Source organism: Medicago truncatula, chromosome 3, assembly GCF_003473485.1.
Source record: "Medicago truncatula cultivar Jemalong A17 chromosome 3, MtrunA17r5.0-ANR, whole genome shotgun sequence".
NCBI lineage: Eukaryota > Viridiplantae > Streptophyta > Magnoliopsida > Fabales > Fabaceae > Medicago > Medicago truncatula.
The window spans coordinates 12,117,546-12,189,634 of NC_053044.1; the positions used below are offsets into that span (position 1 = coordinate 12,117,546).

The window sequence follows — 72,089 nt, forward strand, 5'->3', positions numbered from 1 at the left end:
TTAAATACGTGGGTTGCCTCCCACGAAGCGCTTCTTTATAGTCATTAGCTTGACGTTATAAGAAAGTATCCTTAGAAAGGATCAAAGAGGTCATATTGTGTAGATGGTGCTAATAAGCGTTCTTTCACATTATGACCTTTAATCATATTACAAGAATAGAGGGCGGGACCTTTCATATAATTCTTCAACTCAAATCCTATCAACTCATCACTCACTTGAAAAACAATCCTACCGTTTTGAATATCTACTATAGCACCCGCAGTGGCGAGAAAGGGTCGTCCTAAGATTATAGGGCACGCATTGTCCTCATCTATGTCAAGCACCATGAAATCAGTTGGGATGTCTATCCCTTCTATTTTAACGGGGATGTCCTCGACATATCCGACAGGTTGGATATCAGAACAATCGGCTAATTTCAATGTTGTTTCGGTAGGCTTTAGCTTGCCCAACCCCAGCCTTGTAAAGAGGGGTAAGGGCAACAGACTAACACTAGCTCCTAAGTCACACCAGGCTCTGTTTAAGGTTTCATTCCCTATCATACAAGGGATGGCAAAACTTCCTGGATCTCTAAGCTTTGTAGGTGGCTTCTTGACGATTGCACTATTGTCCCTTGTCAAAGCTATTGTTTCATTATGATCGATAGCCTTTTTCTTTGAAAAAATTTCTTTTAAAAACTTGGCGTATAGAGGCATACGAGACAAAGCTTCAGCATAGGGGATTTTAATGCAAATCTTTCGAATTATGTTAAAGAATTTAGTGAATTGAGCCTCCAAGTTGAGCTTAGTAAGCCTTAATGGTGTAAGGGCTTTGTTCTTATCAAGCGGTTTCTCACTTTTTATCACACCATTCTTACCTAAACACCTAACACTCTCCCTCTTGACACTTTTGGCTTTAGTAATAGTCTCTTCTAGCTTACTACCTCCTAGAAAAATAGCGTTGACATGGGCTTTGGGGTTAGTTTCAGGTTGACCAGGAAAGACTCCTGGTGTTTGAGAAGAGGCGGCCACTTGTTGGGCCACTTGGGAGATTTAGGTCTCAAGCATTTTGGTGTGTGTGGCGATAGAATCAACCTTGGTATTGAGTTTGGAGAGAGAGTCGTTCAGAAATCCTGTTTGGTTTTTCAATTCTTGAAGATTTTTATTTTGGTTCATCATGCAGTTTTTTAACAGAATTTCCAGACTAGATTTCTGAGCCACTCTCTGGTTGTTTGTGTAGCCAGGTGGTGCTGCTTGTCCATAGGAACCTTGAGGATTTTTGTAAAAATTTTGATTTGGCCTCGTTCCTTGGTTATATTGAGCGTAATTCAGTTGCTCAATATTGGCAGCACTACCTAACTGACAATCAACACCTATATGACTGGATATACCACAGATTTCACAAGGAGGGGATGCAGAGGAAGGTGTAACATCATTAACATTAAGTTTTTCAATCTTTTGGGTTAATGCCTCAACCTTAGCAGCAAGGTGGTTATATTCAGAGACTTCATATATACCTGCCTCTTTCTTAGAGGGAGTAGGAGTGGTGACGGTTCTCTCGTTGGTCCATTAGTAGTGATTCTGAGCCATGTCTTCAATCAAAGCATAAGCCTCCGTGTAGTTTTTGTTCATTAGAGCTCCACCTGCAGCTGCATCAACAGACATCTTAGTGGTATAAGACAAGCCATTATAAAACGTGTGGACTATAAGCCACTTCTCTAGGCCATGGTGGGGACAAAGTCTAAGCATTTCCTTGAAACGCTCCCACGCCTCATAGAGAGATTCCCCATCTTTTTGATTGAAACGTGTGATTTGGTCTCTGAGCTTAGCAGTTTTAGATGGGGGGAAAAATCAGGCGAGGAATGCTCGCCTCATATCGTCCCATGAAGTAATGGAACTGACTTCTAGGGAATGGAACCAAGCGCTAGCTCTATCCCTTAAGGAAAAGGGAAAGAGATGAAGTCTTACGGCTTCTTGGTTCTCTTTTATGGTGCCACTAAGTCTAAGGAAGGAAGAAATATGGAGATTTGGATCCTCAGTGGGTGATCCAGAAAACTGATTCTGTTGCACTAAATTGAGTAGTGCAGGCTTGATTTCGAAGTTATTACCCGCAACCGTTGGGTACACGATAATAGCTTGTGGCTCCTCCGTTGAAGGAGTAGCATACTCTTTGAGAGTGCGTTCAGCCATAGCAGTATTATTTTGTGCCTCTCTCTTTTTCTTATGCAAAAACCTTTCGATCTCAGGAATAAATTATCCGAGACCTTTACTTCTTCGCATAAGAAACCTAGAACCCAAGAAGTTAGTGGTAATACAAAAGAAAGAAGTAGAAGAAAAGAAGAAGAGAAGAGAGTTCTAATCACAAAGAAAGAGTTAATCAAATTAGTTTACTCCCCGGTAGCGGCGCCAAAAACTTGATGGGATAAAACCGCAAGTGCACGGTCTTACCGAAGTAGTATAAAAGAGTATCGTTCCGACAGGGAGTAGTTTAATTCAATTAACCTTTAGAGATGATTAGAAGAGAAGAGAATTGTAAGTTGGGGGTTTTCAAGCGTTTGAAAGATAATAATAATAATAAAAAGAGCCTTGGGATCGTTGGTTTCCTCTAAATGACAAATCCTTCTCAAACTAAAACTATAAGCTTATAATGTTATGTTAGACCTAATTTCTCAAGACAGTTTCTCTTATGTTCCTCTAGCAACCAAGCCTATTTCGCTGACTTGATTACTATTAGATTTTGGTTCCTCTAACAACCAAGCCTATTTCGCTGACTTGATTGTTATTAGTTCCCTTGAAGATCGAAACTATATGTCTCAAAGATTGCAAAGCCTATTTCGCTGACTTTGCAATCCTTGTCTGAATTCACTTGTTCGAATATCAAAGCTCCACTTTCGTTTTATGAATTGATATTTGGAATAATGGATAAACAATTATCAAACCCTCCACTTTCGTTTCCACAGTTTGATAATGGTTGATCCATGTTAAGACGGTGAATTCAGATAAGAAATTAGGGTTACATAAGATTAAGGCTTAGAGTTTGGTTTGATTAGGATTATGTCATTTAGACTTATCCAACAATCCCAAGACAAGGAGAAGTCTACTCACTCATGTTCATCGTAGACATGGGGGAGAAGAGAGAAAGCATAAAAGTAATGACAAGAAAATAAAGGAAAAGAAAAGAACTTTAATTAGAAAAGCAATTGTCACTTATTGAATTCCAAGTAAAGATGAATATTTGTGATGGATGGCTACTCTATTTATAGCATTTGATCGACTTAAAATCTAAGCTATTACATTTGGGCTAAAAATAGAGTAGCTTAAAATCTAAGCAAAAGCAGCAAAAGACACTCTGGAGGGTGGCACGGCCGTGCCAAGGCTAGCACGGGCCGTGCCAAGCTTCTGACTTGTGGGAGACATATTTTGTCTCTCAATCTTCATATTTTTGTGTCCAATCGGCTCCAAGTCCCTTTCTTTTGCTCCAAGACTCAATCCATCCAATATTCTTTCCTGAAATATAATAAAATGCAATTTAAAGTAAACTATCCTAAAAAGGAAATAATACTAATATAAAATTATATAAAATCTAAATAAAACTAAACTAAAAAGCATATTAAAATAGTCAATAAATGACTCATCAACAGGACTCCATTAATCTTGTTCTCCCACTGGCTTTTAATGGCATCCACCTGAAACAAGTCAGTATTTGAGCATCTGCAAGCTTTAGCAATTGTTTCTACTGTGATGATAATCTCCATACCCATCACAACAGACCTGATTTCTGTTCCTTTGCACGGTTTTAGACCCATTTCCGTTCTTGATTTCCCTTTGAGTCTAGGATTTTCCTTTATTAACCTAGCTTCTTCCTCTTCAGCGTCTTTCCTGTCGAACACTTCTGCCCTAACCCAGAAATCCTTGACTAGATTCTCATACGAAGGTCTATTCAACATTCCGAAGTAATCCATCATGTGTTGAGCAGCAAAGTAACCCTTGATGTCCATTCCATTCCTTTTCAAGGAACCAAAGTCTACTGCAGCTTCTACTTGAACATCCAGTCTGTTCAGTGGAATGGTCACCGTTCTTTCTTTGAGAACGTATGATTTGTTGGTGTTGATCTTGATGGATGAAACAGAACTTGAAGAAGCCATTTGATTTGAAGAAATATTGGGATTCTAGGTTTTGATAAACTAAGTTTTTCAGCGAAGGGTCTTAAAAAACTTGAAAGTGTAGGAAAAGTGAGTGAGTAGTGTGTGTTTGGTTTATATAGTGTTTTAAAAAAAAACGATTGCAATTCAGAGGAGACAAACAAACACTGCATTAATGACAAATTAGGGGCGTGTGAAAATACATTTAAAAGCTTATAAAGTCATCATTGCCCTTTTAAGTTATACACCAATACAAATAGAGCACGTCAGAGGTTTTTCAGACACAATGCTTTGGTTAGTGGGACAGGTGTTACTAAAAAGTAACTACCAACGCCTCCACTAACCCTGCCGTTCAGAAGCAAAGAATACAGCTTCTGAAGTTTTAGTGCTGATGTCATCTTTAGAAGTGCATTTTCCTCAGAACCTCCGTTAAGAGCTTCTGATGGACCAAGGCTTCTGAACAGACTTCAGAACCAAACTTCTTATTCAGAGACAAGCAAGTTTTAATCAGACACAAAGAGCATGTTCAAATTTTTCTTAATAAAATCAAATCTTTCAACAGTTAAAGGCTTTGTAAATATATCAGCCCGTTGATTCTCTGTATCAATGAATTGTATATCTAAAACTCCTTTTTGAACATAATCTCTGATAAAATGATGTTTGATTTCAATATGCTTGGCTCTTGAATGTAAAATTGGATTCTTTTATAAACAAATGGCAGTAGTATTATCACAATAAATGGGAATACTGTTAGTATTTATCTGATAGTCCTCCAACTGATGTTTCATCCAAAGTACTTGTGTAGAACAACTTACAACTGAAATGTATTCTGCTTCTGCTGTAGACATAACAATTGTTGCTTGTCTTTTGCTTGCCCAGGATATCAGATTCTCTCCCAGGAACTGACAGTTTCCACTAGTTGATTTTCTTTCAATCTTGTCACCAGCGTAATCAGCATCACAGAATCCAACCAACTGATAATCTAAGGATTTCCTATAAAGGAGTCCAAGATTAGTTGTTCCCTTCAGATACCTGAAGATTCTCTTAACAGTAGTTAAATGAGATTCTTTAGGATCTGACTGAAATCATGCACACAAGCATACACTGAATAAAATATCTGGTCTAGATGCAGTGAGGTATAACAGAGAACAAATCATAGCTCTGTACAGCTTCTGGTCTACTTTTGTTCCAGTATCTTTTTTGCTTAAGGTGCAGGTTGGATGCATTGGAGTGTTCATCACTTTACAATCTTCTAGCTTGAACTTCTTCAGAAGCTCTTTTGTATATTTTGTTTGATGAACATATACTCCTTCTTTGCTTTGATTAATTTGAATTCCAAGAAAGAACTTTAATTCTCCCATCATGCTCATTTCAAATTCATCCTGCATTAACTTAGAGAATTCCTTGCAAAGAGATGCATTAGTAGAACCAAATATTATATCATCAACATATATCTACACAATCAGTATGTCTTTCTTAAGAGTCCTTCTGAAGAGTGTTGTGTCATCTTGGCCTCTCTTAAAATCATTTTTGATTAAGAAATTACTTAGTCTATCATACCAAGCTCTAGGAGCTTGTTTCAAGCCATATAGTGATTTCTTAAGTTTGTAAACATGGTCAGGATGCTTGAGATCCTCAAAACCAGGAGGTTGCTTGACATACACTTCTTCTTCAATGACACCATTAAGAAATGCACTCTTGACATCCATTTGATATAATATTATGCCATGATTAACTGCATAGGATAGAAGTAACCTAATTGCTTCCAAACTTGCAACTGGAGCAAATGTTTCAGTGTAATCAATGCCTTCTTGTTGACTGTAACCTTGTGCAACAAGTCTGGCTTTGTTTCTAGTTACTTCACCTTGTTCATTCAGCTTGTTTCTGAATACCCATTTTGTTCCAATAATGTTCTTCTAATTAGGTTTGGGTATCAGATCCCACACATCATTTCTTTGAAACTGATTTAGCTCTTCTTGCATAGCTAGTATCCATCCATCATCTGAGAGAGCTTCATCAACTGTCTTAGGTTCAATTGTTGACAGCAATCCTATCATAGATTCTTCTTGTCTGAAATGGGATCTTGTTCTTCTAGGACTGTCTTTGTTTCCAATGATTAGCTCCTCAAGATGTGAAGATTTGTGCTTGAATTTTGACTGAACTACATGCTGAGTGTTATCTTGAATATCTTCAGAAGCATTTTCATCCTGTGCTTTTGGGTTTTGTTCAGCTTCTGAACTTGACTCAGCTTCTGGATTTGATTCAGCTTCTGCACTTGACTCAGCTTTTGGATTCTTTTCAATATCAGAAGGTTGATCAGATTCTGATGCATCTTCAGAATCATGTGTACCTGCAGTACTTTCATCTTGCTCTGGAGTTTTACTTCCAGGCTCCCTATCATCAAATTTTACGTGCATAGATTCTTCAACACAATGTGTATCTGAATTATACACTCTGTATGCCTTTGACCTTTCAGAGTAACCTAAAAAGATTCCTCTTTGAGCCTTGACATCAAATTTCTTCAGATAGTCTTTGGTATTTAGAATGTAACATGTACATCCAAATTGATGAAAGTAAGAGATATTGGGTCTTCTTCCTTTGAAGAGTTCATATGCAGTTTTCTCCAACATAGGTCTGATGTAGATCCGATTTTGGACATAACATGAAGTATTAACTGCTTCTGCCCAGAAATGTTTAGCTAAGTTATTTTCATGAATCATGGTTCTGGCCATTTCTTGTAGAGTTATGTTCTTTCTCTCTACAACCTCATTTTGCTGTGGAGTTCTAGAAGAAGAGAATTCATGGACAATTCCATGTTTTTCACAAAAAGATTCAAATGGCTCGTTTTTAAATTCTCCACCATGATCAGTTCTGACTTTCAAAATTTTCAGTTCTTTTTCAGACTGTATTTGAGTGCAGAAGCTGCTAAACACTTCACATGCATAATCTTTACTTCTTAGGAATTTTACCCAAGTCCATCTACTGTAATCATCGACAATGACTAATCCATATTTACTTCCATATAAGGATGCAGTGTTAACTGGTCCAAACAAATCAATATGAAGTAATTCTAAGGGTCTGGAGGTTAATACAATGTCTTTGGATTTGAAAGAAGTTTTAACAATTTTTCCTTTCTGGCATGCACCACAAAGTGCATCTGAATGATAATCAATGTTAGGCAAGCCTTTGACAAGTTGTAACTTGCTAAGTTTAGAGATTAATCTCCAGTTAGCATGTCCCAACCTTCTATGCCATACCCATTGACAGAAGGCAAACTACCTTCTGATCAGCCATATCAGAGAAGTTTATCTTATAGACATTCTCAACTCTCTTTCCCTTAAAGGTAATGGATTTGTCATCCTTGTTGACTAATGTGCAGTTGGTCTTACTGAACATTACATCATACCCATTGTCACAAAATTGACTGATGCTCAATAGGTTATGCTTCAGACTATCTACAAGCCAAACATTATTTATTGAAATGGAGGAATTACCAATAGTACCTGTACCAATTATCTTTCCAGTTTGGTTGCCACCAAACTTCACTTCTCCTCCTTCTTTCATGGTGATGGTGAGGAACAAAGCTTTCTCTCCTGTCATGTGCCTTGAACATCCGTTGTCCAGATACTAGGACCTTTGTTTCTCTTTTGCCCTTAGGCACACCTGCAGTATTGATTAATTCAGACTTAGGTACCCATATCTTCATGGGTCCTTTGGGGTTAGTTCTGGAGGTTTTACTTTTCCTCCCTTGTACCTTGGGCTGAATGCTGAGTAGCTTCTTCTAAGTAGGAGTGTGTATCTTTCTGTCAATAGCAGCTCCTTCCTCTTCCAAGTCCAAATCATCAACTCCATCTTCAAGAATATCCCACAGCTCCTCATCTAGTCCCCATGATGTAGCTGTACATGTTGGTTTTTCACCAAGAAAACTCTTCTGGATCTCCATTGAACTTTGGAGCTTTTCCAGAATCTGATTTCTTATTAGCTGTACCATAATCATATGCAGAAGCAGTGTATCTTGTAGATGTACTGGATTCACGTTCAGCAGATATGTTTTTCTCAGATCTTGATCTGTTACACGGTTAAGTGTTTTCATAACGGAGCAAGCTCTGATACCAATTGAAGGTGAGAAAAACACAAGAAGGGGGGGAGGGGTTGAATTGTGTTTTCTTTTTCTCAAAAAAAATCTTCTTCTGAGATCACTTCAAAAGCTGTTTAAGAATGCTTCTGATGTGATAACACTTCATATGCAATTGACTTGCTTCTGATGTGCAATTCATAATTGGATACGCAGCGGAGTAAAAACAGAGTAAGAGAGAAGAAAGAAAGACACATGCAATTATACTGGTTCCTTCCACAAACCGGAAGTAGTCCAGTCCCCCTTGCACTTCCAAGGAGAGTTTCACTAAGTTTAATCACAACTGATTACAACTTGCTCAATACTACACCTAGTATGAGACTTCAAAATTGCTCAAGCACGCAGGCAAGAGACTTACTTTGATCAAGCACTAAAGCAAGAGACTTCTATTCAAACAGAATTACACAGAAAATTGTTTGAGTTTGAACACTTGATATACAATCAGTGGTGTTCACAATACAATGCAATTGAAAGACTCTCTAGACTTAAGAATTTCTAAGATATATCAAATGAACACAGAAAATTCAAAGTGCTTTTGTGTGAAACAAATTTGGCAGAGTTTGGGCGCTTTTAACTTGTTGTCTTGTCACTCTGATCTTCAAGTCTTCACTCCTTTATATAGAGGTGTGAGAGAGTCGTTGAGATCTTTAAGCACGTCAATAGAGTCGTTGTGAAACCTTGATCAATCACCAATGATCTTTTGCCTGATTTGGATGTTGTCCTATGAAGGATCACGTTCAAATCCATTCCTATCTTGAAGGAACAATTCTGCAGGTAGAGCTGTTTTTCTTGTCTTGTATCGTAGACGCACGCATAGTCGTGGAGGTAGTGGTTGTACACTTTGTACTTTGTCAACTCTCATTGAAGGACAAGCACCCAAAGCTATTCAAATGAATCGTTGCCACCTTTCCTTTAGTCTTTCGCTTTCTTAGACGAGGTTGAATCCAATAGACAGCTATTTGAAACTTCAGGTTGCATCTTCTGATCAACTTCAGTTTCTGGCGATATACAGCTTCTGATCAAATTGGCTTCTGAAGGACTTGCTTCTGATAAACTCACTTTTGATGACGTCATCAGATGCATTTTGGCTTCAGAAGCACTTTCAACTTCAGAGGCAGATTTCTTCAGATGCTTTAGGTTTCTCTTCTTGTTGATTCCTTTGCTCTCTTTTGTTCTTCCAAGACCTATTAAATTTGATCAACTTGTCTTTGGTCCTGTACACTTGAACAAATATTAGCAATATCCAATTGACAATTTTTAATACCTTGTTATCATCAAAACTTATTAAGGTTTATTGTAAAACATATTTTGTTCCAACAACACACTATCATGAACTACAAAAGATAGGTCAAGAAATTGTTGCTGGAGGTATGTAATTATCTGAACAATTTCAAAATGTTGTTATTATTGATAAATTGGCATCTGTTTCAAAGGACTTAAAAAATCTTCTGAGGCAAAAGACTAAGGAGTTCTCTCTTGAAAGTCTCGTTACCCGTCTTCGTATTGAAGAAGAAGCTAGGAAACAAGATATAAATGAAGACGTGTTTGCTGCCTCGAACAACAACACTGAAAAAAAATTTGTAGATATTGTTCTAAAGCATAAGCGATAAAACAATGGTAAAAGACGATAATTAAGGTACAAACACATGACAATTAGAGAATCTAGCTACTCTTTAAAGAAACGGTTAAAGTAAATCAACTATGTACACATTGATGAAGAAAACATAGCAATTCCTTTGATGAAAGGATTAGTTAGAAAGAAAATTTGAAACACATCCAATAGGATGGACTAATGCATAAAGATCACGAGTGACGACCTGAATGATTGGAGATATCAAGAAATAGGTTTAGTGGGTAATAACAAGTCATTGAGTAGTGATAGAACATGTTGTAATAAAACTAAGAAACCATGATTTTTAAAGCAACATGAGGTTGAGATGACAAAATCTCTTAATGAAAATCCATGCTCTATATGGATTGGAGCTCAAAGCTACATGATACTCTTGATAGATTCACCTACAAGAATGTGGAACCGAGGTCGTTCCTATGGGATTTTAACGATTACACCTCGAAAAGGTTGTGTGTGGGTTCAATGTCTGAGTTTGAGTTCAATGCCATGAGAAACTCTTGTTAATTGGATTTTTGAAACTATTTTTGAAATTCATTGGGGGGATTGTTGGAACATTGGTATGAAGTTGAAACAAAATTAAGGTTGAAAGATTAAAAACCAAGTAAATAGACATCGAACTAGTGTTGTGTGAATTGAAAATAAAATAGAGTGTGAGGATCCCATATAAAATAGAATATATACATAAGTAGTGTTTAAATTATGGTATTCAATTTTTAAATACCTGATAATTATAGTAATTATTATTTTTACAAGCGAAAAGATGGGCACTCACGTGCTTGTCTTTCCGCTCTTATTATTACACCAACGTTTGAAAATTGTGAACCGTATATGATTATCTATTTCGATGACATTAACAATGGAACATCCCAGACTGCTTTCAGCATTGTCGACTGACCCCACAAACCAACACGAGTCTTTTCAGCGTGTTTTGTCCTCACTTGCACACTTACCGAGAAACTTCCCGGTAGGTCACCCATTCCAAAATTGCTCCAAGTCAAGCACGCTTAACTGTGGAGTTCTTATGGAATGAGCTACTGAAAAGAAGATGCATCTTGTTGATACAGGTAGTACCCAACAATTCTTATAAGCCTTCCTTCAACCATGTAGTCCCATACCTACAAGGCCTCAGGAGCCCTCTCATTCCGGCGTGATTCGGTTCCTCTAGAAGCTGTCGAGAGCCGCTCATTGTCGTGCCTTGTGCACCGGCGACACTCCCCGCCCTCATCAGCCTTGGGTGTTACATGCCCACCAGCTTCCGCTTGGTTCGTCCCCGAACGACACCGTACTGGGAGAGGTCTGCTCTGATACCATTTGTAACATCCCAGACTGCTTTCAGCATTGTCGACTGACCCCACAAATCAACACGAGTCTTTTCAGCGTGTTTTGTCCTCACTCGCACACTTACCGGGAAACTTCCCGGTAGGTCACCCATCCCAAAATTGCTCCAAGTCAAGCACGCTTAACTGTGGAGTTCTTATGGAATGAGCTACCGAAAAGAAGATGCATCTTGTTGATATAGGTAGTACCCAACAATTCTTATAAGCCTTCCTTCAACCATGTAGTCTGTAACGCCCTCTTTGAATTATTAGATTTATTTCATTATTTAATTGAGTCTAAAATTTATTAAGAAGAGTTTAAAATATATTTATTTGATTATGTGATTTATTAAGTGGCTTATGTTGTTATTTAATAGATTAAGATTTGAAAATAGAAATAAGATTGAGTTGAGAGTTTGTTATGAGATTTTAGAGAGTTTTGGGGGAGAAAGAGAAATAAGATAAAATAGAAAAAGGGTTATAAATAGGAGAAACCTAATTTAGAAAAAACATAACGTACGATCAATTTTGGAGAAAAGGGAGAAAAAGCCGAGAGGAGGGGGAAGACCTAGGAGTGCTGCGATTTTCATCTATAAGGTAAGGGTGGGACTAACATTCAATAATCTTAAGTCATCGATTCTGAAAATTGGATTTAACATGTTGTAGGTTTTAGTTTTTGAGAATTTGGGAATTAAGGTTAAAAGTGGTTAATTGATGATTTTCTAAAATAATGTTTTTGGTCAAGTTTTATATGGTTTTGAGTCTCTTTTGATGTATATAAATGTTTAGACAAACTTTGGGATCAAATTTGGGCAAAGGGAAGTTAAAATTGGGATTTTGGGGTGAAAAGTGTGTTTTTCCCGAGTTGCTCTCTGACAGCATGTCCTGTTTCATGTTCTTGCATCTTTTTCACACGTTTCTGTTTTGAATTAGCCTTTGGTGTAAACATGAAAGTTGTAGATAATTGTGTTAGCTTTCCAGTGGCGTCGGTTTGACTTAAAAATGAATTTTGGTTTATGAGTTAAGGTCAAATTACTGCACATAGGTCACAGTGAATTTTTATGAATTTCAGCACAACTTTGTCCGAATTTGAAATGAAAACTGGTATTGATTGGTACAGAATTGGTCATAGGTGTAAACACGAAAGTTTTAGGTATGAATGTTAGCTTTCTAATGCCGTTAGTTTGACTTCAAAAGGATTTATAGAACTTGAGTTATAGTCAAATTACTGCACGTAGGTAACAGTGAATAATTGTATATGATTGATGAATTAGTATATGAATGTATATGTTGTGAATACGATATTGTCCATGATTGATGAAGTGTTATATGTATATATGATGTTTTAAGATGTTGATTATTATTTGATGTTGTTATACTGTGATATAATTGTATATGCATTACTTGAATTATATGTGAATAATTGAGACGTTGTTGACTTGCATTTGATATTATTATGTCATGCTGTTTTTGTATACTGTTGTGTTGCTGTTGTTATTTAACTAAAGCTGCATGAGTCGGTCTAAGTTGATTAAGATGATGAAGTTCCAAATTATTGGATTATATAAGAGGTTGTCGATTTAAGATGTTAAGAGGTCGAGTCCATGCATTAGCATTTCATTGTTGGGGGCTTGATGCCCTGGAGCCTTTGCTCAATTAAGTTGAGGGCTTGATGCCCTGGGAGCCTTTTTACGCTCAAATAAAGTTGAGGGCTTGATGCCCTGGGAGCCTATTTACGCTCAAAGATTGGTACCACATGCATGATTAGAAGATTAAGTTGCATAGTCAAGAGGTTAAGTTGTCAAGTTGTCGAGTTGTTAAGTTGTTAAATCATGAAATTGTTTAAAGCTGTGATACTTTATATGAACTATTAAAGAAGTGAATTATGATATATTATTATCTATGATGAATATTATGATGATTACATGATGTTGTCTATGAGTTGTTAAATATGATTGATGATGCTTATGTTGTTAAATGTAATTGATGAATTATATGCTTAATATTATTGTTTGTGAAATCTCACCCCTTCTGTTTGCCCACCATGGGTAACTAACAGGTAACCAAGAATAGTTGATGTCGTGTGAACTTTCCTTCTCGTGTGTCTTAGGTGCTCTGATACGTAACGGGATGGGAACTTTGTTATTGCTTTTCTATTCCTTACGTATTGTTTTTGAAGATTTATGACTATGTTTTTAGATTGGATTTTTATGAGACATTTATGAAGAGGCCTTCGTGCCAAAGACTGTTTTAGTTATTAAAATAAATTCCGCTGCGAAGTATTAAAGATCTTGTATTTGAATTTTAAAGGATAAATAGTTATTTATTCAGTTTATGATTTTAAGAAAAGAATGTGACATTCCGTTTATGTTGAAAAACTCTGATTATTTATGCGAAATTTTTATGTTGGGAAAACGGGGTGTTACAATTGGTATCAGAGCATGTCGGTCCGTCCGGCCAAGTAGTTGAGTCGTGTCAAGTCGTGTGACAGTTGAAATACTGTCTTATGTTGTCTTGATTGTTGTTGTGTTTTCTGACTAATGGTTATGTTTATTATGTGATCATGTTTGATTGACTAACTTTGATGTGGCTTACATGTTTTGTTTGAAGTTTCTATTTGGCTATGTTTGGTTTAAGATGTTTAGGCAATAATTGAATTCCTTTCTTGTGTGCTTTGAATTTCGAGGACGAAATTCTTTTAAGGGGGGTGGAGTTGTAACGCCCTCTTTGAATTATTAGATTTATTTCATTATTTAATTGAGTCTAAAATTTATTAAGAAGAGTTTAAAATATATTTATTTGATTATGTGATTTATTAAGTGGCTTATGTTGTTATTTAATAGATTAAGATTTGAAAATAGAAATAAGATTGAGTTGAGAGTTTGTTATGAGATTTTAGAGAGTTTTGGGGGAGAAAGAGAAATAAGATAAAATAGAAAAAGGGTTATAAATAGGAGAAACCTAATTTAGAAAAAACATAACGTACGATCAATTTTGGAGAAAAGGGAGAAAAAGCCGAGAGGAGGGGGAAGACCTAGGAGTGCTGCGATTTTCATCTATAAGGTAAGGGTGGGACTAACATTCAATAATCTTAAGTCATCGATTCTGAAAATTGGATTTAACATGTTGTAGGTTTTAGTTTTTGAGAATTTGGGAATTAAGGTTAAAAGTGGTTAATTGATGATTTTCTAAAATAATGTTTTTGGTCAAGTTTTATATGGTTTTGAGTCTCTTTTGATGTATATAAATGTTTAGACAAACTTTGGGATCAAATTTGGGCAAAGGGAAGTTAAAATTGGGATTTTGGGGTGAAAAGTGTGTTTTTCCCGAGTTGCTCTCTGACAGCATGTCCTGTTTCATGTTCTTGCATCTTTTTCACACGTTTCTGTTTTGAATTAGCCTTTGGTGTAAACATGAAAGTTGTAGATAATTGTGTTAGCTTTCCAGTGGCGTCGGTTTGACTTAAAAATGAATTTTGGTTTATGAGTTAAGGTCAAATTACTGCACATAGGTCACAGTGAATTTTTATGAATTTCAGCACAACTTTGTCCGAATTTGAAATGAAAACTGGTATTGATTGGTACAGAATTGGTCATAGGTGTAAACACGAAAGTTTTAGGTATGAATGTTAGCTTTCTAATGCCGTTAGTTTGACTTCAAAAGGATTTATAGAACTTGAGTTATAGTCAAATTACTGCACGTAGGTAACAGTGAATAATTGTATATGATTGATGAATTAGTATATGAATGTATATGTTGTGAATACGATATTGTCCATGATTGATGAAGTGTTATATGTATATATGATGTTTTAAGATGTTGATTATTATTTGATGTTGTTATACTGTGATATAATTGTATATGCATTACTTGAATTATATGTGAATAATTGAGACGTTGTTGACTTGCATTTGATATTATTATGTCATGCTGTTTTTGTATACTGTTGTGTTGCTGTTGTTATTTAACTAAAGCTGCATGAGTCGGTCTAAGTTGATTAAGATGATGAAGTTCCAAATTATTGGATTATATAAGAGGTTGTCGATTTAAGATGTTAAGAGGTCGAGTCCATGCATTAGCATTTCATTGTTGGGGCTTGATGCCCTGGAGCCTTTGCTCAATTAAGTTGAGGGCTTGATGCCCTGGGAGCCTTTTTACGCTCAAATAAAGTTGAGGGCTTGATGCCCTGGGAGCCTATTTACGCTCAAAGATTGGTACCACATGCATGATTAGAAGATTAAGTTGCATAGTCAAGAGGTTAAGTTGTCAAGTTGTCGAGTTGTTAAGTTGTTAAATCATGAAATTGTTTAAAGCTGTGATACTTTATATGAACTATTAAAGAAGTGAATTATGATATATTATTATCTATGATGAATATTATGATGATTACATGATGTTGTCTATGAGTTGTTAAATATGATTGATGATGCTTATGTTGTTAAATGTAATTGATGAATTATATGCTTAATATTATTGTTTGTGAAATCTCACCCCTTCTGTTTGCCCACCATGGGTAACTAACAGGTAACCAAGAATAGTTGATGTCGTGTGAACTTTCCTTCTCGTGTGTCTTAGGTGCTCTGATACGTAACGGGATGGGAACTTTGTTATTGCTTTTCTATTCCTTACGTATTGTTTTTGAAGATTTATGACTATGTTTTTAGATTGGATTTTTATGAGACATTTATGAAGAGGCCTTCGTGCCAAAGACTGTTTTAGTTATTAAAATAAATTCCGCTGCGAAGTATTAAAGATCTTGTATTTGAATTTTAAAGGATAAATAGTTATTTATTCAGTTTATGATTTTAAGAAAAGAATGTGACATTCCGTTTATGTTGAAAAACTCTGATTATTTATGCGAAATTTTTATGTTGGGAAAACGGGGTGTTACATAGTCCCATACCTACAAGGCCTCAGGATCCTCTCATTTCGGCGTGATTCGGTTCCTCTAGAAGCTGTCGAGACCGCTCATTGTCGTGCCTTGTGCACCGGCGACACTCCCCGCCCTCGTCAGCATTGGGTGTTACAAACAATATAACAAAAAAATATAATCTAATTTTTTTTAATGACACCAACAATCTTTATTATAGAAAAAGTTGTTTAAAGGTATAATTGGGATTATGAAAAGGTAAGTATAAATATAGACATCTAATTGTTACACTTTTTTAATGAAAAAGGGAAAAACGAAACATATATATATATATATATTCATAGCGTGTTTGTTACATTTTTTTAATATTTCAAATTATTCTTATCTATTTGTTATATGTGTTAATTGTATTGAAAATTGAGAGTATATTTGGAAAGAGAAAAAAGTCAGAAGCTGGGTTATTTTCTTTATATATAGTATAGATATAGTATAGATTCATAGATATCAATTTCTACAGTTTTAGCCTATGTAGATTGTGATAAGATTTCGAATCCAATTAAGTTTCGTATGTTTCCTTCATTCATATCCAATAGTTTGTTTCACTTTTTTTTTGTTTCATTTTGAACTTATCTGATTCGTTTGGTACTTGCGCTGATCTCTGAGTTGTTTAATTTTTAAGTTTACTTAACTCTTAAGTTTCTCCAGATTAATCATGAACTCTCCCTATAAAAGGAGAGCTCACCTAGTTCATTCGATGCACCGAGAAGTATTCTGAAACTTCAAATACTTTTCTTCTCTCTCCCCCAATATCATAGACTTTTTTTCGATATAATGTCCTTTTGAAAATAAGAATGGTCTAGCATAGTCCCTTTGATATTTTATGTCCATTTGGAATAAACAATATTTTCAGATCGTAGTGTCATATTGACATTTGAAGATGTTAAAAGTTAGAATGGTGGTAACACCATATTTGAGTGGTCACATTACCATAGTAGAGTAGTCATAGTACCAATATCATTGATTGATTTCAGTGTTATATATATGAGTGGTCTTTGTAGTTAATCGAGGGGTTTTCTATAGAGCAGTAGTTAATTGCACAATTGTAGTTGAGCTTAATATATCATGGAGGTAACGTGGTTAATAATCTATCTTTCATAATTTTAGACAGTATCCCGAAACATTTTAAAGAGAGCATCTGATAGTGACTTAACCTAATAATAATTTCGATAGATTGAAAATTTTATTTTCGAAACGAATTTAAAAATCCATATACCCGTTTGAATATCCAAAATCCAACTATTTAAGACAAACTAAATGCCAATGTATTTGCCTGAGGATAGATGTTTCCTACTGTTTGCCATTGACTGTTCTGACACAGTGACACCACTACCCCAAATTCCACGAAGGACACGTGCATATTTTAACCCCCTTAGAATTCTTCATTAACAACAATATTTTGTTGGAATTTCATCTTCTCACTAACACTCGTAGCAGTTAACCACCATTACTAGCTATTTATATAATTTAACATCTAAAATCTTTTTTCACAAAAAGATATTAATAAATAATAATTGCTATTTATATAATTGAAATTCCATAAAATTTCCTTCAACAGCCACACGTTCAACCTTTTTTCCCCCTTCTATGCTCATTCTTAATTGTTTTCTACCCTAACATGCCTCCCAAGTTCGACACAATTTCAGCCATTCTAACCACAAACCATTGTAAAATATGGTCATCGACAGTGAAGATAATAAAATTAGGGTAAATTACACTCACCTTCCCTAAATTTTTTTTAAATAACACACAAACCTCCTCTAGTTTAGAACTGAACATTCACCTCCCTTATTGACTACTGTGGAAATTTCTAGAATACAAATTGAGGAAGGGACAACTTCTAATCAATTTTCTCCCACGCCCATTTTTTATAGTGAGAACAAATATTACACTACTCTTGTTAGCGAGGGTTCTCAGTTCCTAACACTTTAACATCTAATCTAATCTAGTGTCATCCAAAATATTCTTTTTCTTTTTTATTAGATTTTTAATCATTTAACATCCTAGCTTAGATATTTGTTAGGGATTAGAGAATCAATACTGCTGTGTGATTTTGATAGCTAGAGTAATAAATGTTGAAAAAGAGAAGATAATCATCTTCTAGCAGTCGAAGTAGATAAATTTAGACAAAGATTATAAGTTAATTGCAATTTCCCATTCGTCTTCATCAATGTGGAATAGGAATGAATCGTAGATCTTGGGACAAGGTTGAAAAAGATTATAAAGATCAAATGAGTTGTGTTGCAGTGGAATAAGAATAAACCCGAAAGAGAAGAAGCTGGAACGTTTTAGGCTAACAGTGTTATTTTATAAGGGTGGTGCCTGTTTTTTAGTAACTAGATGGGGTTTATGTATTGTTTAAAGAAATTTTATAGGAGGTGAGTGTAATTTTCTCATAAGATTATGGAGACTTCCAAATTTTAAATATCCAAATAAATATTAGTTTATTCAGATGATTTTACTATATGAAAAGGTATCTTTTATATAGAATAGATTTTCATTGTCATGCCTAATCACAAGAGCAATCTTCCTTTGCTCATATTAAAAAAAAAAGTACATCAATGATATTTTCATGCTATTTTTTTTTATTTCAAGAAATATATTATTATATTATTATCAATTATATTAATATTCATTAATCGGATAAGTATGAAATTTGTCATGTTTCTTTTTGTGGTATTTATAATATTTTTTGTTGTCGATCGAATTTGTCAAGTCAAATAAAGATAAATGCAATCAAATCGAAATTTTATTTTCTTACATTTTTCAATTTAGTTTATTTATAATTTTTGAATTCATCTACCTATAAAAAATAAACATTGTTCAAGTTGCATAACACATGTCACTATACTAGTATACTAAAAATAAGAGATTAATTTGTATACATTGCCAATCTTTTTAAATGACAAATGCCACCTAAAAGTCACACACAAGTGCAAGGTTCTAGATTTGAATTCAAGCAAGATGTCCATCCTAAGAATATCGGCATTATCAATTGAACCTAAACTATATTTACAATGTAAAACTTTTTTACAAATGTATCCAATCAAATTACACCTTAGTGTCACTTTTATAAATAGTTTTTAATTATTACTACCTCCGTTCCTTTTTAATTGTTATATTTTGACATTTTACATAAACCAAGACAATAAAAAATTGATACTACTTTTGATATAATAAGTTATACTTTTACTATAATGACCTTATTCATTTAATATATCATTTCTTATATTTCTCTCTCCGCAATAAATAACTAAGGATTATATTGGTAAAACAACATTTAATGTTGCATTGAACTTTGAAAAATGACAGTTAAATAGAAACAATTTTTTTTCTTCAAAAGTGACACTTAAAAAGGAACGGATGAAATAGATGATTTGTTGGATGCATGTGTACAAATTAAATTCTTAAAGAAATAGAATTAATACTACAAAATAAATAAATAATTGAATCACATGTTATGCAATTATTTAATCACTTTTCAACATCAATGATTTCAATTAGAGGTGTCAAATGGGCCGGCCCAGCCCGGCCCAAGCCCGAGAGGCCCGACTATAGAAATGGGCCAGCCTGGCCCGGCCCGGGTGGGCCATGGGCCAGCCCGGCCTGGCCCGTTTGTGTTTTATTTTTAAATTTTATTCACTTTTTTTATATATTTTCTTATGTATTAGTTACTCACCATTATTTTTTTGCTAAAATATGATTGGATGGACATAAAAATATAAATAATTTTTACATTAACATTGAATAATAATTAAACTCAAGATTATTCTTTCAATTAAATCAAATTAATAATTTATAAACTTTAAAATTTTAAAACCGTAAGCTAAATTCATCCATATTTATTAAGTTTATTTATTTAAATATTTTTTTGTTAATAAATTTTAAATTAGTTGATAATTTTTTAAAAAATATGTTGTTTTTTAACAAAAATAAAATGAAATATGGGCCAATGGGCCGGCCCAAATCCCGGTGGGCCAGCCCGGCCCGGCCCAACTTTTGTCTGGCCCAAATGGGCTTGGGCCAAAAAAGCCCGAGCGCATTTTTTGGTTAGTTTTTTAGGCCCGGCCCGGGCCAATGGGCCGGCCCATGAGCCCGGCCCATTTTTGACAGCTCTAATTTCAATAGAGGTCACTTTTCCAACATCAATAATTGAATCACATGTTATCACAATGGGGACTCACTTCACACAGGCTGTAATATTTTCTCTTTTGAAAGACACAACCTGCAAAACCACACATAGACTCCAAAACCACTACTCTCTATTGAAAACTGTTGGCTTTCTCTCTCTCTCTCTCTCAGTTGTATTGCATTTATTTTTATGAGAAATGATATCTGTACAATTAATTTGTGACAACTTTTGTACAACTTTCTCTCTCATACTCATATGATGGTCTTATCGTCTCTCTTCCTTTTTCTCTCTCCATTGTTTTTGACCAATAAGAAGAGAGAAAAACAAGGTTGTCACTAAAGTTGTCATGGAATGGATGTACAAATATCATTGCTCTATTTTTATTATTTACAATTAATTGTTTTGAAACAGTTTAGCATTATAATAAGGGAAATGCTAACCGGTGCTCCTGGGGTTCTAGTTAAGGATATGAAAAAGGAAATTATATAGTAGTTAATACATTGAAATTGTGTAATTAATTGATAATAAAGTCAAAAACAGTTTTCTATTACGGTAATAATTTCTTTTTATGGTATGCTTAATCAGTATCCACGAGCACCGGTTAGCAGAACCCTTATAATAATAACATTTTTTTGACTAATGTACTACCTTATATCATATTTATTTATATTTACCACTAGTATTTACTAGTAGTATTTATTTTCCTTTAATTTTCCTTCAAAGCTACCTGCAAACCTGAATCTCTTTACTACACACAGTACCAACTATTTGCTTTTTATCAATGCTTTTCTCAATACTTCAATTATTCATTCACAACATAACCGTGTAGTTTTCTTCAGCCTTATCTCTTTACCATTTACAAGATAGTTCTAAATAGAAGATGGCTGCAACTTTGGTGGGAGGGGCTTTTCTCTCTGCTACTGTTCAGACTTTAGTTGCGAAACTTGCTTCACAAGAGTTTTGTGATTACATCAGAAACACCAAGCTGAATTCCTCACTGTTGGCAGAGTTGGAAACAACACTGCTCGCTCTTCAGGTGGTGCTGGATGATGCAGAACTGAAGCAAATCACCAACACTGCTGTCAAACAATGGATGGATCAACTGAAAGATGCAATCTATGATGCTGAGGATTTGCTTAACCAAATCAATTACGACTCCCTGCGATGTACGGTGGAGAAGAAACAAGCTGAAAACATGACTAATCAGGTTTGGAACCTCTTTTCATCTCCTTTTAAAAATCTCTATGGAGAGATCAATTCACAAATGAAGATTATGTGTCAAAGGCTGCAACTTTTTGCACAACAAAGAGATATCCTTGGCTTGCAAACTGTGAGCGCGAGAGTTTCTCTAAGAACGCCTTCAAGTTCAATGGTAAATGAATCTGTTATGGTTGGTAGGAAGGATGATAAGGAGAGACTCGTTAGTATGTTGATATCTGACAGTGGCACTACCAATAGTAGTATTGGTGTGGTTGCAATTTTGGGTATGGGCGGTGTTGGCAAAACCACTCTTGCCCAACTTCTTTATAATGATAAAGAAGTTCAAGACCATTTTGATCTGAAAGTCTGGGTTTGTGTATCGGAGGATTTCGATATTCTGAGAGTAACTAAAACCATTCATGAATCTGTCACCTCAAGAGCTGGCGAAAGCAATAATCTTGATTCTCTTCGAGTTGAGTTGAATAAAAACTTGAGGGATAAAAGATTTTTGTTAGTGCTGGACGATCTGTGGAATGATAGTTATAATGATTGGGATGAGTTAGTAACTCCATTGATTAACGGCAAAACAGGAAGTAGGGTGATCATCACAACACGCCAACAAAAAGTTGCGGAGGTTGCACACACGTTTCCTATTCACAAAGTAGATCCTCTATCAGATGATGACTGTTGGTCGTTACTTTCAAAGCATGCATTTGGAAGTGAAGTCCGTGGTGGTAGTAAATGCCCAAATCTGGAAGAAATTGGTAGAAAGATCGCCAAAAAATGTGGTGGGTTGCCCATAGCTGCTAAAACGCTCGGTGGAATTTTGCGTTCAAAGGTAGATGCTAAAGAGTGGAGTACAATTCTAAATAGTGACATATGGAACTTACCAAATGATCATATTTTACCTGCTTTGCGTCTAAGTTATCAATATCTTCCCTCACATTTGAAAAGATGTTTTGCCTATTGCTCAATTTTTCCGAAGGATTTTCCACTTGACAAGAAGGAATTGATTTTGTTATGGATGGCAGAAGGCTTCCTAGAGCGTTCTCAACGTAATAAAACAGCTGAGGAAGTAGGCCATGACTACTTTATTGAATTGTTATCCAGGTCCTTAATTCAACAATCAAATGATGATGGAAAAGAAAAATTTGTTATGCACGACCTTGTCAATGATTTAGCCTTAGTGGTGTCAGGAACAAGTTGCTTCAGGCTTGAATTTGGTGGTAACATGTCTAAAAATGTTCGTCATTTTTCATATAATCAAGGAGATTACGACTTTTTCAAGAAGTTTGAGGTTCTCTACGATTTCAAGTGCTTGCGAAGCTTTCTACCCATTAACCTACGCAACTGGGTAGGAGGATATTACTTATCTAGTAAGGTTGTTGAAGATTTAATACCCAAACTCAAACGGTTACGCGTGCTATCCTTAAAATATTATCGAAACATCAACATACTGCCAGAATCAGTTGGTAGTTTGGTGGAGTTGAGGTATTTAGATCTCTCATTCACTGGAATTAAAAGCTTACCTAATGCAACATGCAATCTTTACAATCTGCAAACCTTGAATTTAACACAATGTGAAAACCTCACTGAGTTGCCACTACATTTTGGAAAGTTAATTAACTTACGGCACCTTGATATTAGTAAGACAAATATAAAGGAGATGCCAATGCAAATTGTTGGACTCAATAACCTGCAAACATTAACTGATTTTTCAGTCGGCAAGCAAGACACCGGGTTAAGTGTCAAAGAGGTTGGTAAGTTTCCTAACCTGCGGGGAAAACTTTGTATCAAGAACCTGCAGAATGTCAGCGATGCCATTGAGGCGTATGATGTCAACATGAGAAAAAAAGAACATATTGAGGAGTTAGAGTTACAATGGAGCAAACAAACGGAAGATTCGCGAACAGAGAAGGATGTGCTTGATATTTTACAACCTTCATTTAACCTTAGGAAGCTGATTATTAGGTTGTATGGTGGAACAAGCTTCCCGAGTTGGTTGGGTGATCCTTTGTTTTCTAACATGGTGTCCTTGTGTATCTCGAATTGTGAATATTGTGTAACACTTCCACCACTAGGCCAACTACCTTCTCTCAAGGACTTGACTATTGAGGGTATGACAATGGAAACAATTGGGCTAGAGTTCTATGGGATGACAGTAGAACCTTCCATTTCATTATTCCGACCATTTCAATCTCTCGAGTCTTTACAAATCTCAAGTATGCCGAATTGGAAAGAATGGATACACTATGAAAATGATGAGTTTAATTTTCCTCGCCTTAGAACTTTGTGCTTAAGCCAATGTCCTAAACTAAAGGGACATTTGCCTAGCAGTCTTCCTTCAATAGATGAAATCAATATAACTGGTTGTGACCGTCTCTTGACAACACCACCAACTACTTTGCATTGGCTCTCCTCATTAAACAAAATAGGTATAAATTGGTCTACAGGAAGTTCCCAATGGTTGTTACTTGAGATTGATTCTCCTTGTGTGCTTCAAGGTGCAACAATCTATTATTGTGATACCCTGTTTTCTTTACCCAAAATTATTAGGAGCAGCATTTGTCTTCGATTCTTGATACTTTATGATGTTCCATCTCTCGCTGCTTTTCCAACAGATGGTCTACCCACTTCATTGCAGTCACTTAGAATTGATGATTGTCCGAATTTAGCATTCCTGCCACTTGAAACATGGGGCAATTACACATCTCTTGTGACTTTGCACTTATGGAATAGTTGTTATGCACTTACCTCATTCCCTTTGGATGGTTTCCCAGCCCTCCAAGATCTTTCCATTTATGGCTGTAAAAATCTGGAATCCATTTTTATTACAAAAAATTCTTCCCATCTCCCGTCAACCCTCCAATCATTTGCGGTATATGAATGTGATGAACTTAGATCATTGACTCTACCAATAGACACCCTGATCTCTCTTGAACGTTTGCTTCTCGGAGATCTTCCAGAACTAACTTTACCATTTTGTAAAGGAGCTTGCCTACCTCCCAAATTACGAAGTATTGATATTAATACAGTGAGAATAGCAACGCCTGTAGCTGAATGGGGTCTCCAACATCTTACTTCGCTTTCAAGTTTGTATATTGGAGGTGACGATGATATTGTTAACACCTTGCTGAAGGAGCGGTTGCTGCCAATTTCACTTGTGTCTTTGTATATTTCTAATCTCTGTGAAATAAAATCCTTTGATGGAAATGGACTCCGACACCTATCCTCTCTTAAAACACTTAGCTTTTATAATTGTCCAAGGCTTGAGTCTCTTTCAAAAGACACTTTTCCATCCTCTCTTAAGATACTGCGCATCCGGAAATGCCCTCTGTTAGAAGCAAACTATAAAAGTCAGAGGTGGGAACAGTTGTCCATCCCAGTCTTGGAAATAAATGGGGAAGTGATAATATGAGGGAAGGGATGAAAAGAGAAGTGAAGGAAAATTTACAATTCTGTTTCAGGTATGAGTTTTTTTATGCATCTATCCATATAGAATTTTTTTTCAACTTTTTCTTTGATTTTTTCTGTGGAACAATTCATAAAATATATCTATCCTAAGTTAATAACTTCAATGTCTATTTTATGCAACATGCACCTCAATGAGATTTGATGTTGCTTGAGACATATCTTTGTTGAAATAAAACTAAAGGATAGTTATCAGATATTCTATACATTTACATGGATAAATAAATACAATTACAATTACAATTTACATTTACAACTTTATCTCAATAACAAGAACAAAATATTCTTTCTTAAAATCCTATTGAAAACCAGTTTAATTTTTTAAAATCCTATTCTTAATCCTAGTTAAGATTAAACTTATAATGTTTTCGAAGCCATTGTTAATTTTTATTCTTTTGCTGTTAATAGGTTTGTCATCGGTAAGGCGTGCAAAGTGCATTCACAGAGATTTGGTTCATTTTTTCATTTCTCTTAAGGAAGCAGCAGACACTATAAGAATAAGAATTACTGGCAACATTAATGTATGTCATAAAGCTTCAGTTTGTACTTACTTATCTATTTTGATTAGTTTTATTTTTAATCAAGAAACTAAACTAGTCTACGAAAATTGGCACGGGAGAATTGAACCTAAGACCTTGAGGAGTAGCACACTCCAAGGTCCAAAGCCAACACCACCAGGTCAATCAAAGTGGGTTATATTTTGAAATAAATCGTCGGTATCTGGGTTAGCCTTTTGTTGAAAGCATAGAACTTAAAAATTACGAAAAGAAAATGACTTTATACAAATACGGACACGTCAACATCAGTAGTAAGTGGTAACTTAAGAAAATGACATAATTAAAAGTAATCACATGTGTCAGTGTCGTGTCGGTGCTACAAAGCTTAAAAGACTTTAGTTTAGAAATTATAATAAAACAGTACATAGAAATTCAGTTTCTGACAAAAGATTTTTCTGTAGATAAATTTAATTATGAAGTGATGAACTGAAAGAACAAAAAGCCTGACATAAAGAATACAATTAGTGATACTACCAAAGAATTAGCAAGTTGATACAAAAGCTGCTTTTGATCCTCTTTCTTTTCATTTTAGTCTTTGTAGCTCATATTGGAGGGACTAAAGTGTTAGGCTTGTCACATCTACATTGTTGAACCAGATGAAACCCTTAGATTTGTCACATTTACATTGTTTTTAAATTGATTACTAGTAATAAAGAAAAATTAACATTTACTCAGGTTGTACTTTTTCCTCTGTATAGTTCGATTTTATTTTAATATATACACACTATTTAATTCAACAAAGGTGATAAACTTTCTTACTTCGCGCAGGTAATTCATGATGCCGGTGGATACTTCCTCGCAGAAACTATCAAAATACCGTTTTCATCAATTGAGAAACGTACGCAGATAGGATGGCAACGAAGGAAAGTCTCAGGAAAGGGCTGACTATCTCTGCTTGAAGGCCTACTAGACAACATGAATCAAACAATTTTTAGGAAATTAGAATTTTTCTTATCCAGATTCTCACTTTGTTATAGGATTAGATCTATCATAAGTCTTTCTCCAAGTCCATAAATTTGGCAGAAAAACCTGAAATCACTTTTCTTGCTTTTTTGTTTGTTTCATTGTTAGAGCCTAGACTAGAGATTCTTTGTTTTTGGTTTCTAGGTTGCATGAAATTTGTAATAATTGTTTTGGTTAATGAAATATATCTCTATTTACCAAAACAAAAAAATAATGTTTGTGTGTATATATTTGTGAGGTTGAAGAAAGGAAATAAAAATATTTGTGAGGTTGTAATGATTAAACGATATTGAAATTAAATATACAAGTGATAAAAAGATAATAAAATTCCTTAAAAAAAAAGATAATAAAATTAAATGGACCCTCCTTAAAAAAAATTAAATGGACCGGTTCAAAAAAAATATTAAATGTAAGAAAAAAGCAAATTGAAATATAATATTAAAAAATAAAAGAAAAAGTTGCCTGCGTGAGTTGAAGTTGAAGAGAGGTGATTGTGAAATAAATTGACAAGAAGTAGTTTTTTGAAGTAGCATGCAACAACTTTTGGTCAAAGCTCATTCCATTCAGTTTTATGCATTATAAAAAAAATACTTTTTTTAGAAGGTACTTTATTGATATTGTGTTTGTCCTAACTTCTCCTTGAAAATGTAGAGAAGTTGAAAAAAAGTCGGGGCAAACGGTACCTAAATACATGATAATGATAAAACTAATTATTATTATTATTATTTTTATTCATAGATATCAATTTTCAAAGTTTTAACTTATGTTGGTTGTGATAACATTTTGAATCCAACGGAGTTTCCTATCTTTCCTTTATTTATATCCAATTTGTTTCTTCCCCTTTTTTGGTTCGTTTCATTTTGAACTTACCTATTGTTTTGTTACTTAAGTTGATACGTGAGTTGCTTAATATTTTTAGTTTACTTAATTCTTAAGTTTCTCTAGATTAATCATGATCCTCTCCCTATAAAAGGAGAGTTCACCTAGTTCATTCGATGCACCGAAAAGTATTCTGAAACTTCAAATACTTTTCTTCTCTCTTCCCCAAGATCATAGTCACTTTTTGATATAATGTCCGTTTGGATTTAAGAATGGTCTAGCATAGTCCCTTTGATATTTTATGTCCATTTGAATTAAATAATATTTTAAGATCGTAGTCTTTTTTCGGTATAATGTCCCTTCAAAATTAAGAATGATATGAAAAATATATTCTTCTTCGATTCTTGGAGAAGTTATATGTTATAATGATTGTAACACCCTATTTAAGTGGTTGAAATACCATACTGACATTTGGAGATGTTAAAAGTTAGAATAGTGGTAACACCATATTTGAGTGGTCACAATATTATAGTAGAGTAGTCATTGTACCATAATTGATTTGGTTTTAGTGATAAAATAAGAGTGGTCTTAGTTGTTAATCGAGCGATTTTCTACATAGCAGTACTTAATTGCACAGTTGCAGTTAAGCTTACTATATCCTAAAGACAGCGTGGTTGATAGTTTATCTTGCATAATTATGAACATTGCCACGAAACATTTTTAAAAGATTGACCTAATCGTACTTAACAAAAAATTTCGATAGATAAAAATTCTATTTTCAGAAACAATTTGAAAATCTAAATATAACAATTTAAGAAAGACTAAATGCAATCCAAACACTCTATTTATTTGCAGGAATCCTCAGGGGTCAGACTGAAGCATATATTTGCCTGAGGATAGATGTTTCCTACTGTTTGCCATTGACTGTTCTGACACCACTACCTCAAATACTACGAAGGCCACAACATATATATATTTTTTTTCTTTTGCACCGGTTTCCAACAAAATGCCCTCTGTTAGAGGCATGTGCACTGGCCAAGCGTTGTTCCTTTTGGGAATCGAACCCGATATTCCCCAGATACGTACGTCCTTGGAAGGAGCTCCTTGCCACTAAATCCCAAGCAAACCCCCGTACAATTCTTCATTAACAACATTTTGTTGGCATTTCATCTTCTCACTAACACTCATAGCAATTAACCACCATAACTAGCTATTTAAAATCCACAAAATTTTTTTGGCAAAAAGATATTTATAATTAATAATTTCTACTTATATAATTGAAATTCCACAAAAAAATCCTTTAATAGACACACTCTCAACCTTTTTCCCCTTCTACGCTCATTCTTAATTGTTTTCTACCCTAACATGCCTCCCAAGTTCGGCACAATTTCAGCCATGGTAACCACAAACCATCGTAAAATATGGTCATCGAAAGTTAGGATAGTAAGACTATGGAGGCTTCTAAATTTTATTTTATTTTTTTTGACCAAGGAAACTTCCAAAGTTAGGATAGTAATACTCCCTCCGTTCCTTTTTAAGTGTCACTTTTAGAGAAAATTATTGTTCTTATTTAACTGTCATTTTTCAAAGTTCAATGCAACATTAAATGTTGTTTTACCAATATTATCCTTAGTTATTTATTACAGAGAGAGAAATATATGAAATGAGATATTAAATGAATAAGCTAATCATAGTAAAAGTATAACTTATTGCATCAATTGTTGATTGTCTTGGTTTGTATAAAATGTAAAAATGTGACAATTAAAAAGGAACGGATGTAGTTAATAATTGTGAGTTGTCACACACACTTCACTTAATGGGACACTTTTCCAACATCAATTATTGAATCACTTTTCCTTATACTTTTCTCACTCATATAGTTGATAGTTAGAATAGATTCGTAGACCAGGTGTACTGATCCTTTTTAAATTTAAAAAAGTTTTATACGATTCTTTCCTATTTCTTCTATACCGTAGAGTTAAAACTAAAAAGTATTTGTTGCTTTCTCCATGTTTTCTAACGTTTTCAACAAAACCCTCTCGTAAAAGTATTTTACAATGTTTTCGGTGATATTAGTAAGTGGTATTTGAACCGTTCTTTTTCGATTCATGTCAGCATTGCGTATCAAAGTTAGCATATCAGCGATAGTATCTTTACCCACGATAGATTATTGCTCCTTACTTTCGATATAATAAACGTGCTCCTGTTATTTTTTATTTTTTTTTTGATTCAATAAAATATCATATATTGAATATGAGAATATAATAATACTATATATAGATAGAAAATATTATTCTAATTAGTCTAATCAGTATAATGTAAATCTATAATATAGAATATTCTAAAACTAAAAAAAGATAGAAAGAAAATGAATGAATGACCTATTATAAATTATAAACTATATAGATAATATTATATCGAATTCAGAATTCTATTTGTATTTTTTTTATACTTTATACAAAATACAAATAAGTAGTCATGCATTACGATAGGCACGCCCAATTCTCTAGCAAATACAGCTCTTTTCATCATGTCTTCACAGGTGCCCGCAGTAGCATTCAAATAATGTCCTTTGATTTCACCAGTTTCGGCCTGTGCTTTATAAATAGCTTCGGCACAAAATAAGAAACGGTCTCTCCAACGCATAAATGGTTGGGAGTTCACATTTTCATCAACTTTGGTAAAATCAAGTCCACCACGTAGACATTCATAAACTGCTCTACCGTAATTTTTAGCGGATAAACCCAATTTAGGTTTAATAGTACATCCCAATAGGGGACATCCATATTTGTTCAATTTATCTCTCTCAACTTGGATTCCGTGAGGAGGACCTTGGAAAGTTTTAACATAAGCAACGGGGATTCGCAAATCTTCCAGACGTAGAGCACGCAAGGCCTTGAACCCAAATACATTACCTACAATGGAGGTAAACATGTTAGTAACAGAACCTTCTTCAAAAAGGTCTATGGGATAAGCTACATAAGCAATAAATTGACTCTCTTCTCCAGCAACAGGTTCGATGTGGTAGCAGCGTCCTTTATAACGATCAAGACTGGTAAGTCCATTGGTCCACACAGTTGTCCATGTCCCAATCGTACCAGTTTCTACTGGGGTTTATTACTCATTTTTGTACTTACTGTTTTATTTTCAAATTATTTCTTCAATTAATAGACGAAAAGGGAATATATAGATAGTAGCTTTTGCTAAATTATGCTTTATTCGCAGCATGACTTTTAAACATCAACAAACAATTATCTAAGAAATATGGTGATGATAATTCTTTCATAGATACAACCCTAAATCAATATTATTTGGATACCCTTCAATGAAATGAATAAAATTTAAGAGAAAGAATTTAGTCGTATCAATTGACATCGTTTTTATTAAATAAATAAAAAAACAGTTTTGTGTATTCCCAATTATTTTTGCATGGGTTTGTGTCTAATAAATATACTTCATGTACATCCACGTGAGTTTAACTCAATTGGTAGGGATCCTTAAAAAAAAAAAAAAAAACTTAATTGGTAGGGATATTGCATATTATATGCATGTGTCAGGGTTCAAACTCCAAACATTTAACCATATTTAAAATGTGTGAGCTCTAATCACTTGATTACTTGACCCAATAAAAAAAGGTATATCTCCTCTGCTGAAAGGTGATCACTTTGGAATCCTCTCTTTTGCTTTATTGTTTTCTTTTCTTTATATCAATTATTTTGCCAGATGTGTGTCCATTAACCATTGGTGTGCTTTTTTCTGTAGTTTGTCAATGCTTTTCTCAATACTTTAGTTATTCATTCACAACATAACCGTGTATTTTTATTAAGCCTTATCTCTTTACCATTCACAACATAGTTCTAAAATTCATTCAAGATTTAGTTACAACTTCATTCCTTGCTGCTTTTACTTTAACAATAGAAGATGGCTGCAACTTTGGTGGGAGGGGCTTTTCTCTCTGCTACTGTTCAGACTTTAGTTGAGAAACTTGCTTCACAAGAGTTTTGTGATTACATCAGAAACACCAAGCTGAATTCCTCACTGTTGGCAGAGTTGGAAACAACACTGCTCGCTCTTCAGGCGGTTCTTGATGATGCAGAACAGAAGCAAATCACCAACACTGCTGTCAAACAATGGATGGATCAACTGAAAGATGCAATCTATGATGCTGAGGATTTGCTTAACCAAATCAATTACGACTCCCTCCGATGTAAGGTGGAGAAGATACAATCTGAAAACATGACTAATCAGGTTTGGAACCTCTTTTCATGTCCTTTTAAAAATCTCTATGGAGAGATCAATTCACAAATGAAGATTATGTGTCAAAGGCTGCAACTTTTTGCACAACAGAGAGATATCCTTGGCTTGCAAACTGTGAGCGGGAGAGTTTCTCTAAGAACGCCTTCAAGTTCAATGGTAAATGAATCTGTTATGGTTGGAAGGAAGGATGATAAAGAGAGACTCATTAGTATGTTGATATCTGACAGTGGCACTACCAATAGTAGTATTGGTGTGGTTGCAATTTTGGGTATGGGCGGTGTTGGCAAAACCACTCTTGCCCAACTTCTTTATAATGATAAAGAAGTTCAAGACCATTTTGATCTGAAAGTCTGGGTTTGTGTATCGGAGGATTTCGATATTCTGAGAGTAACTAAAACCATTCATGAATCTGTCACTTCAAGAGGTGGTGAAAACAATAATCTTGATTTTCTTCGAGTTGAATTGAATCAAAACTTGAGGGATAAAAGATTTTTGTTAGTGCTGGACGATCTGTGGAATGATAGTTATAATGATTGGGATGAGTTAGTAACTCCATTGATTAACGGCAAAACGGGAAGTATGGTGATCATCACAACACGCCAACAAAAAGTTGCGGAGGTTGCACACACGTTTCCTATTCACAAAGTAGATCCTCTATCAGATGATGACTGTTGGTCGTTACTTTCAAAGCATGCATTCGGAAGTGAAGACCGTCGAGGTAGAAAGTACCCAAATCTAGAAGAAATTGGTAGAAAGATTGCCAAAAAGTGTGGTGGATTGCCCATAGCTCCTAAAACACTCGGAGGAATTTTGCGTTCAAAGGTAGATGCAAAAGAGTGGACTGCAATTCTAAATAGTGACATATGGAACTTACCAAATGATAATATTTTACCTGCTTTGCGTCTAAGTTATCAATATCTTCCCTCACATTTGAAAAGATGTTTTGCCTATTGCTCAATTTTTCCGAAGGATTTTCCACTGGACAAGAAGGAATTGATTTTGTTATGGATGGCAGAAGGCTTCCTAGAGCATTCTCAACGTAATAAAACAGCTGAGGAAGTAGGCCATGACTACTTTATTGAATTGTTATCCAGGTGCTTAATTCAACAATCAAATGATGATGGAAAAGAAAAATTTGTTATGCATGACCTTGTCAATGATTTAGCCTTAGTGGTGTCAGGAACAAGTTGCTTCAGGCTTGAATGTGGTGGTAACATGTCTAAAAATGTACGTCATTTGTCATATAATCAAGGATATTACGACTTTTTCAAGAAGTTTGAGGTTCTCTACGATTTCAAATGGTTGCGGAGCTTTCTACCCGTTAACCTTAGTATCGTGAAGGGATCATATTGCTTATCTAGTAAGGTTGTTGAAGATTTAATACCCAAACTCAAACGGTTACGTGTGCTATCCTTAAAAAATTATCAAAACATCAACCTGCTGCCAGAATCAGTAGGTAGTTTGGTGGAGTTGAGGTATTTAGATCTCTCATTCACTGGAATTAAAAGCTTACCTAATGCAACATGCAATCTTTACAATCTGCAAACCTTGAATTTAACACGGTGTGAAAACCTCACTGAGTTGCCACCAAATTTTGGAAAGTTAATTAACTTACGGCACCTTGATATCAGCGGGACATGCATAAAGGAGATGCCAACGCAAATTCTTGGACTCAATAACCTGCAAACATTAACTGTTTTTTCAGTTGGCAAGCAAGACACCGGGTTAAGTTTGAAAGAGGTTGGTAAGTTTCCTAACCTACGGGGAAAGCTTTGTATCAAGAACCTGCAGAATGTCATCGATGCCATTGAGGCTTATGATGTCAACATGAGAAACAAAGATATTGAGGAATTAGAGTTACAATGGAGCAAACAAACGGAAGACTCGCGAATAGAGAAAGATGTGCTTGATATGTTGCAACCATCATTTAACCTGAGGAAACTGAGCATTAGCTTGTATGGTGGGACAAGCTTTCCGAGTTGGTTGGGTGATCCTTTTTTTTCTAACATGGTGTCCTTGTGTATCTCGAATTGTGAATATTGTGTAACACTTCCATCACTAGGTCAACTACCTTCTCTCAAGGACTTGACTATTGAGGGTATGACAATGGAAACAATTGGGCTAGAGTTCTATGGCATGACAGTAGAACCTTCCACTTCTTCATTCAAACCATTTCAGTATCTCGAGTCTTTAAAATTCTTTAGCATGCCGAATTGGAAGGAATGGATACACTATGAAAGTGGTGAATTTGGTTTTCCTCGCCTTAGAACTTTGCGCTTAAGCCAATGTCCTAAACTAAGGGGGAATTTGCCTAGCAGTCTTCCTTCAATAGATAAAATCAATATAACTGGTTGTGACCGTCTCTTGACAACACCACCAACTACTTTGCATTGGCTCTCCTCATTAAACAAAATAGGTATAAAAGAGTCTACAGGAAGTTCCCAATTGTTGTTACTTGAAATTGAATCTCCCTGTTTGCTACAAAGTGTAAAAATCATGTATTGTGCTACCCTGTTTTCGTTACCCAAAATTATTTGGAGCAGCATTTGTCTTCGATTCTTGGAACTTTGTGATCTTCCATCTCTCGCTGCTTTTCCAACAGATGATCTACCCACTTCATTGCAGTCACTTAGAATTTCTCATTGTCCGAATTTAGCATTCCTGCCACTTGAAACATGGGGCAATTACACATCTCTTGTGGCTTTGCACTTATTGAATAGTTGTTATGCACTTACCTCATTCCCTTTGGATGGTTTCCCAGCCCTCCAAGGTCTTTACATTGATGGCTGTAAAAATCTGGAATCCATTTTTATTTCAGAAAGTTCTTCCCATCTCCCGTCAACCCTCCAATCATTTAGGGTAGATAATTGTGATGCACTTAGATCATTGACTCTACCAATAGACACCCTGATCTCTCTTGAACGTTTGTCTCTCGAAAATCTTCCAGAACTAACTTTACCATTTTGTAAAGGAACTTGCCTACCTCCCAAAATACGAAGTATTTATATTGAATCAGTGAGAATAGCAACGCCTGTAGCTGAATGGGGTCTCCAACATCTTACTTCTCTTTCAAGTTTGTATATTGGAGGTTACGATGATATTGTTAACACCTTGCTGAAGGAGCGGTTGCTGCCAATTTCACTTGTGTCTTTGTATATTTCTAATCTCTGTGAAATAAAATCCATTGATGGAAATGGACTCCGACACCTATCCTCTCTTGAAACACTTTGTTTTTATAATTGTCCAAGGCTTGAGTCTCTTTCAAAAGACACTTTTCCATCCTCTCTTAAGATACTGCGCATCATTGAATGTCCTCTGTTAGAAGCAAACTATAAAAGTCAGAGGTGGGAACATTTGTCCATCCCAGTCTTGGAAATAAATAACGAAGTGATAATATGAGGGAACGGACAGAAAATTTGTAATCCTGTTTCAGGTATGATTCTCTTTTATGCATCTATCCATGAAGAATTGTTCAATTTTTTCTGTGTAATAAAATAGTCAAGTTCATTTATAATAACCTACAAACTGTGGTAAAACACCATTTCTTGAGATTTTTAAGTTAATGGATCTAAGACGTTGTTACGCAATTTTCTCAACAACTAAAAGAAAACTAAAAGGTCTACTGCATAAGTAGAAGTAGATGAAAATAAGAATCCAGATTGATTCTTGGTTCAATGTAATGCCAACTTGTTCCAGTAAAATATATCTATATCCTAAGGTAATAACTTCAATGTCTGTTTTATGCAACATGCACCTCAATGAGATTTGATGTTCCTTGAGACATATCTTTGTTGAAATAAAACTAAAGAACAGTTAACAGATATTTTATACATTTACATGGATAAATAAATACAATTACAATTGCAATTTACAACTTTATCTTTGTGACAAGAACAAATAATTCTTTCTTATAATCCTATTGAAAACCAGTTTAAATTTTTAAAATCATATTCTTGATCCTAGTTGAGATTAAACTTATAATGTTTTCGAAGCCATTGTTAATTTTTATTCTTTTGTTGTTAATAGGTTTGTCATCGGTAAGGCGTGCAAAGTCCATACACAGAGATTTGGTTATAAGAACAAGAGTTGCTGGCAACATAAATGTATGTCACAAAGCTTCAGTTTGTATTTACTTATCTATTTTGATTTTTTTTCTCTCCATATTTTGATTAGTTTTCTTTTAATGAAGAAGCTAAATTAGATTACCGAAATTGGCATCGGGGAGAATCGAACCTCGGACCTTGAGGAGGAACGCACTCCAAGGTCCTAAGTCAACATCACCCGTCAATCCAAGTGGGTTATATTTTTCTTAGTTTATCTGTGTATTTTTGTTCAGTACAGTTTTTATAGATTTAATTCATAAGCACTAACTGTGACAATATTTACCTTATTAATCAATCATAACTATTTGATGATTAAACAAATTTTACTTTCATCTGAAGTGCATATGATTAGTTGGTATTTGGTTAGCCTTTTGTTGAAAGCATATAACTTAAAAGTTGTGAAGCACCGATACAAACACGGACACGTCGACATTGTGTCGCTGCTACAGAGCTTAAAAGTCCTTAATGTACAAATTACAATAAAGCAGTACGTAGAAATTCAGTTTCACAATCTGACATAAGTTTTTGCTGTAAATAAATTTTAATTATGAAGTGATGAACTTTCTTACTTCGCGCAGGTAATTCATGATGTCGGTGGATACTTTCTCGCAGAAACTGTCAAAATACCGTTTTCATCAATTGAGAAACGTTTGCTGATAGGATGGCAACGAAGGAAAGTCTCAGGAAAGGGCTTACTATCTCTGCTTGAAGACCTACTAGACAGCATGAATCAAACAATTTTTAGGGAATTAGATTTCTCACATAAGTTTAATTTTTCTCACATAAGTCCAGAAATGAGAAGCCATCTACAAATGTAAATCAACATTGTCTAATTTTTCTCTTTGTAGATTGTATTGAAGAAACCATAGAGTTATTTTTGAATCAGAAGTCAGTATTGTATATATTAATCATTTCTCTCTAAAAATAACAATTTTTTTTTTTTTTTGGTACAAAAAAATAACAAATTTAATAACTATTACAAAGGAAATGTTATGACTTATAATTTAACCAATATCCCTCTTTTGTATAAACAATAAATAAATTATCCAATCCTACAAACATGGCCTAGTTTTAATATCTCAGAAATAACATGAATGACAGATCGAATTAACATGAATAACTCAGAAAAAAAATTAATTATCCAATCCTTCAAACCTGGCCTAACTTTTAATAAGTCAGAAATAACATGAATAACTCAAGAGATAAATAAATTATCCAATTGAATTATTTCAACAGATATCCGTAAACATGCACTCCAAGTGCATTGCAATTTTCCATCATTTTGGTCCTCACATTTTCCATTAGTTTCAAAGTGTTATTTCTGCTTTCAAAGTGTTTGATAAGTTTCATCATCTTGTGTTTGTATGAGGTAAATGGAAAATTTTGAAGAATTTAGAATTTTAGCCAATTTAAATGATTCAATTAAATTTCTGTTATTTTTAAATATTTTTGTTTCGATGGAGTAATTGTCATAATTTTTGGGTAACTTTTATAAATTTTAATTTATTTTGGCCAAATTTGGAAATTTAAATTAGCGATCAAGTTGTAATTTTCTAAAATTTTGAGGGGTCAATTTATAATTTTTGAACATTTTTAGGGAAAATTTGTAATTTCAAAAAAAATATATAGGGGTCAGTTTGAAAATTTTGGAAAATGTGTGAACCAAAATGAAAAATTTGAACAACTATAATAATGAAAAAATTTATCATCCAAACAATAGAATCCACCTAAAAGTCTTTGAATTCCCTCAAAACATTACATGTGTCAGCTTAGTGGTAAAGACTTGAATTTGTAACTTCAAGAGACATTGTTCAAATCGCACATGAAACAGTTGTAAAATGATCATTAGTTCCACAATTATTAATAATAGATTTTAAGGAATAAATTCTACAAAAATTCAATTATTTTATAATAATGCATTTTTGTTTATAAACAAAACATTTTACTCGTTGATATTTGTAAATATATGTAAATACATTAATATCCACTAATACTCGTGTAGCGGATATTCACACGAATGTAAGAATGATCTAAATATCAGTTTTATCAACTAACTACTATGTATATCATGTGGACATCGATTATCATCCCTATTAATAGTATAGTAGCAACAACAATAAAATTATTATTATATTATTATATAATAATGATAAAGTCACACTTCTATTAAAAAGAAATAATCTCAAAATATAAAGAGCGAAAAAATTTGATAAAGTCCAAAGAATAATACAAATGTCACGATAATTGATTCAAAATTGATAAATGTTTACTAGACATTCAAAATAGTTGCAACAATTTTTTGTCAATATATAAAGAAAGTAACATTTAAGAAGAACAAATAAAAGAAACATTGATAAATTTATTCTTTTTATGGTATTGCTTGACAAATGAAAATGTTCAACATCATTCCTTTTTTTCTTATAAGCCACAAAACATAGAAAAATAAAATTAAAACATACTATTAAATAAATGAGTACTTTTCACTTTTTATTCTAAGTAGAAAAATGAAATACCCATTCAAAAAATAAACAATAATAATATTGAAGAAAAAAAACATAAGAAAAAATATATTGAGAGGAGAATAGTCAAAGATAAATAATATAAATTAAGAAATAAAACCCTAATAAATAAAATGGTTGAAAAGTGTGTTAGAACAACAATGGTTCATACAAGTCCTCTAAGGTTTTGATGATAAAAAAGTATTGAAGAACAATTGGAATACTAACATACGTTCAAGTGTGTAAAATCTATCTATCATGAAGAAATAACATATGAAGAGCATAAGAAGGAACCGGAGAAGCCTAGAAGACTATGATGGAAGATCTAAAGGAAAGTCAACCAAAAGTCAACATCATTAGAAGAAAGATGTCTCAAAGAAGCTGAAGAGTGACCTCAAGAGATTTCGTGAAGGCCATCAGACGCATAATATGTCTGGCATACTTGGATCTGAGGGACCCGAAATGCACGTAAATTTTTGTCTAATACTGTGAGCTGTCTATACCGTAGTATTTGATAGAGGAGTTCTTTTGTCTTCTTCTGTCTACGTGTGCAACTAGACAAATGACCTCAAGAACAAAGAGAATACAACACATAATTCATCTTTCAGGAAAGGAAATTCAAAGGATTTTCCAACGGAATTATCCATATCAGGCAAAGAGTCAACTTTCTTGATCAAAGTTATCCAACGACTCTATTTGCATTGCAACTCTTTTCCAATGTCTCTCAAATCACTGCCTATAAAAGGAGTTGAAGACCTGAAGCAGAAATAACAAGACTATGTTATTTTTATATGCCAAATCTCCGTCAAATCAAATAGCGCAAAACACTTAGAATTTTAGCTTTCAAGTTTATATCTTAGAAATCCTAAGGAGTCTGTTCATTTGTTCAGTTCACTACCATTGTTAAATCTAGTGTAAGAAAAAAGTAACTTGTTTGCAGTTGTGCAAACATTTAAGAAAGTCTCTCGCCTGCGTGCTTGAGCATATAAGTCTCTTGGTAAAACCTTGAGTACCCAGAGAGTCTATTGGAGTTGTCATTGAGCAAGGGAAAGTCTTAAGCAGTTGCGCTTAAGCAAATGTAAGTCTCTTGGAGTTATCCTTGAGCAGGAAGTTTTTAGGTAGAGTCCTAGAGCATATAAGTCTCTTGCAGTTGTGCTTGAGAAAAGAGAAGTCTCTTGGTAGTGTCCTTAAGCTAATTGTAATCCATAGTGGTTATTGTGAAATCTCTTGCAAGTGCAAGGGGACTGGACTACTCCTTATGTCTGTCTTCTCTCTCTGACTCTCTATCTTTATGTTCTATATTTCTGCTGCATTCTGTAACACCCCGTTTATCCAACTTGATATTTTTTTGCATAAAATCAGAGTAATCAACTAAAGAGGATGCTAAACTACATTAAAATATAAATAGAAAAAATTACTATTTATTCAAAACATCTCATGTTATCAATTCAAATCTCTTTGCAGCGGAAAACTTTAATTAAACAACGTAATGGCACAACGGCCCCAACATAAACAACTTATTAGAATTCAATCTAGGTGATTCATCAACATAAAATCATAGCAATTACGTAACACATGGAAAACAAGTAAGATCCCCATCCCGTTACGTATCAAAGCGACCCTTAGACGACTTGTGAGAGAGTCAACTCACTTCAACAACTATCCTTGGTTATCTGCAAGTTACCCACGTAGATGCAACATTCAAACAGAAGGGGTGAGATTTCACATTCAATAATAATAAGAATATAATTCATCAATAGAATTTAACAACATAGACAACATCAATTAATAATATTAACTCTTCATATAGTTCTTCATTAACAACTCATTGCTAATTGACAACTTAGCAACAACGACAAAGCGACAACAACGACATTAACTGGACAATGCAACTACAATAACTTAATCATCTCGACAATGCAACTACAACAACTTAGCGACTTTAACTCGACAATGCAACTTACAACTTAGCAACTTTGACCAACACTTGCAACTTAATGATATTAATAATCAACAACAGCAAAGATAGCAACATCAACAACTTGCAACATACAACAACTGATAATAACAACTTGAATGATATGAACAACAATATTTTCTATATCATACATTTTTCACATAATATATGTAGCTCAAATTAACCAACAACAATAATCATATTAATTTAGACTCACTGAAAGGCTATACCTTTATAAACAACTTTCATTCCTATCCCAAGGACCAACTCATAACATTACGTGCGACAAAGATCGCAAGAACACTAAGTAAGGCTGACTGCCACTGAGTGATGAACACTATTTTGTGAAAATTGTTCATATTTGACTTTTAATCATGAATTGATAAAAGTTGCTTGCTGAAAGTTTAATTAAAAGCACAAAACACAAGAAATGAACTAAAAATATTGTTAATGAAAGGGTGTGCCAACAAGAAACGAAAATTATGTATTGGGATTAATTTTGACAATGATTTGGAGTTGAAAAATGAGAATTTGGTTTTTTGAATTGGTGTTTAGGCTGATCTGTGGTTTCAAACAAGAAATGGAATGGAGAGTTTAGGGACGCCACACTTTCTAATCCTAGAAAATGATAAGTCTATGGAATGAAGATCACCACAAGAAAGGATTCTTGATATGATCAATACAAGGTCCAATCCAGAACCTAAAGAGCAATTACTCACTTTTTTTTAACGAAAATTAACTTGTCTTTTATTCAATTTTCGTGTCCTATATATAGGTAGGAGGGACACTTGCTGAATTACAAAGAAAAATGCAAATAGCTCTTAGGATTCCTTCAGCCAAATTAATCTATCATTATTTCCTATGGCTGAAGTAAATTAACATGAATACAAGAAATGGTTACAAGACAAATCAATGAATGAGGGTGGCTGGTCTTGATGATCATGATGATGGACGTGAATTTGATGATGATGGTGGTTTCATATGCTGAAATGAAATGCCTTCATTGTCTCATTGAAGTCTTGTCCCTTTCCTCTTCAATTCTTGCATTCTTTCATCCTTCAGATTAAATGCTCGTTAATGCCTTGTTTTTCTTTTGTCTTCAGCACTCCTTTGCACGAAATAAACACACAAAACATTCCATTCAAAGCTTTGGAAGCTTCGAAATGGATTAAACACACAAAATAACCATACTTAGTGTTTTTGGACCAAAATTGGTCTCTTACACTTTTTATTATAACATAACAAGAACAACTAAATAAAATGGGCAGCAAGAGATGCGCCCCACCCCTCCTCCAATGGTTTGATGCACATGACCATTTTATCCTCCATGCTTTCTAGTGTAGGTTTGGACTCCAAGACTTTTGCCACCAATTGAGTTAGGGCCTCCTTAGCTTTCTTGGTTCTCGACCTTGTCATTGGTCCTCCTAGCCCTTGAATTGAAGCACTTGTGTCATGGACAACCATGCCCTCATCATCCCCTCCCTCTTGAAAGGAATTCGTCCACGAATTGAAATCACTATTACCTACATCAAAAGGAGCTAAGTCAGCAACATTAAAAGTAGCACTTATATCATACTCACCGGGTAACTCAAGCTTGTATGCATTGTCATTGATCCTTTCTAGCACTTGAAATGGTCCGTCACCCCTTGGTTGAAGTTTTGACTTCCTTTGTTTAGGAAACCTTTCTTTCCTCATATGCACCCAAACCCAATCACCGGGTTCAAAAATCACCCTCTTCCTTCCTTTGTTTGCATTTTTAGCATACCCTTCATTTTTCTTTTCAATTTGCAACTTCACTTGCTCATGCATTTTCTTCACAAACTCAGCTTTGTCTTTTCCATCTTTATGCTTCAAAAAAGAACTGTTAGGCATAGGTAACAAATCAAGTGGAGTTAGTGGGTTAAAACCATAAACAACTTCAAATGGTGACATTTTTGTAGTACTATGAACCACACGATTGTAAGCAAATTCCACGTGGGGTAAACATTCTTTCCACATTCTCAAATTTCTTGTAAGAACACTTCTAAGAAGAGTAGAGAGAGTTCTATTTACTACCTCAGTTTGACCATCTGTTTGAGGGTGACAAGTTGTTGAGAATAGTAACTTTGTTCCAATCTTACCCCACAAGGTCCTCCAAAAGTGACTTAAAAATTTTGTGTCACGATCTGAAACTATGCTCCTTGGAACTCCATGAATGCGCACAATCTCCTTGAAAAACAAATCAGCCACATGGCGTGCATCATCTACCTTTTTGCATGCAATAAAATGTGCCATCTTGGAAAACCTATCAACAACAACAAAAATAGAATCTTTCCCATTCTTTGTTCTAGGTAAACCCAAAACAAAATCCATGGAAATGTCAACCCAAGGAAATTCAGGAGTTGGTAACGGTGTATAAAGACCATGAGGCAAAACTTTTGATTTGGCCTTTTTACACACTATGCATCTTTCACACAACTTTTGGACATCAATTTTCATATGTGGCCAATAAAAATGCTCTTGCAGCAACTCTAAAGTTTTAACAACCCCAAAGTGTCCCATTAATCCCCCCTCATGCGCCTCTTTTAAAAGCAAAGTTCTTATGGAACATTTTGGCACACATAATCTTTTTTCTTTAAACAAATAACCATTGTGCCTAAAATATCCATTAATGGCAGCATGTTCACAAGCTAAAAATTTTGATGAAAAATCAATATCACTTTCATATAAACTCTTAATTTGTTCAAGTCCAAAAACTTTAGTTTCAAGAGTGGAGAGTAAGGCATACCTTCTTGAAAGTGCATCTGCAACCACATTAGCTTTACCTCTTTTGTGTTTGATCACATATGGGAATTGTTCAAGAAACTCAACCCACTTGGCATGTCTCTTGTTCAACTTACCTTGCCCTTTTAAATGTTTCAAAGATTCATGGTCACTATGAATGACAAATTCTTTGGGCAGTAGGTAATGTTGCCAAGTTTGCAATGATCTAAACAAAGCATACAATTCCTTATCATAAGTGGAGTAATTAAGGGAAGCACCCTTCAACTTTTCACTAAAATAAGCAATTGGATGTCCTTCTTGCATCAAAACAGCCCCAATTCCAACATTAGAAGCATCACATTCAATTTCAAAAGATTTGAAAAAATTTGGTAATGCTAAAATTGGTGCTTTGGTGAGTTTTTCTTTAAGTGCAGCAAAAGCTTGCTCTTGTTTCTCACCCCATTTAAAAACATTTTTCTTAACAATCTCATTAAGAGGTGCAGCAATGGTGCTAAAATCTTTGACAAACCTCCTATAGAAACTTGCTAAACCATGGAAAATTCTTACCTCACTTACATTTTTGGGTGGTGGCCAATCCTTGATTGCTCTTACCTTTTCTTCATCCACATGGATTCCCTTGGAGCTTACAACAAAACCTAAAAAAATTACATGATCCGTGCAAAAGACACATTTTTCCAAATTTGCAAACAAATGTTCTTTTCTTAAAACTTCTAAAACAGCCCTTAAATGACCACAATGTTCCTAGAAATTTTTGCTATATATCAAGATATCATCAAAATACACAACAACAAATTTTCCCAAAAATTCCCTCAAGACATGGTTCATGAGTCTCATAAAAGTACTTGGCGCATTAGTTAAACCAAACGGCATAACCATCCACTCATACAAACCATATTTTGTTTTAAAAGCAGTTTTCCATTCATCCCCCTCCCTAATTCTTATTTGGTGATAGCCACTTTTCAAATCAATTTTAGAAAATAAACATGCACCAAACAATTCATCAAGTAAGTCATCTAGCCTAGGGATTGGATGTCTATACTTAATGGTAATATTGTTAACAGCTCTACAATCAGTGCACATTCTCCAACTACCATATTTTTTTGGAACTAAAATAACAGGGACAGCACAAGGACTTAAACTTTCTCTTACCCATCCTTTACTTACCAATTCAGCAACTTGACTTTGAATTTCTTGTGTTTGTTGGGGATTGCTTCGGTAGGCTGGACGATTTGGTAAAGATGCTTCTGGAATGAGGTCAATGTGATGTTCAATACCTCTTAAAGGTGGCAGCCCATTTGGTATCTCTTTAGGGAACAAAGCCTCAAACTCCTGCAAAAGCGATTCAACACAACTTGGAAATTTTTGAGTGTTAGAATTGTTAGTAAACAAAACCACCTCTTTGCAAAATAGCAAATATAGGGGCTGCTTGGTGACAATGGCATTTTTTATTTCTTCTTTTTTTGCCATGAAACTTTCTTTCTTTTCTTTTTCTGTTTCTTTTTCTTTTCTTTCTTTTTCTTTTTCTTGCGCATATTTTTCTTTCATTTTCTTTTGATCTTCTCTTACATCATTAGGACTCAATGGTGCAAGAATAATTTTTTTCCCAAAGTGCATAAAAGAATACTTATTACTTCGGCCATCATGTTGCACTCCTCTATCAAATTGCCATGGTCTTCCTAGCAACAAATGACAAGCCTCCATTGGTACTACATCACACACAACAACATCTTCATACTTCCCAATTTTAAAACAAACCTCTACTTGTTTGTCAACAAGCATTTCTACACTTTCACTAAGCCATTGAAGTTTGTAAGGCCTAGGGTGAGGTCTTGTTTCTAATTCTAATTTACCCACCATGTGTGCACTAGCAACATTAGTACAACTACCTCCATCAATAATTAGAGAACATACCTTTCCTTGCACTAAGCATCTTGTATGGAAAAGACTTTCCCTTTGATTTGATTCTTCCTCCTTAGCTTGGTTTCCCAACATCCTCCTAATCATGAGAAATTCACCATTTTCACCATCCTCCTCTTCTTCCCCTCCTTCATCATTCACGACATAATCCTCCTCCTCAAGGTCCTCATTCTCTTCAATTAACATAGTTCTCTTTGTTGGACATTGAGAAGCTATGTGTCCTTTACCTTGGCACTTGAAACACGTAACAATCTTGTTAGTAGAAACATTTTGGGATGAAGTAATGTTTTTACCTTTAGGATCACTTGATGAACACTATTTTGTGAAAATTGTTCATATTTGACTTTTAATCATGAATTGATAAAAGTTGCTTGCTGAAAGTTTAATTAAAAGCACAAAACACAAGAAATGAACTAAAAATATTGTTAATGAAAGGGTGTGCCAACAAGAAACGAAAATTATGTATTGGGATTAATTTTGACAATGATTTGGAGTTGAAAAATGAGAATTTGGTTTTTTGAATTGGTGTTTAGGCTGATCTGTGGTTTCAAACAAGAAATGGAATGGAGAGTTTAGGGACGCCACACTTTCTAATCCTAGAAAATGATAAGTCTATGGAATGAAGATCACCACAAGAAAGGATTCTTGATATGATCAATACAAGGTCCAATCCAGAACCTAAAGAGCAATTACTCACTTTTTTTTAACGAAAATTAACTTGTCTTTTATTCAATTTTCGTGTCCTATATATAGGTAGGAGGGACACTTGCTGAATTACAAAGAAAAATGCAAATAGCTCTTAGGATTCCTTCAGCCAAATTAATCTATCATTATTTCCTATGGCTGAAGTAAATTAACATGAATACAAGAAATGGTTACAAGACAAATCAATGAATGAGGGTGGCTGGTCTTGATGATCATGATGATGGACGTGAATTTGATGATGATGGTGGTTTCATATGCTGAAATGAAATGCCTTCATTGTCTCATTGAAGTCTTGTCCCTTTCCTCTTCAAAATGGATTAAACACACAAAATAACCATACTTAGTGTTTTTGGACCAAAATTGGTCTCTTACACTTTTTATTATAACATAACAAGAACAACTAAATAAAATGGGCAGCAAGAGATGCGCCCCACCCCTCCTCCAATGGTTTGATGCACATGACCATTTTATCCTCCATGCTTTCTAGTGTAGGTTTGGACTCCAAGACTTTTGCCACCAATTGAGTTAGGGCCTCCTTAGCTTTCTTGGTTCTCGACCTTGTCATTGGTCCTCCTAGCCCTTGAATTGAAGCACTTGTGTCATGGACAACCATGCCCTCATCATTGAGTAACTCGCGAGGCGAGCCACTCTACTCGCAATGGCGAGTTCAGAAAAAGGGGTACTCACTATGGCGAGCAAGCTACTCGTCGTGGCGAGCTAAAACTGATGGCTCTCGGGAGTTTGATATTTTTCACTCAAAAATCCCATTTTTAACTTCCTTATGCCCAAACTTAATCCAAAAACTTTCCTACTCATTTCTAAACATGTTAAGGCACTCAAAACCATCTAAAATTTGACCCCTAACATTAATTCACAAAATCATGTTTTTCTCACTGAGTAACTCGCTATGGCGAGCGATTTACTCGCAATGGCGAGCGACAACTTGGTTTACTCGCGAGGCGAGAACAGCTACTCGCTATGGCGAGTGATGAATGTCAGCTCTACGGGCAGAATGCAGTTTTTCCAAAAACTCACCTAATTCCATAACTCTAACCTTAAAACTGATTCTAATCATTGTTCTATGAATAATCTAAGGTCTGGACACTATTTCTACATCAATTCAATAGATTCCTACTCTTAAATTAATCAATTTCCAACTTCTAAACCTAATTCCCAAATTTCCAAAACTACAACCTACAACTTGTTAAATTCGATTTTTAGAATTATATCACTTAAAATTAGAGAAAGTTAGTCCCACCCTTACCTTAGATTGATCGAAAGCTTCTCCTCCCTGGTTCTCCTATTCTCTTGGTTTTCTCCCTTTTTCTCCAAAAACAGGTTTCATGTGAAAAACTATCTGACCCTAGTTTTTTCTATTTATTTCCTCAACCTACGTTATCTTATTCCACTAAACTCTTCTAAATTCCAAAATAGCCACTCAACTTAATATTATTTTATTTTCAAATCTTATTCTATTAAATAATAAAATAAAGTCACTTAATAAAAGCAACAACAGATGATGAGATAAAACCACAAGTGCACGGTCTTACCGAAGTAGTAATAAAGAGTATCGTTCCGACATGGAGTAGTTTAATTTAGTTAACCTTTAGAAATGATTAGGAGAGAGAAGAGGTTGTAAATTGGGGGTTTTTAAACGGTTGAAAGCAATATAATAAAAGAGCCTTGGGATCGTTGGTTTCATCTAAATAACAAGTCCTTCCCAAACCAAAACCATAAGCTTATAATGTTATGTTAGACCTAATTTCTCAAGACAGTTTCTCTTAAGTTCCTCTAGCAACCAAGCCTATTTCACTGACTTGATTACTATTGGATTTTGGTTCCTCTAACAACCAAGCCTATTTCGCTGACTTGATTGTTATTAGTTCCCTTGAAGATCGAAACTATATGTCTCAAAGATTGCAAAGCCTATTTCGCTGACTTTGCAATCCTTGTCTGAATTCACTTGTTCGAATATCAAAGCTCCACTTTCGTTTTATGAATTGATATTTGGAATAATGGACGAACAATTATCAAACCCTTCACTTTCGTTTCCACAGTTTGATAATGGTTAATCCATGTTAAGACGGTGAATTCAGATAAGAAATTAGGGTTACATAAGATTAAGGCTTAGGGCTTGGTTTGATTAGGATTATGTCATTTAGACTTATCCAACAATCCCAAGACAAGAAGAAGTCTACTCACTCATGTTCATCGTAGACATGGGGGAGAAGAGAGAAAACATGAAAGTAAAAGACAATGAAATAAAGGAAAAGAACTTTATTTAGAAAAGCAAATGTCACTTATTGTATTCCAAGTAAAGATGAATATTAGTGATGGCTAGCTACTCTATTTACAGTACACAATTGACTTAAAATCTAAGCAAGTATATTCCTAGAATATTCTTCGGTAGATTGTGCGCCAAAATAGAATAGCTTGGAGTCAAAGCAAAAGCAGCAAAAGGCATCTGGAGGGTGGCACGGCCGTGCCAAGGCTAGCACGGGCCGTGCCAAGCTTCTGACTTGTGGGAGATATATTTTGTTTCCCAATCTTCATGTTTTTGTGTCCAATCTGCTCCAAATCCCTTTCTTTTGCTCCAAGACTCTCTCCATCCAATATTCTTCCCTGAAATATAATAAATTGCATTTTAAAGTAAACTATCCTAAAAAGGAAATAATACTAATATAAAATTATATAAAATCTAAACTAAAAAGCATATTAAAATAACATATAAATGACTGATCAAACTCCCCCATACTTGAATCTTTGCTTGTCCTCAAGCAAAAGGCATAAACATAGTAGCATCAATAGTTAAATCAAATGACAGTTAATTAAAGCACATGTCTCCTCAAGGGCTTTAATCCCAAAATGTACACTAATCACAAACTCAAGTATTTCTTGAAATCTTTATTCTACCCAACAATCGAGTTTCAAGTGAGTGTGTGTGTGAAGTCCAACCCTTTTCTTGCTCCTGTATAAGATAGGTATAATGAGGAAACATGGTCTAATCCTAGCACTAAATTAACCAAGAAAAATTCCTTCTACAATTCATATAAGAGAGATGGGATTTTTTGAGAATCTTTGTTCTTTTGCCATATGCACATTTTAGGTTCTTTATTTAAGGAACAACATTTTCACGTAGGAGGTCGGAGGGCCTACCCCCTTCCCCGATCTAGATTCAATGATATTCCTTAAGACATCGTCTTCACGTAGGAAGTCGAAGGGCCTACCTCCTTCCCCAATCTAGTTTCAACAATGCTTTTTAAAGTTTTTTCTCAAGATAACAATCACCTTCACGTAGGAAGTCGGAGGGCCTACCTCCTTCCCCAATCTAGATTCAGTGATGAGACCTTGGAATTGTTTGGCTTTTTGGCTTTTTATGATCTCCCTTATACTCACTTATACTACTGGCGCTTTGAGAATTTTTAAAGGTTAATGCACCACTAAGATTAGAATGTGTTTCCTTAAAATACCTATTCATACATTTACTCAAGGGAAGCAACTTTGTGTTTTTCTCATTGGAGAATTTTATTCACTTTAAAACAAGATGTGGTTATATCAAGAAGACTTAAAACACAAGAATTTGCTTTCATGTACAAGAATCAACAAAATAAGAGGAGACAATGAAAATTTTTGTGTCATGATTTTTTCAATAAAAATTAACTACTTAACTATGCCTTTTACAATAAAACAGAACAAAAGAATAAAGTTCAAGGGAGTTTGGAAACACTACGACTAAAGACACTTTATTAGGCTCCCCCCACACTTAGGAGAAGCATTGTCCTCAATGATTCAAGATAAAAGAAAAATAACAGAGAAGGAGAGGTAGAAGAGTGAGATAGAGATGAAAGAGATAAGGTCAAAAAGAGGAAGAGGAAAGCTCACATATTTATTGAGGTCCATAGGGAGGGCCCTGAAGGTGTAAATGTTGCATCATGTTCCGAAGCATTTGGTTATTTTCTTCGGATATGCGGTTGCCCCGTAGGACATCATTTCTTAGCCCAGATAATTCAACACCTTGCCTTTGTTGCTCGGTGCCTATCCTTTGTACCTCGGTTTGCATCCATGCCCATCTTTCATTGTTGTCGTTATGGTCATGGGGCTCTTCTTCATGGTGCATGTGAGCACCCTCTTCGTCACCTTGATTATGCTCTTCATGTACCTGTAATCCATCACCAACATACAACAAATTTTCCTCCACCTCGGGGTTAGTCCGAGATGGGTTAGGAAGTAAAAACAAAAGTGGTATGCGAAGTTGAAGTGCATAAGTCATGGGTGGGTGAATCTTAATGAAGTTCATAGCAACAAGGGTTTCAATGTTAAGTCTATTGTTGCCCTCAATTGGATTTATCCCATCTTCTTCACTTACTCCAAACTTTCTAGCGATGAAGGTAATGATACCACCGACTACTATCTCAGCTCTATTGTCAGGTCTAGCTCCTATGGAGGAAAGGTAGTCAAGTAGGTAGAAACAAGTATTAACGGGATTGTTATTAAGCATTGCCCAAAGCATAAAAAGTTCATCCGTCCTAGTTGTTCCTACTTCTTTTCTACCCCAAATTGTACAAGCCATGACTCTCTGGAGGTATCTAAGCACGGGGTTGTGAATGTTACTAGCTTTGTTGTTGCGAGGATTGTATTGCCTTAACCCGGTAATGCGTTTCCAAAAGAGAGCGGGGTCATAGTGTTCCGACTTTAAATTTGGATTCCAAGAGTCATGGATGAACCCCGCATTTGCGAAGTCCATCTCTAAACAGAAATTTTCAAGAGACATCTCATAATCCATATTCAAAAGTCGGAAGGAAACTCTATGATTGGGGTTGTCAAAGTTCACCTTATCCTTCGTAAATTCAATAGAACTTAAGAATTCATAAGTGAAATTTTCGAAGCCCTTCATAGGTCTAAGCATATCAACCCATCCTAAATTTCCTAGTAAGCTAAACACATTATCCCTTAGTCCTAGCACACTCAAAGTATAAGGATCTGGATATCGACAAGGATGCAAAGGTTTAGAGAGAAGAATTTTATACCTATCCCTTTGCTTGGTGTCCTTGAAGATTATTCCATGATTCTTGGCTTGAGTTTTCTTCTTTTGTTGTGGTCCTCCAGAAGAGCTTCCTCCACCTTTCCTCGATGCCATTTAGCCGGAACCTTGGGTGACCGTTTGTGTTTTGGGTGGGGGTGGGGTTTTGGGAAATGTTTTGAGTAGAAAAGGTTGGTTGGGTAATGGGGTTGGGGTTGAGTAAGTGATAGGAGTTGGATTGGGTGAATTGATGAAGAATTTGTGGGTTTTTTAGGTAGGTGAATGGGGGCTACGAATTTGATGATATTCGGGAGGGATGGAGGAAAGTTGTTTTTGATTGATGGGTTATGTTTGGAATGGGTTTGTGATTGATTGGGTGAAGGAATTATGTGAAATGGTGAGGTTTTGGGGGAGATATGGAAGCTTTGAAATTCTATGGCTATGGAGGTTTTTGAGAGTAGTGTAAATGGAGAGAGAGTTTGTGGTGGAGAATGAGGGAAGAAGAAGATGAAAAGGTGGGTTTATCCTTACCTGTAGTCGGGCACGGCCGTGCCAACCTTAGCACGGGCCGTGCCAACATTCTGGAGTTTTGGCTGGTTTTGGATGGGTATGGTCTGGCACGGCCGTGCCAAGGTTCTGGATAGTGGCCTCAAAATTTTTCTTGTTTTGCTTGAATCACCTTCGGACGATTACCTACAAAATAACTTAAAAACAAAAACGAAAGCAGTTAAATACGTGGGTTGCCTCCCACGAAGCGCTTCTTTATAGTCATTAGCTTGACGTTGAAAGAAAGTGTCCTTAGAATGGATCAAAGAGGTCATGTTGTGTAGATGGCGCTAATAAGCGTTCTTTCACTTTATGACCTTTAATCATATTACAAGAGTAGAGGGCGGGACCTTTCATATAATTCTCCAACTCAAATCCTATCAACTCATTACTCACTTGAAAAACAATCCTACCGTTTTGAACATCTACTATAGCACCCGCAGTGGCGAGAAAGGGTCGTCCTAAGATTATAGGGCATGCATTGTCCTCATCTATGTCAAGCACCATGAAATCAGTTGGGACTTCCATCCCTTCTATTTTAACGGGGACGTCCTCGACATATCCGACAGGTTGTATATCAGAACGATCGGCTAATTTCAATGTTGTGTCGGTAGGTCTTAGCTTGCCCAACCCCAGCCTTGTAAAGAGGGGTAGGGGCAACAGACTAACACTAGCTCCTAAGTCACATAAGGCATGGTTGAAGGATTCATTCCCTATCATACAAGGGATGGCAAAACTTCTGGGATCTCTAAGCTTAGTAGGTGGCTTCTTGATGATTGTACTAGTGTCCCTTGTCAAAGCTACTGTTTCATTTTCATCTATAGCCTTTTTCTTTGAAAAAATTTTCTTTAAAAGCTTGGCGTATAGAGGCATACGAGACAAGGCTTCAGCATAGGGGATTTTAACGCAAATCATTCGAATTATGTTAAAGAGTTTAGTGAATTGAGCCTTCGAGTTGAGCTTAGTAGGCCTTAGAGGTGTTGGGGCTTTGTTTTTATCAAGCGGTTTCTCACTTTTTATCACACCATTCTTACCTAGACACCTGACACTCTCCTTCTTGACATTTTTAGCTTTAGTAACAGTCTCTTCTATCTTACTACCCCCTAGAAAAATAGCGTTGACATGGGCTTTGGGGTTTGTTTCAGGTTGACCGGGAAGGACTCTCGGTGTTTGAGAAGAGGTGGCCACTTGCTGGGCCACTTGGGAGATTTGGGTCTCAAGCATTTTGGTGTGTGTGGCGATGGAGTCAACCTTGGTATTGAGCTTGGAGAGAGAGTCGTTCAGAGATCCTGTTTGGTTTTTTAACTCTTGAAGTTGTTTATTTTGATTCATCATGCAATTTTCCAACATTATTTCCAAACTAGATTTCTGAGCCACTCTCTGGTTGTTTGTATAGCCAGGTGGTGCTGTTTGCCCATAGGAACCTTGAGGATTTTTGTAAAAATTTTGATTTGGCCTCATTCCTTGGTTATATTGAGCGTAATTTAGTTGCTCAATATTGGCAGCACTACTTAACTGACAATCAACACCTGTATGACCAGTTATACCACAGACTTCACAAGTAGGGGATGCAGGAGAAGGTGGGACAGCATTAACATTAAGTTTTTCAATTTTTTGTGTTAATGCCTCAACCTTAGCAGCAAGGTGGTTATATTCAGAGACTTCGTATATACCTGCCTCTTTCTTAGAGGGAGTAGGAGTGGTGACGGCTCTTTCGTTGGTCCATTGATAGTGATTTTGAGCCATGTCCTCAATCAAAGCGTAAGCCTCCGTGTAGTTTTTGTTCATTAGTGCTCCACCTGCAGCTGCATCAACAGACATTTTAGTGGTATAAGTCAAGCCATTAAAAAATGTGTGGACTATAAGCCACTTCTCTAGGCCATGGTGGGGACAAAGTCTAAGCATTTCCTTGAAACCCTCCCACGCCTCATAGAGAGACTCCCCATCTTTTTGATTGAAACGCGTAATTTGGTCTCTAAGCTTAGCTGTTTTAGATGGGGGAAAGAATCGGGCGAGGAATGCTCGCCTCATATCGTCCCATGAAGTAATGGAACCGACTTCTAGGGAATGGAACCAAGCGCTAGCTCTATCCCTTAAGGAAAAGGGAAAGAGATGAAGTCTTACGGCTTCTTGGTTCTCTTTAATGGTGCCACTGAGTCTAAGGAAGGAAGAAATATGGAGATTTGGATCCTCAGTGGGTGATCCAGAAAACTGGTTTTGTTGCACTAAATTGAGTAGTGCAGGCTTGATTTCGAAGTTATTACCCCCAACCGTTGGGTACACGATAATAGCTTGTGGCTCTTCCGTTGAAGGAGTAGCATACTCTTTGAGAGTGCGTTCAGCCATAGCGGTATTATTTTGTGCCTCTCTCTTTTTCTTATGCAAAAACCTTTTGATCTCAGGAATAAATTCTCCGAGACTTTTACTTCTTCGCATAAGAAACCGAGAACCCAAGAAGTTAGTGGTAAAAACAAAAAGAAAGAAAAATAGAAGAGAAGAGGAAGAGAAAAGAGAAGAGAGTTCTAATCACTAGGAAAGAGTTAATTAAATTAGTTTACTCCCCGGCAGCGGCGCCAAAAACTTGATGAGATAAAACCGCAAGTGCACGGTCTTACCGAAGTAGTAATAAAGAGTATCGTTCCGACAGGGAGTAGTTTAATTTAGTTAACCTTTAGAAATGATTAGGAGAGAGAAGAGGTTATAAATTGGGGGTTTTTAAACGGTTGAAAGCAATATAATAAAAGAGCCTTGGGATCGTTGGTTTCATCTAAATAACAAGTCCTTCCCAAACCAAAACCATAAGCTTATAATGTTATGTTAGACCTAATTTCTCAAGACAGTTTCTCTTAAGTTCCTCTAGCAACCAAGCCTATTTCGCTGACTTGATTACTATTGGATTTTGGTTCCTCTAACAACCAAGCCTATTTCGCTGACTTGATTGTTATTAGTTCCCTTGAAGATCGAAACTATATGTCTCAAAGATTGCAAAGCCTATTTCGCTGACTTTGCAATCCTTGTCTGAATTCACTTGTTCGAATATCAAAGCTCCACTTTCGTTTTATGAATTGATATTTGGAATAATGGACGAACAATTATCAAACCCTCCACTTTCGTTTCCACAGTTTGATAATGGTTAATCCATGTTAAGACGGTGAATTCAGATAAGAAATTAGGGTTACATAAGATTAAGGCTTAGGGCTTGGTTTGATTAGGATTATGTCATTTAGACTTATCCAACAATCCCAAGACAAGAAGAAGTCTACTCACTCATGTTCATCGTAGACATGGGGGAGAAGAGAGAAAGCATGAAAGTAAAAGACAATGAAATAAAGGAAAAGAACTTTATTTAGAAAAGCAAATGTCACTTATTGTATTCCAAGTAAAGATGAATATTAGTGATGGCTAGCTACTCTATTTATAGTACACAATTGACTTAAAATCTAAGCAAGTATATTCCTAGAATATTCCTCGGTAGATTGTGCGCCAAAATAGAATAGCTTGGAGTCAAAGCAAAAGCAGCAAAAGGCATATGGAGGGTGGCACGGCCGTGCCAAGGCTAGCACGGGCCGTGCCAAGCTTCTAACTTGTGGGAGATATATTTTGTTTCCCAATCTTCATGTTTTTGTGTCCAATCTGCTCCAAATCCCTTTCTTTTGCTCCAAGACTCTCTCCATCCAATATTCTTCCCTGAAATATAATAAATTGCATTTTAAAGTAAACTATCCTAAAAAGGAAATAATACTAATATAAAATTATATAAAATCTAAACTAAAAAGCATATTAAAATAACATATAAATGACTCATCAACAGACCACATAATCATTTAAATCACATAAATGATTCAAATAGTAAGGACAGAAGACGCATAAATGATTCAAATAGAACCTCTTAAGGTTCCACATAAGTTCAAGACAATGTTTTAAAGTTTTGAGCTATCACAACCCTTATAGTTCCAGAGTTATTCATTATACAATTGATGAGATAAAACCGCAAGTGCACGGTCTTACCGAAGTAGTATGAAAAGAGTATCGTTCCGACAGGGAGTAGTTTAATTCAATTAACCTTTGGAAATGATTAGAGAAGAAAAGAATTGCAAGTTGGGGTTTTCAAGCGTTTGAAAGATAATAATAATAAAAGGAGCCTTGGGATCATTGGTTTCATCTAAATAACAAGTCCTTCACAAACCAAACTAAAAGCTTATAACTTTATGTTAGACCTAATTTCTCAAGACAGTTTCTCTTATGTTCCTCTAGCAAGCAAGCCTATTTCGCTAACTTGATTACTATTAGATTTTGGTTCCTCTAACAACCAAGCCTATTTCGCTGACTTGATTATTATTAGTTCCCTTGAAGATCGAAACTATATGTCTCAAAGATTTCAAAGACTATTTCGCTGCCTTTGAAATCCTTGTCTAAATTCACTTGTTCGAATATCAAAGCTCCACTTTCGTTTTATGAATTGATATTTGAGATGATGGATAAACAATTATCAAACCCTCCACTTTCGTTTCCACAGTTTGATAATGGTTAATCCATGTTAAAGCGGTGAATTTAGATAAGAAATTAGGGTTACATAAGATTAAGGCTTAGAGCTTCGCTTGATTAGGATTATGTCATTTAGACTTATCCAACAATCCGAAGACAAGGAGAAGTCTACTCACTCATGTTCATCGTAGACATGGGGGAGAACAGAGAAAGCATAAAAGTAAATGACAAGAAAATAAAGGAAAAGAAAAGAACTTTAATTAGAAAGCAATTGTCACTTATTGAATTCCAAGTAAAGATGAATATTTGTGATGGATGGCTACTCTATTTATAGCATACATTCGACTTAAAATCTAAGTGATTACATTACTGGAATGTTCCACAAGAAACTGCGGGCTAAAATAGAGTAGCTTAAAATCTAAGCAAAAGCAGCAAAAGTAACTCTGGAGGGTGGCACGGCCGTGCCAATGCTAGTACGGGCCATGCCAAGCTTCTGACTTTGGGGAGACATATTTTTGTCTCTCAATCTTCGTATTTTCGCACCGAATCAGCTCCAAGTCCCTTTCTTTTGCTTCAAGACTCAATCCATCCAATATTCTTTCCTGAAATAAAATAGAATGCAATTTGTAGTAAACTATCCTAAAAAGGAAATAATACTAATATAAAATAAAATAAAATATAATTAAAACTAAACTAAATAACATATAAAAATAGGTAATAAATGACTCATCAAACTCCCACACACTTGAATCTTTGCTTGTCCTCAAGCAAAATGCATAGACATGGCAGCAACAAAAAAGGATTAATATATGACAATTCAAATAAAAGCTTATGTCTCCTTCGAGGTTTCATTTCAATGTACACTAATCACAACTTCAAGTATTCCTTGAGAACTTATTCAACCCAACATCAAGTCTTAAGTGAGTGTGTGTGTGTGTAGTCCAACCTTTTTCTTGCTCCTGTATAAGATAGATATTATGAGGAACAGGTTCTAACCTTAACACTAAAGTGACCGAGAAAAATCCTTTCTTCATTTCATATAAGAGAGATGGGAGAGTTTAGATAGATTTGATAATTTAGACACTTGGGGGCTTGTAGATGCCTAAGGGCTATCATTTCACATTGGAAGTCCGCGAGGGGGTATCCATTCCTCCAAGTTTCCATGATCACCCTAAGTAGTGCTACAACTTATTCATCTTCACTTAGGAAGTTCCTCTTTTTAGAGGGTTTAATTTAAGCACAATTTGTTTGAGAAGTCATCACCATATTTAGGAAGTCAGTGTGGGGGTATCCTTTCCTCCACGTGCTGGTGATATTCTTCTGCCCCATTTTGGTTTACACATTACAGCACATTAGAATTATTCCCACACAAACTTATACTACTTTTACTCTGAAGATTTTTAAGGGTCCAAGTTACCATTAAAGTTAGAACGTGTTCCTTAAAATACCTATTCATACACTTACTCAAGGATTGCAACTAGGTGCTTTTCTCATTAGAGAATTTTCACAATAAAACTTGATGTGGGTATAGCAAGAACACTTGCAACACAAGAAATCACTTTCATGTACAAGAAACGACCATTGAAGAGACAACAAAAAATTTATGTCATAATAAAATAATAAAAAGAAGCTACTTATTCATGCCTTTTACAATAAAACAAAACAAAAGAATAAAGTTCAAGGGAGTTTGGAAACACTACTACTAAAGACACTTTATTTAGGCTCGCCCCACACTTAGGAGAAGCATTGTCCTCAATGATTCAAGATAGAAGAAAGAGAAGAAGGAGAAGAATGAGATAGAGATTGAAGAGATAAGGTGAAAAAGAGGAAGAGGAAAGCTCACATTTTTATTGAGTTCCATAGGGAGGACCTTGGAGGTGGAAATGTTGCATCATGTTCTGAAGCATTTGGTTATTCTCTTCGGATATGCGGTTGCCTCTTAGGACATCATTCCTTAGCCTGGATAATTCAACACCTTGCCTTTGTTGCTCGGTGCTTATCCTTTGTACCTCAGTTTGCATCCATGCCCATCTTTCATTGTTGGCATTATGGTCATGGGGCTCCTCTTCATAGTGCATGTTTGCACCGTCTTCTTCACCTTGATTATGCTCTTCATGTACCTGTAATCCATCACCAACATACAACAAATTTGCCTCCACCTCGGTGTTAGTCCGAGATGGGTTAGGAAGCAGAAACAAAAGAGGTATACGAAGTTGAAGTGCATAAGTCATGGGTGGATGAAGCTTAATGAAATTCATAGATACAAGGGTTTCAATATTAAGCCTATTGTTGCCCTCGATTGGATTTATTCCTTCGGCTTCACTCACTCCAAACATCCTAGCGATGAAGGTGATGATACCACCAACTACTATCTCAGCTCTATTATCAGGTCTAGCACCTATGGAGGAAAGGTAATCAAGTAGGTAGAAGCAAGTATGAACGAGGTTGTTACTAAGCATTGCCCAAAGCATAAAGAGTTCATCCGTCCTAGTTGTTCCTACCTCTTTTCTACCACAAATGGTACAAGCCATGACTCTTTGGAGGTATCTAAGCACTGGGTTGTGAATGTTACTAGCCTTATTGTTGCGAGGATTATATTGCCTTAACCCGGTAATGCGTTTCCAAAAGCGAGCGGGGTCATAGTCTTCCGACTTTAGATTTGGATTCCAAGAGTCATGGATGAACCCCGCATTTGCGAAGTCCATCTCTAAACAAAAATTTTCAAGAGACATCTCGTAATCTATATTCAAAAGTCGGAAGGAGACTCTATGGTCGGGGTTATCAAAGTTTACTTTATCCTTCGTAAATCCAATAGAACTTAAGAATTCATAAGTGAAATTTTCAAAACCTTTCATAGGTCTAAGCATATCAACCCATCCTAAATTTCCAATTAAGCTAAACACATTATCCCTTAGTCCTAGCACACTCAAAGTATAAGGATCAGGATATCGACAAGGGTGCAACGGTTTAGAGATAAGAATATTATACCTGTCCCTTTGCTTAGTGTCCTTGAAGATTATGCCATGATTCTTGGCTTGCGTTTTCTTCTTTGATTGTGGTCCTCCGGAAGAGCTTGCTCCACCTTTTCTAGATGCCATTATCCTTAACCTTGGTTTGACCTTTTGTGATGGTGGTAAAGGTTGGTTTAGTGATGGGGTTAAGGGTTAAGTGAGTTTTAAGAGTTGGGTTGTGGAGTTTGGTGATGAATTTGTGGATTTTGGGTTAGGTTAATGGGGGTTACGAATTTGGGTGATTTTGGTTTGGATGGATGAAAGTTGTTTTTGAATGGTGTGTTATGATTGGAATGGTGTTTGTGATTGATGGGGTAAAGAAATGGTGTGAATTGGTGAAGTTTTGAGGGAGATATGGAGTTTTGAGGGAGATATGGAGTTTTGAGGTTTTGTGGTTATGGAGGTTTTAGAGAAAGAATGGAAGGATGAGAGATATTTGTGGCGGGCACGGCCGTGCCAGCCTTAGCACGGGCCTTGCCAACTTCCTGGATTGTGGAATGGTTTTTGGAAGGCAAGGTCTGGAACGGCCGTGCCAGTGTGAGCACGGGCCGTGCCAAGGTTCTGGATAAATTGGCTTCAAAATTTTCCGTGTTCTCGAATCATACTCGGACAATTACCTACAAAACAATTAAAAAAACAAAACAAAACAAAAGCAGTTAAATTCGTGGGTTGCCTCCCACGAAGCGCTTTTTTATAGTCATTAGCTTGACGTTTTAAGAAAGTGTCCTTAGAAGGAATCAAAGAGGTCATATCATGTAGATGACGCTAATGAGCGTTCTTTCACAACATGACCTTTAATCATGTTACAAGAATAGAGAGCGGGACCTTTCATAAAATTCTCCAACTCAAACCCTATCAGCTCATCACTCACTTGAAAAACCATTCTACCATTCTGAACATCTGCTATAGCACCCGCAGTAGCGAGAAAGGGTCGTCCTAAAATTATAGGGCACTCATTGTCCTCATCTATGTCAAGCACCATGAAATCAGTTGGGATATGTATCCCTTCTATTTTAACGGGGATGTTGTTGGAACAAAATGTGTTTCACAATAAGCCTTAATGAGTTTTGATGATAACAAGGTATTAAAAATTGTCAATTGGTTATTGCTAATAATTGTTCAAGTGTACAGGACCATAGGCAAAGTTAATCAATTTCAATAGGTCTTGGAAGAACAATAGAGAGCAAAGGAATCTAAAGCATCTGAAGAAAATTGCGTCTGAAATAATCTAAAGCATCTGAAGTAGCAAGTGCCTCTGAAGTAATGATGTCATCAGAAGCAGAAGTTCATCAGAAGCAGAAGTCCATCAGAAGCAAGATTTCATCAGAAGCTATATCATCACCAGAAGCTACAGTTGATCAGAATATTTTAAACTGAAGTTTCAAAGGAGCTGTTTTTCGTTTTAACCTCGTCTAAGAGAACGATGAATTAAAAGGGAGGTACCAACGGTCATTTGAAAAGCACTGGGTGTTTGTCCTTCTTTGAAGAGTTGACAAAGTACAAGTGTACAACCACTACCTCCACTACTCTGTTTTTTTGTCTATGCTACAAGACAAGACAACAGCTCTGCCTGCAGAAATGATCCTTCAAGATAGGAATGAATTTGAAGTTGATCCTTCATAGGACTACACCCAAATCAGGCAAAAGATTACTGGTGGATGATCAAAGGAACTCAACGACTCTTTAGACGTGCTAAAAATCTCAACGTCTCTCTACTCACCACTGTATAAAGGAGTGAAGACTTGAAGATTAGCAGGAGACATCAACACAAGTTAAAAGCGCCAAAACTCTGCCAAATTTGATTCTAAAAAGCACTTTGAATTTCTGCACCGATTTGATATATCTTAGAAATTCTTAAGTCTAGAGTCTTTATTGCATTGTATTGTGAACACCACTGATTGTATATCAAGTGTTCAAAGTCAAACAATTTTCTGTGTAATTTTGTTTGATTAGAAGTCTCTCGCCTGCGTGCTTGACGATTAGAAGACTCTTGCTTTAGTGCTTGAGCATTGGAAGTCTCTCGCCTGCGTGCTTGAGCATTTGAGAAGTCTCATACTAGAGAGTATTAAGCATTTGTAATCTGTGTGATTATTTTTAGTGGAAATCTCCTTGGAAGTGCAAGGGGGACTGGACTACTTCCGATTTGTGGAAGGAACCAGGATAATTGCTTGTGTCTCTCTTTCTTTTCTCTGCTCTGTTTTTATTCCGCTGCATATCTGATTCTGAACATCACATCAGAAGCATTCCTAACCAGCTTCTGAAGTGATATCAGAAGAAGAATTTTTTAGAGAGAAAGAAAACACAATTCAACCCCCCCTTCTTGTGTTTTTCTCACCTTCAGATTTCTTCAACATATCCGACAGGTTGGATATCAGAACGATCGGCTAACTTCAATGTTGTTTTGGTAGGTTTTAACTCCCCTATTCCCAGCCTTTTAAAGAGGGGTAAGGGCAACAGACTAACACTATCTCCTAAATCACATAAGGCTCGATTTAAGGTTTCACTCCTTATCATACAAGGGATGGCAAAACTTCCTGGATCTCTAAGCTTTGGAGGTGGCTTCTTGATGGTTGCACTTATTTCTCTTGTCAAAGCTATTGTCTCATTTTGCTCTATAGCCTTTTTCTTTGAAAAAATGTCTTTTAAAAACTTGGCATATAGAGGCATACGAGACAAAGCTTCAGCAAAGGGAATCTGAATGCAAATCTTTTTAAGTATGTTTAAGAATTTATTAAATTGAGCCTCCAAGTTAAGCTTAACGAGCCTTAATGGGGAAATGGCTTTGTTTTCTTCATGTGATTTCTCTATCGCATCCTTCTCACCTAGAAGCTTAACAATCTCTCCCTTGACACTTTTGGCTTTAGAAACGGTCTCTTTTAACCTACTACCCCCAGGAGAAATAGCATTGACATGAGCTTTGGGGTTTGTTTCAGGTTGACCGGGAAAGACTCCTGGTGTTTGAGAAGAGGTGGCCACTTGTTGGACCACTTGGGAGCTTTGGGTTTCGAGCATCTTGGTGTGTGTGGCGATAGAATCAACCTTAGTAGTGACTTTGGAGAGAGAGTCGTTCAGAAATCCCGTTTGGTTTTTCAGTTCTTGAAGTTGTTTATTCTGATTCATCATGCAATTTTCCAACAGAATTTCCAAACTAGATTTCTGAGCCACCCTCTGGTTGTTTGTATAGCCAGGTGGTGCTACTTGCCTATAGGAACCTTGAGGGTTTTTGTAAAAGTTTTGATTTGGCCTCGTTCCTTGGTTGTATTGTGCATAATTCATTTGCTCAATACTATTAGTAGCACTATCTAACTGTCAATCAACACCAATATGACCAAATATACCACAGATTTCACAAGGAGGAGATGTAGGTGAAGGTGTGACAGCATTAACATTAAGTTTTTCAAATTTTTGAGTTAAGGCATCAACCTTAGCAGCGAGGTGATCATAATCGGAGAATTCGTACATACCTGCCTCCTTTTTGGAGAGTGTAGAGGTGGTGATGGCTCTTTCGTTGGTCCATTGGTAGTGATTCTGAGCCATGTCTTCAATCAATGTGTAAGCCTCCGTATAGTTCTTGTTCATTAGTGCTCCACCTGCAGCTGCATCAACAGACATCTTAGTGGTATATGTTAGGCCATTATAAAAAGTGTGGACTGTGAGCCACTTTTCTAGACCATGGTGGGGACAAAGTCTAAGCATTTCCTTGAAACGCTCCCACGCATCATAGAGAGACTCCCCATCTTTTTGGTTGAACCGCGCGATTTGGTCTCTTAATTTGGTGGTTTTGGAAGGGGGAAAGAATCGGGCAAGGAATGCTCGCCTCATTTGATCCCATGAAGCGATAGAACCAACTTATAGGGAATGGAACCAAGCGCTAGCTGTATCCCTTAAGGAGAAGGGAAAGAGATGAAGTCTTACGGCTTCTTGGTTCTCTTTTATGGTGCCACTGAGTCTAAGGAAGGAAGAAATATGGAGATTTGGATCCTCAGTGGGTGATCCAGAAAACTGATTTTGCTGCACCAAATTGAGTAGTGCAGGCTTGATCTCGAAATTGTTACCCTCAACCGTCGGGTACACGATAATAGTTTGTGGCTCTTCCGTTGAACGAGTAGCATACTCTTTGAGAGTGTGTTCAGCCATAGCAATATTATTTTGTGCCTCTCTCTTTTTTTTATGCAAATATCTTTCAATCTCAGGAATAAATTCTCCTAGACTTTTACTTCTTCGCATAAGAAATCGAGAACCCAAGAAGTTAATGGTAACAGAAAGAAAGAAGTAGAAGAAAAGAGGGAGAAGAAAGAGTTCTAATCACAAAGAAAGAGTTAATTAAATTAGTTAACTCCCCGGCAGCGGCGCCAAAAACTTGATGAGATAAAACCGCAAGTGCACGGTTTTACCGAAGTAGTATGAAAAGAGTATCGTTCCGACAGGGAGTAGTTTAATTCAATTAACCTTTGGAAATGATTAGAGAAGAAAAGAATTGCAAGTTGGGGTTTTCAAGCGTTTGAAAGATAATAATAATAAAAGGAGTCTTGGGGTCGTTGGTTTCATCTAAATAACAAGTCCTTCACAAACCAAACGAAAAGCTTATAACTTTATGTTAGACCTAATTTCTCAAGACAGTTTCTGTAACGCCCTAGTCGTTATTTAATTATTTTTGATTTATTTGGAGCTTCATATATGATTTTATGTGATTTTTGGTGATTTATGTGGTGTGTTTATTTTATTATATGGTTTATTTTATTAATAATTAGAATAAGTGGGGAAGATAATTAATTAGAGTTTTGGGGGTTATGTTAGAATTTAATAGAATTAAGGGGGAGTAAATAGAATAGAGAGGAGTTAAGAAAGGAGTTAAGAAAGAAAGAAAAAGTCAGAAAACGTTTTTACGTGTAACTGTCAGTTTTTGGGAGAATAGGAGAGAAGAGCAAGGAGAGCCAAGGTTGTCATTTTCTGTACTGATTTTTCTGCAAAACTAAGGTAAGGGTGAGGTTTACCGCAATCTTATAGGTTCTGAATTCTGATTTTGTTTTTAACAGGTTTATGTGAGAATTGGGAGAAGTTAGGTTTTGTTAAATTAATGGGTTTTGAGAGTAGGAACCACTGAATTGGTGTTATGAATGGGTTATGGGTGCATATAACTTCTCATTGCATATCTGTAAGCTAATTTGGGGAGTGAATTGGAGGAAAATGGGATTTTTGGGAAAAACCTGCATTCTGCCCGTACAGAAGTTCATCGCTCGCCTCGCGAGTAGCCTTTGATCGCCAAGGCGAGTGAGCAACTTCATGGCTCGCCTCGCGAGTGAGACAACTCGCCATGGCGAGTACCCTTGAGAAAATCTCGATTTTTGAAGTGTTGTTACAAGCCGTATTTTGGGTAGTTTTATGTACCTAGATGACTTTAGAGAGGATTGCAGCAAGTTTTAGATTAAAAGGGTGAATAGGGAGCTTAGAATTGATGATTTAGTGAGAAAATGCCAAAACTCCCGAGAGAACCATGTTCCTGTTCGCCTCAAGTTCGCCTCGAACTCGCCATGGCAAGTGCCTTAGTTCCTAAGCTCGCCATAGCGAGCAGATGTGCTCGCGAGGCGAGCTGCCCAGTATTTTGTTGGATTGTTTTCTGTTGTGGATGGTTGATTTATCTTGTTGATTAAGCATGGCTTTTATGTTGGTGTATTTTTCTGGATGTATGTTTTATTTAATTAAGTTATACCTGAATATGGTAAATTGGAGTGGTGTGTCATATACATATATATATATATGCATAAGTTGGTTGTATGTAGATATACTCAAGTGGGTTAGTTGCATAAGCATAACAGTGGGAGAGCTTCGGCTCTGGAACGCCTTGTCGTTCAAAGTGGTGGAGCACTAGTTGCTCAAAGTGGTGTTAGTGGTGAGGACTTAGGTCCTGAAAATGAATGCTTTAACTATTCTACAGCGGTGAGGGCTACGGTCCTGTTTATGGTACCACATGCATGGGTGTTGTTAGAGGAGTCTTAGTGGAGCGGTGATAAGTTGCATGAGTCGTTAAGTGGGTTATTAATTACCATTGTTGATAATATTTGAAAATGATGATATTTATATATTGTTGATGAATTATATGATAGGGTGTTAGATTCATTTGATGCATTCTTTATCTATATTATTGTTGTGAATCTCACCCCTTCTGCTTGAAAATGTTGCCCTTCCTATGGGTAACTTGCAGGCGATCCTGAGTAGTTGGTGGTGGCTCAAAGTGTCTAGGGCTCTGATACGTGGGATGAGATTTTATAGTTTAATTTCTTTCCTATATATGTATCAAATTTTGAATATTGCTGTTGTAGCCCTATTGATGTTGGATTTTATGATGTTAAGGCTTTCATGCCAAGAATTTATTATGGAGTTTTAAAACAGTATGAATTGTGGGTTGATGAGAATATTCCGCTGCAGATTTAATGATTATTATGAATGTGATGTGACATGCCCGTTGGGTTTACTCTGATATTGAATTATTATTACTATTTAATTGTTTTTGGGAACGACAAACAATTATCAAACCCTCCACTTTCGTTTTATGAATTGATATTTAAGATGATGGATAAACAATTATCAAACCCTCCACTTTCGTTTCCACAGTTTGATAATGGTTGATCCATGTTAAAGCGGTGAATTTAGATAAGAAATTAAGGTTACATAAGATTAAGGCTTAGAGCTTGGCTTGATTAGGATTATGTCATTTAGACTTATCCAACAATCCGAAGACAAGGAGAAGTCTACTCACTCATGTTCATCGTAGACATGGGGGAGAACAGAGAAAGCATAAAAGTAAATGACAAGAAAATAAAGGAAAAGAAAAGAACTTTAATTAGAAAAGCAATTGTCACTTATTGAATTCCAAGTAAAGATAAATATTTGTGATGGATGGCTACTCTATTTATAGCATACATTCGACTTAAAATCTAAGCGATTACATTACTGGAATGTTCCACAAGAAACTGCGGGTTAAAATAGAGTAGCTTAAAATCTAAGCAAAAGCACCAAAAGTAACTCTGGAGGGTGGCACGGCCGTGCCAATGCTAGCACGGGCCGTGCCAAGCTTCTGACTTTGGGGAGACATATTTTTGTCTCTCAATCTTCGTATTTTCGCACCGAATCAGCTCCAAGTCTCTTTCTTTTGCTTCAAGACTCAATCCATCCAATATTCTTTCCTGAAATAAAATAGAATGCAATTTGTAGTAAACTAAAATAAAATCTAATTAAAACTAAACTAAATAACATATAAAAATAGGTAATAAATGACTCATCAACAATCCACTTGAGATTCTAAAATATAACACTATCTAGAAAGCTAACAGATGGGCCATCACTTCAGTTCAAGGGTTTCACATCATATAGTTCATATAATAATGAAACTGGGACAAAACCACAAAACCTGAATAATACTAAAGTAATTTCTGTGTTATGGTATCTGAAGAAATAATTAGTACATGAATATGTACAAGTTAATCAATGTACATATTTGATATTAATGAGTACATGATTTACATATAAACAATTAGCCATGCAAAATCAAACTATATTATTTCTTCAGGCGACACTTAACATCTCTATAGTGTAACACTGACTTTCAGGTATTTGTTATGAGTTGTTGCATCAGGATCATGTTTTGTGTGCTAGCAATTTGGCAGAATCTCATATTTGTTTAATAATACACAAAAAAAAAAAAAAAAAACACTTGCACAAATAACATATTGAGAGCTTTCAAATAATTAATTTATTAAACTAATTTCAAAACAAAAACAAAACAAAGATGAGGGTTATTCAAACAAAACAAAAACAAAAAAATCAAAAACGAAACCAGGAAATCATCAATCATATAATCAAAACTGGACTTTATTATCAAAAGTGAACCTTATTAATCAACTAAAAAGAAGAATAATACAAAGATGAGGGTTTAATTATTTCAGAATCATCAAACGAAGATGGGTTTGAGTCAAAGATTGAGGAATCCATAGGTTTGAGGTTCCATATTGGGTTTTGAATCGAAAATATATCAATAATAAACATTATTTTCAATTCAATTTACAAGATTATGAATCCATGAATCACAAACGACACAAATTGATAGACCTGTGAAAAAAATCAAGACAAAAGGTAAAGCGAGAGAGAGGACCTGAGAAGGAAGTGAGACGGAGAGTGACGGAAGGGAAAGCGGTGGCCGGAGAGACAGGACTTGAAGGATTCTCCGGTGAGAATAACAATTTCGATGGGAGAAGATGAGACGATGAGAGAGAGAACTTGAAAGAAAAAGAATGAAGTTTTTGTTATAAAATATTATTTTATGTGTTAAGAAAGATATAAAAAAAAAAAGAGGAAAAGGAAAGATGGAGGGATTTTCTAAAATTTTAAGGAAAAAAAAAAAAGGGAAGTAATTAGTGTGCCAAATGTTGTGGAGTTGAAAAAATTAAAAACGTTAATACTTGCGGTCTAAAATACCATAATAAACAAGGTTAATTGTACCATAATATTTTGTTAATACCAGCAGTCGAAAACGTACAATAAAAAGCGGCGGTGAATAAAACTGCCGCAATACACTGGTTATAGTAGCGGTTAACATGGACCGCCGGTATAAAACCGCCAGAATTAACGCGTTTTTTTATAGTGAAGGTATTTAAAAGATCACACTAGTTGTTTTATTTTTTCGGGGTCAAGTAACTTAGCGGCTAGAGAAAATCACTAAATGGAGTGTTTGGAATTCGAACCTCAATCCCGCATGTATTATGCATATACTATGCATTATCTCATTTATGGATTTTCTATGAAACTCTCCAATCGATAGAAGAAAGAAAGAAAAAAAAAGTAGTGGGTTAGAAACGGCACTTTTTGTGGGTCATTCAAAATAAAATGGTCTCTTTCATGAAATCATAAATGCAGTAAAAGATTAAACAGAAAGGAAACCTGCAAGTCATGGGTTCGCAGCCCTCAGATTTGGACACAAGAAACAAGGCGCATAAACATATCATCTTCTTCCCGCCTCTCATCCGCATTCATCTTCTAAAAGTCGGTGCATTCAATCCCTTCATGCCATGGAATCTTACAAACAAAGCCTCGCACAATCTCTAAAGGGACAATAGAATTTCTCTAAAACAAACAAAGCCTCGCACAACGCCTTACACCAGCGTTCAAAAAGGACCACAGGAAGAATAGAACGACATAACTCAGCTTCTAGCAAAACCATTGCACCCAGAAACAGGACACCGAACGTTGATGATGTTATCTTGAAGCTTGGAATCGGATGTATTTTGCTATGCAATCAGAGCAATATGCATGAGAGCAACAGCTGATGTAGAAAACATCCTTCATTCTTTTAGTTTCGGTGCAGATTTCGCAAACCAACTGAGTGTTATTTGAATTTGAAGACTCTCTTTTTTCGATGTTGTTTCTTTTACGTTATCGAAAAAGGGTATTTTTGGGAATGAAGTCCAGGATCCTAACATCGTCGTCGTCCATCACGACGGAGATGTGGTTGACGGATAAGTGAAAGGTTTCGAGTTCAATTACCTCTACTTTGGAATGTGGATTTCTTGTTGTTTCCTGACCCATTGGAAATTAGTTAATCAATTCAGTAGTGAGTGTAACATATATACAGGATTCTGTTACCAAACTATTAAAATGGTATCCTAATTATCCGTTGTAACAAACAAAATGCGATGAGGTAATCGCACCGTTTAAACTCAAATGTTTGATAAAAGTGATTTTGACATAAAATAATGGGTTAATAGTGTTTTTCACCTCTGTAATATATGTCATTTTCAGTTTTCGCTTCTATAAAATTTTCGGTTTGATTTGCATCCTCGTAAAATTTTTATTTTTCTGGAAAACACCCTTAATAGGCCATTCAAAAACCAAAATTTCTTGAATTTTTTTTTATGAAAATGGCCTATTAGGGGTGTTTTTCTTATGAAAAATAAAAATTTTACGAGGGTGCAAATCAAACCGAAAATTTTATAGGGGCAAAAACCGAAAATGACATTTATTACAAGACTGAAAACCACTATTAGCCCTAAAATAATTTAGAGATTGTTTGTTTTTTAAAGATTTTATAAAAAAATTAGAATCTATTTTGCGTTTGTTTGCTGTAATGAAAATCTTTTTTTTTTTTTTAAAGAAATAATTTAGTTTGTTTGGATAAAACTATATAAATAGATTTGGTTTGTTACAAAATTAGTTCATTCTTTTGAACCATATATTTTCTCTCCTCTAAAAAAATATTTGTTTTTAGAAGTGCTCTGAACAGCTTCTCATTTGAAACTGTTTTTAGATTTTTTTTAGATTTTAATCTTTTTTATAAAAAAAGTCGTAACAAACGGATGCAATACTCTTAAAAGTGATTATTTTATTTAAAAAAAAACTGATTTTTTTCTTAAAAAGGCCATTACAAGCGGGATCTTATGCAGGAGGCAGCGCAGTTGATAGTTTACCTTGCACAAATTTAGTGTCGTGAAACATCTTAAAAAGAGCGACATGGTCGTGATTCAACTCGATAATCTCTTCGGTGGTAAATTCTCTTTTTAAAAGGTACATTTTCTAAATCGAAAACTAACAATTTTAATAGATTTCAAAAACCACATTGACTACCGAAGAAATTATCGCTTCTGGTTTAGCTGTTAACTTCAATAAGTTGTTTCGGTTTCAAGGTAGTCACTTCAAACGCCGGCAACGAAAGACTGTATTTTTCTTAACTACCAAAAAGTTTGCAAACGTCTTTAAGGAAGACATAGATGTTATGAAGATGAGTTCGACTCATCCCGAATTGAATAATAACGGCAAGCCTCCAATGGAATCAGATGTGTATGATCCTGATGAGAAGGAAAAACAACATGTTATAGATAAATCCCTCTGAAAAGATAATGGTTGTCTATGCAAAAACTTTATTTTGAATGGACTCGCAGACAATTTGTATGATTAATATGGACTCTATCATACTGCTAAATAGTTTTGGGAAGCTCTGCAGAAAAAGCACGATACCGAAGAAGCTGGAGTCAAAAAGTACGTTGTGAGCATTTACCTAAACTCCAAGATGAACGATGGCAAACCTGTGGAGGCACACTCTCATGAACTACAAAAGATAGCTCAAGAAATCGTTGTTGGAGGTATGTAATTATCTGAACAATTTCAAAATGTTGTTATTATTCATAAATTGGCATATGTTTCAAAGGACTTAAAAAATCTTCTGAGGCAAAAAACTAAGGAGTTCTCTCTTAAAAGTCTTTTGAAAGCCTTCGTATTGAAGAGGAAGCTAGGAAACAAGATATAAACGAAGAGGTGTTTTCTGCCTCGAACAACAACACTAAAAAGAAATTTGTAGATATTGTTCTAAATCATAAGCGATGAAACAATGATAAAAGACGATAATTAAGGCACAAATGTAACGCCCTCTTTGAATTATTTCATTATTTAATTGAGTCTAGAAGTTATTTAGATGAGTGTATATTATATTTATATAATATATGTGTGATTTATATGATTTATATGATTGAGGTGGATTTTATGATTTTATGAGGAGTTGTGACTTATTTTATTGTTTAATAAAATAAGATTTGAAAATAAAATAAATATTGAGTTTAGGGGCTGTTTTGAGATTTTAGAGAGTTTTGGGGGAGAAAGAGAAATAAGATAAGATAATTGGAGGAGATATAAATAAGAAAGACCTAAGTTAGAAAAACATAACGTACGTACGATCAGTTTTGGAAAAAGGAAGAAAAAGCCAAGAGAAGAGGGAGAAGACCTAGAGGCTGCGATTTTCACACTTTAAGGTAAGGGTGAGACTAGCTTTGCAATTCTATTAAGTATGTGAATCAACGGTTACATTTAACATGAATTAGGATGAGTTTAAGAGGAATCGGAAATTAAGTCAAATTGAGTGAATTGATGATTAAACGGTGAAAACTTGTTAAAAAGATGTAGAAACTGTCCTTAGACCTTAGATAATGATTATGATGAATTCTGGAATCGAGATTAGTCTTAAAACCATGCGAGTTGATGATTTTAGGTGAAAATTGCATCCTTCCCGTAGCGACATTCATCGCTCGCCTCCCGAGCTATGATCCTCGCCACGGTGAGTGATGAACTTCATCGCTCGCCACGCGAGTAACTTTTCCCCGCCTCGCGAGTTGCACGTCGCAGCTCGCCATGGCGAACACTTGAACTCGCCTAGCGAGCTTGACCAGAGAGCATGCAAGATTTCGTATTTTTGACTTTTGAGTTGAACCTTAGATGCTTTTGAGTGCCTAAACATGTCTAATATGATTAGGAAAGAAAGTAGAATGAGATTGAACCTGGAAAGACTTAGAATGAAAACTCTTGAGAATGTGACCGAACTCGCCATGGCGAGTAGAGGCTCTCGCCTCGCGAGCACTTGTGTTACAGAATGCCTTGTTTAGGTTAAATGTGATCTTTGTCGCACGAGTTGATGTGAGTTGATCCTAGAGGTTAGAAACTAAGTTGTTTATCTTGTTGTTAACATTCCAGTAAGGCTGATGCATATGAATTCAATGTTGCTTATAATGTTATATAATTGTATATACATTACATGACTTATGTTTGATATTTAAGTTGTTGATTTGCATTCGATATTATTATATCATGATGGTTTGCATACTGCCTATGTTGCTATTTGTTATTTAACTAAGCTGCATGAGTCGGTCTAAGTTGTTGAAGATGATGATGTTTCAAATTATTGGATTAATATAAGAGGTTGTCGAATTAAGTCGTTTTAAGAGGTCGAGTCCATGCATTAGCATTCATTGTTGGGGGCTTGATGCCCTGGAGCTTTGTACTCACCACGTTGGAGCATTAGCTCAAATTAGCGATGGGGGCTTGATGCCCTGAAAGTATATTAATACTCAAATAGCGATGGGGGCTTGATGCCCTGTATTGGTACCACATGCATATAAGAGGTCTAAGTTGCATAGTTGCATTTGTCGAGTCAAAGATGATAAGTTGTGGAATTATGATTAATTATATGAACTATGAATGAAGTAAATTATGATATGTTATTATCCATGATGAATATTAAGATGTTTATATGTTGTTAAATATAATTGTTGAATTATATGCTTAATAGTATTGTTTTGTGAAATCTCACCCCTTCTGCTTGGAAATGTTGCTCTTCGTATGAGTAACTTGCAGGTGATCAAGTTTAAGTAGCTGGAGTTGCTGTCGTGAGTGGTTATCCCTCACTGTGTCCTTAGGGTGCTCTGATACGTAACGAGATGGGATCTTTTGTGGCTATTTCTTGTTCCTTTACGTATTTAATTTATGAATAAGTTGTTTAACTGATTTTATGAGATATTTTGATGAGGTCTGCGTGCCAAGACTTTTTATGATGTTGAATTAAATCCGCTGCTATTTTGTTGATGAAGGATAAATTATTATTTATCTACTTAAAATTTTTAAGTAATGTGATATCACATTTATGTGATGTTTTACTTGTTGGAATAAGCCCTAATAGCCAATCTATATTGATTGGGTTTGGTTTTGTATCATGATATTGATATAAATATATATTGTGAATATATAATA

The 72,089-nt window shown here is 35.5% G+C and overlaps 3 protein-coding genes and 3 non-coding genes across 11 annotated transcripts; 5 read left to right on the forward strand and 1 right to left on the reverse strand.

Annotated features, from left to right (window-relative positions):
• The first annotated feature begins 1,695 nt into the window (after window positions 1-1,695).
• Window positions 1,696-1,802, forward strand: LOC120579824 (small nucleolar RNA R71). Its single transcript, XR_005645567.1, has one exon. It is a non-coding gene; the product is annotated as a small nucleolar RNA R71 (small nucleolar RNA).
• Window positions 1,803-20,987: 19,185 nt separating this feature from the next.
• LOC11407790 (putative disease resistance RPP13-like protein 1) lies at window positions 20,988-26,618 on the forward strand. The gene is made up of 3 exons (XM_024779398.2): window positions 20,988-24,924; window positions 25,337-25,449; window positions 26,254-26,618. The coding sequence occupies exon 1, from the start codon at window positions 21,138-21,140 to the stop codon at window positions 24,873-24,875; it is 3,738 nt and encodes a 1,245-aa protein (XP_024635166.1). The 5' UTR covers window positions 20,988-21,137; the 3' UTR covers window positions 24,876-24,924; window positions 25,337-25,449; window positions 26,254-26,618.
• A 3,046-nt stretch (window positions 26,619-29,664) lies between these two features.
• LOC120579494 (ribulose bisphosphate carboxylase large chain) lies at window positions 29,665-30,553 on the reverse strand. Its single transcript, XM_039831897.1, has 2 exons — window positions 30,517-30,553; window positions 29,665-30,374 (listed from the first exon to the last, which is right to left on the reverse strand). The coding sequence occupies exons 1-2, from the start codon at window positions 30,551-30,553 to the stop codon at window positions 29,680-29,682; spliced, it is 732 nt and encodes a 243-aa protein (XP_039687831.1). The 3' UTR covers window positions 29,665-29,679.
• Window positions 30,554-30,937: 384 nt separating this feature from the next.
• LOC25479307 (putative disease resistance RPP13-like protein 1) lies at window positions 30,938-36,535 on the forward strand. Of its 6 annotated transcripts, none has more exons than XR_005645399.1 (4): window positions 30,938-34,957; window positions 35,551-35,627; window positions 35,714-35,817; window positions 36,206-36,535. XR_005645399.1 is itself a non-coding variant. In XM_039832265.1 (2 exons), exon 1 carries the CDS (start codon window positions 31,189-31,191, stop codon window positions 34,921-34,923), a length of 3,735 nt encoding a protein of 1,244 aa, XP_039688199.1. In that variant the 5' UTR covers window positions 30,938-31,188; the 3' UTR covers window positions 34,924-34,957; window positions 36,206-36,535. The 6 variants fall into 6 exon arrangements, 1 of the variants encoding a protein (XP_039688199.1); XR_005645400.1 differs by having other exon boundaries at window positions 35,717-35,817; XR_005645401.1 differs by having other exon boundaries at window positions 35,726-35,817.
• A 16,374-nt stretch (window positions 36,536-52,909) lies between these two features.
• LOC112420616 (small nucleolar RNA R71) lies at window positions 52,910-53,016 on the forward strand. Its single transcript, XR_003010789.1, has one exon. It is a non-coding gene; the product is annotated as a small nucleolar RNA R71 (small nucleolar RNA).
• Window positions 53,017-62,196: 9,180 nt separating this feature from the next.
• On the forward strand, window positions 62,197-62,303 carry LOC112420624 (small nucleolar RNA R71). Its single transcript, XR_003010797.1, has one exon. It is a non-coding gene; the product is annotated as a small nucleolar RNA R71 (small nucleolar RNA).
• Window positions 62,304-72,089: the final 9,786 nt, after the last annotated feature.

What these genes read in the sequence shown, in the direction of transcription:
- LOC11407790 (XM_024779398.2), top strand. Translation starts at nt 21,138, where the DNA reads ATGGCTGCAACTTTGGTGGGAGGGGCTTTTCTCTCTGCTACTGTTCAG.
- LOC120579494 (XM_039831897.1), bottom strand. Translation starts at nt 30,553, where the DNA reads ATGAAAGAATTATCATCACCATATTTCTTAGATAATT. An exon ending in ACCATATTTCTTAGATAATT is followed by an intron (nt 30,375 to 30,516) that starts GTTTGTTGATGT and finishes AATAAACCCCAG; the next exon opens with TAGAAACTGGTACGATTGGG.
- LOC25479307 (XM_039832265.1), top strand. Translation starts at nt 31,189, where the DNA reads ATGGCTGCAACTTTGGTGGGAGGGGCTTTTCTCTCTGCTACTGTTCAG.